Here is a 72,089-nt window from a genome sequence, read left to right as displayed (position 1 = left end):
TTCGGGTGTGAGACACAACATTACAGACTGGCAATGAGCGGAACGCAAACCCCGCTGCACCTGCCTCCTGCCATGCTGCGCTCACTACAGAGAGCGCATCGCTTCTACAATCCGGAGAGAGAGTGCAGCGCCAATGCATTTCCCGTCCACGTGTCACCCGGCCACCCCTCCAGAGGCATCCAGTAACTGATCTGCCCGGCTAGCGAGTGCAAAGTACACCATCAGCGCAACTGCCCGAGCGAACTTCCACTCCTTGCACCCACCTCATCACCGCTCCTCTGAGGCCTCATGTCAGGCAGCTGCCGGTGACCACATCTAGTCCCACAAGTGGATGTGCACACTAGGAGGCCCCACACGTACCCGGTGGCCCCTATATGTGGTGCAAAGCTCCTACACGGTGGCGCCTTCCACTGCGGCCTGCACTCCGGCCCCTGCGCAGCCAACTCAAGCAACGTGACCTGCGCAAGGCATCCCGTGCACACGTTTCCTGGCCTCCTTGCACGCAGTCATCCTCCCTGCAACGCCTACTGGGGAGGACAATATGCCCAGTGATCCTGGGGAACCATCAGCAACCTGCCCGTGCAGTCAAGCACTGAATCCAGGCATCGCCCTGCTACCTCTGCCACCTCTGCCTCACCCAAGTACCAACGCAAGCCCGCAGTGACGTCGTGGTTCGGCGGGTACATTCCAACCCTCAAGATGTGCGCCCGAACCTTCTCTCTCACCAACCCAGTGCCTTTGCTCCCAAAACCAGGCGAGCCATCCATGAAGTGGGCTGATTGGAAGGGATACTTCCTATCCTACCTCTCGGCCCTGGAAGATGAAGGGGAAGAGGCGTTCTCCAGCAAACGCACAACCTAGGTCTGGAAGGGTTAAGGGTCTACAAGAACATGGTAAAGAAACCAAGGGTCGCAACGGATGAATACGTGTTCCAGCATGTGTTAGAAGACCTAGACAACCACTACCAGCCAGTGATTTGCACGGCCATAGACAGATACAATTTCTTCCAACGGAAACAAAGTGACTCAGAAACAGTAGAAGATGACATTGCGGCACTCATAAAACTGGCTGTCAACTGCAAATTCGGTCACCTATATGATGATTTAGTGCGTGACCAGATAATAATGCATACCACTAACACCAATGTCCAAGAAAAGCTGTGGGCGAGTGGAGAAGCGCCACTTCACGAGATCATAGCGATCGTCAAAAAAGCAGAACTGTCCAAACGCTGTGCAGAAGCTGCAAAGAAAGACACAGAAAGTAAACCAGCAGTACGCCAAGTGAGCAAAACAAAAGGGTCTGGAGACAGACCTGCACCCATGGTTGGACACAGAAATAGCAGACGGCCCACCAAGAATGCATCCGGGCCTTCAAGAGCTCTCCCAGAAAAGAAGGGTTCCTGCTACAGGTGTGGCAGCCACACACACATGGCCAATGATAAACATTGCCCTGCCTTCTGAATCAAATGTTCCTTTTGCGGGGTGGTGGGACATTTTGGCAAAGTTTGCAGACGGAGACCCACCAGCTCCACAGTGATATGTGTCATATACAAGTCGGAACCAGGAACGGGGGATGGTGAGGGTGACAACGATTGCATTCTATGCATTGATGACCAAGTGTGGGGCATAAATTGCAATGCCAGAAAAAAAAACTCCTGTCTATTGACCATTGGTGGTGTCCAAATATCCACGGTAGCTGAGTCAGGGTCCCCGTTCACGATCATACAAAGGGACATTTGGGATAGTGACTTCGCAGACACCATAGGGAACCACCTACACCCCACAGACGTACACCCTGTCACTTGCACAGGGGAGAGAATCCCCATGGTAGGCTCCAGACCACTAAGATTCGAATTCAAGGAGAGGGAAACCACAGGCAAACTGTATGTGGCAGAAAAAGGCCCCTCGGTCCTCAGATGGGCTGACCAAGGAGCATTTGGCATACAACTGAACCCCAACGGAGAAACCCAAGTCCTCATGACAGACGACCCTCCCAAGTCGGACAGCATCAACCTGCAGAAAGAATTCCATAACGTCTTTGGCGGGACAATCGGTCAACTGTCCAAGTTCACATACAAGATAGTACTAAAGGAGGGCACAACACCGGTCAGCCATAAAGTAAGAAACATCCCGTTCAACTGTAGGGAAGCCATACAGCTGGAGTTGCAATGCTTAGAAGATAACGGCATTATAGAACCCATTGAAAGCGCCGAATGGTTGGCGCCCTTAGTCGTAGCACGCAAACCGAACGGCAAGGTGCGCCTGTGCATTGACTTGCGAGAACTGAACAAAAACATACTGGTGGACAAGTTCCCATTGCCACGCATCAACGAACTGTTGGCCCAGACCAAGGGAATCAAGTGGTTCTCCACAATAGACCTCACAGCAGCATACCACCAAATCCTGCTCCACCCTTCATGCAGGAAGTTGACCTCCTTCATTACCCCGTTTGGCTGCTACATGTTTCGGCAACTCCCATTTGGACTGGCTTCCGCCATGCCGGTTTTCCAAAAACTGATGCACAAGCTATTCAAAGACAGCAACAACGTCTTGTACTTTTAGGACGATATTCCTCGTCATGGGAAACACCGAACTGGAGCACGATACCACACTTCGAGAGGTATTAAGGACGCTGTCAGAGAACGGTCTCACAGCGGAACTGGAGAAGTGCAAGTTCGGTCTACACAACGTCACATACCTGGGGCACGAGATCGGTGAAAATGGAATTTTCCCGAAGAGGGAAATGTGGAGGCCATCAGGTCTGTGCCCAGGCCACGGACTAAGGAGAAAGTCCATTCCTTTCTGGGGTTAGCGGAATTTAATAGCCAGCTCCTGAAAGAAAAGAACACCTTCAGTTGGACGCCGGAATCGAACCTGGAATTTAAGACCATCAAAAAAGACATATGTGAAGCCGTACCCTTAGAAGGCTTCGACTGCTCTGTCCCCATCATATTGATGAATGATGCTACCGAGAAGGGGTTGGAAGCTGTCTTATCGCAACGCGCAGCAGACGGCACGGAAACCACGATTGGCTCCGTATCACGTTTGCTCGCCCCCAACGAAGAGAAATTCAGCGTCATCGAGAAAGAAATGTTGGCATCCACCTGGGCCATGAAGAAGTTTCGGCAGTATCTTTGGGATTCTCGATTTACCCTCAGAACTGACCATAAACCGCTAATAAAGGTCTTAACATCCAGCGGCCACGCGACAGCCACCCCACGCATCGCCATAATGTCGCTCAGACTCCTAGACTTCGTTTATGACGTGGAATACCTGCCAGGCCACAAGAACAAGGTGGCGGATTTTCTCAGCCGCTCTGCCACCATGGAGGGGTTGCCAAACCCCAGCGATTGGGATGAGTACCAGGTGGCGCTCACCGCAGACCATGAGAACATCTTCAGCGCACAAGACTGGACCTCAGCCTACGATACCGATCTGGCCCTGTCCCAGGTGAATACCTTTGTCACGCAAGGGTGGCCTTCAAAAAAGCACATGACCGATGATACCCGGAAATACGGGATAAATTGTCCCTAAGCGACGACACTGTATTTTTACTCAGAGGAGACAAAGTGGTCCCCCCAAAAGCTCTGGTGGACCGCATCCTCGACATCATGCATGAAGGTCAAATCATTGACACTGCTGAGGCCCCCAATGGGTGAGTTCACCACTCCCACCAGCCCCTGGGAAGAGTTATCAGTTGACATATAGGGTCCCATCCTGGACTCTTGGGGTGTACCCAAATATGTTATAGTCCTGGTCGACAGGTACTCCAAATGGCCGGAGGTGAAAGTCTGCGAAAAGGTGGACACTGAGGCAGTCATCGCTTTCCTCACCAGCGCCTTCTTGAGAGAAGGAATCCCGAGAGTCATCACATGCGACAACGGTCCCCAGTTTACTTCGAAGAAATGGACAGCGTTCACTCGGAGAAATGGTATCAAGACCAACCACACGCCAGTGTATCACCCCGCGGGCAACGGTCTAGACAAAAGTTTCAACCGAGTCATCATGGGCTCAGTCCAAGCAGCCATCAGTGCGGGCAAGAACTGGGAAACAGAGCTCCGGAACACGCTATGGGCATACCGCATCACACCCACACTGACAGGATACAGCCCGTTCCTGATACTGCGAGGAAGAGAACCATTTACGAGGGACAATCTCGCATGAATGAATATGAAACTTCAGAGCAAATGGTCTCCGGCGGTGGTTTGAAGCAATATAGAGAAAGCTAACAAAATGTACAAGGACAACTACGATAAGAGGCATGGATTGCGAGAATTCTCTTTGGCATTTGGAGACTGGGTTAGGGTGAAGCTCGGCCACCTACACAAGAAAGGAGACATTAAGTTCAGCAAGCCTCTACAAGTCAGAGAACTCTACTCCCGCTCTGCTCTACTGAGCGATGGCAAAGTGTGGTCCCACTGCAGAATGGCAAAATGCAACAAGGTCCTACAGTGGCATAAAGACAAGGGCAGGCTATGACGGAGAGGACCCAGATGCAAATGCTGCCCCACCTCCAGAGCTGTTGGCACTATGAGGGGGACAGGGGGCGATAAGGGGACAACAGGAGAGAGGAACATGGGGGTTTCCACACACCACACACCACCTCAGGAAACCAACGACAACCCAGACATAAGGCAAAGTGTCCCCACAGCACACAACAAGAATCAGGTACAGAGCAACATGCAGACCCCATCACAGGCAAGAGAAACATGCGAGGAACAAGCCTCCTCCACACGAACCCGCACAGGCAGGATAGTGGTGCGCCCTAAAAGATATCACGAGTTTGCTATGTAAATCCTCACCATGCACCTCCTGCTTCCCACCACAGGATACCCTCTGCATCTCTCTCTCTCCCCTCAGAAGTACCTCTACATAGGGCCCACCCAGACCCACTGTTCATGCAATCTGCGTAATAGCAGCCAATGCAGAGTTACGATTTTCCATTTTGTTGTTATTGTTAAGGGGGGAGTTTGTGGTGTCGCAGTCTAGTCGTCAGGCAACCACGTGACCCCACGCGATGCCTGACGGGATAGCGCGTGCACTGTGCGCAGTGGTAAGGAGGACACAGACCATGAAGCACCTTGTCTCTCCCTCTCCAGAATAAACAAGTTATCACACACCAACTGAGTCTGTGCCTTATTTCGGGTGTGAGACACAACATTACAAATGTAACAGCTATTCCGACCTCACCGAGTTCGTGCACGTTGAAATTCAGTTTACATTTTATCATGTCTATACATGGTAAAAGCCTACGCTAACCATTACGGAATTTTACATTTGTGTCACACGGCAGGCAGACAGCATGTGCCCTGGCTGCCTCAGTCTGTAACATTGGCTCAGATTATACATACTTGTGTAAACTGGGTCTACCGTTTTATAAGCGCGCCCAACTTTGACACAACATTTGTTTTGGGCTCTCCTTTTGCCTCTGTTTGAATTAATTTATTCTGACACACACTCTCTTATATTGCAGTCTGTAGAGAACATATTGGTAAGCTACTGATGTCTCTTTCTATACTCTACCGCTACACATATATGCTAATAGACATTGAGAAGGTTGTCAGTCTGCCATTGTGGAAGCACCTGCTATACATAAAAGTGATGAATATATTGATATTTGTAAATACATTCTGTGGACTTACACGGCTTTGATATGTATGCTGCTATGTATCTTTCTCTGTGGAAGTCTAGTTACTCTTAAAACGATATTATTTTGTAATTATGTACAATTTCAAGGTTGAAGACCAATATTTATTATACAATTCTGAGTTGTACTTTCAACTTAAATCCTAACATTTGTTCTCTTCTCATTATTCTTTGTCTTTCTTTTAAATTTTGTCCTCCTCTTTTCACCCCGTCTCCATTCTCCTACCTTTACCTTTCTTGCTCTCGTGGTTTTATCCACATTCACTTGTAATTCTTGCACATTTACTTGTTTGGTTTCACTACACTTATGGATACAATGCACTTATCATGTATGTACCACAAATGCATGGTGGTTCTCTTGCGTATCAACTTTGAAAATGCCCTCGGCCAACCGGCCACCGGGCGAAACAAGTGTCGGCTATTCTGTTGTTTGCAGCTTTACTATGTCCATCTAGGATAATAAAGAAGTAGCAAACATAGTTTGACAAAACAAATCTCTTGGATATTATTTCGGATAATCATATCATACTTAAGGGGTACAAACCTCCACCCACAACATTAATATTATTGTGTGCATCATGCAGAGGATGAAAAGTAGCAGGAACGGCTTTGATGCCATAGATGCTAACAGGAAGAACTGTTTTGGGGTGGTCAGTTGAAGAGATTGTTTAACATGTTTTAAACTACTACAGTGGCATTAGGGAGGGCAGCAACTGAAAGGCTCTGTCTTTACTAGTAGGCAGTGGTTAGATGGGGACCGGCCATCAGTCTTCCTGTCGGTGGTGGACAGGGGAGCAGTGGGCAGCGGTTACGGGGTCACAGTGACATCCGAGGGGTGGTTTTAAAGGTGGGCGGAAAAGCATAACCACGGGTTTCGTAGGGGTTAGAGTAGAGTATAATGGATGCGTTAGTAGCAGGCACGAAGGCAGTGTACTGTTTTTGGAGGTGGTCAACAGAGCGGGCTTTGCTTGAAGCTGGGTCATCGATTTGGAGGATGTGTTTGGTGGGCCGTCTGGAGTCAGTGTTATGTAACTTTGCTGGAAGGCGCAGCAACAGTATTTACTGATGTATGTAAATCGCCCGATGAAAGGGCGGATGTGACCAGAGGAGGAACCAGAATCTTTTTTTTATGGCTGGGGTGAGCCCCTGCAGTATAGCGGGTCGCTGGCCTGAGAGCTCCTGACAGAATTGGGGGCATCATCCATGTACTTTGAAGGGGGGCCCCCTCAAGTTTCGTTACGCCACTGGCAGGACATTTGTGGTTTCTTTCTGAATCTGGAAAAATTTGGCAGGTTTGCAGGGCATTGCGGGTAAGAAACCTTGTTGGGATCCATGAGACCCACACCACCCTCTACTCCCCTTTGTTTAGTTTACGAAAATATCGAGAGCTGGTTGATTTTCCCTAAAGGAAATGTTCACCCTGGCATAGAAAGACAAAAAAGAAACTACTGCACAGCCATCTATTCCTCAAGTACACACACATACTGGTTGGATTTGGCATGAGGGTGAGCTAAATGTTTATAATGTATATTTATTTAAGAAGAGATTTCACAAAAATGAAGTACACTGTTAATAATTGAAAGGTCAAAAAATGGAACCAATGACTCACAGCTCATGAGCTGTAAAGCCGCAAAATGGCACTGAAGGCTTTTCATCCGTGACACACACAAGACCATTTACACTGCCAGGCATGGGCCCAGCATATTACAACACTCACATTAACAGATAATGCCATTCAAGGGCACATCACATTCATATGCCTACTTAACTGACACAGCAATCACACAGGCTGGCAGCTGATGGAGAGTGTGCACTAGCGTTAGGCTAGAAATTTGTGTAGTGACCAGCAGCCAGTCACTACTCACACAAAGCCAGACAAATAGCAGCTCACACACACCGCCAGCCAAGTACCAGTCCACAAACACCGCCAGCCAAGCGCCAGTCCACGCACACCACATGCCAAGATCCAGTCCACAAACACCGCCAGCCAAGCACCAGTCCACACCCACCGCCATCACATTGCAGATGGGCCTAAAAGCAAAATAATCACCCCCTAAAGGGGAGTGACCCTTGCCCAAGGGGCCGGGCTCCACAACAACATACTGAACAAAACAACTCTGGTGTCTAAAGGCTTATGCCCCCCTTGGGGGCAGATGGGCCTAAAAGTATAAGGCCGATTTGGCCCTAAGGCGGCAGAAACAGCCCAAAAACTTGCTACCCAAAGGGGAGCGACCCTTTCCCAAGAGGCCACTCCCCAATATTTAAAAAATCACTAGTGTCTAGTGGGCATTCCTGCAGCACGATTGCGACCCCATGCACAATTGTGCAGCAAGAATTCTCCAAAGAGACATCAAAGGAAAGGAAAACACTTTCCTTTCCTCCGATGCCTCTTTGTTCCAAAGCAAACCCCCTCAGGAGGAGAAACTCACCTTTTACCTTTGACACACTGAAAGAAATTGGTTTCCAGTGTGTCGCTAGCAACTCCTAATGATGGCGGGGAGCGGTGTGCACTGATGTCATTAGATGCCGCTGGGGCTTGGGCGTAGCAGCGGAAGCACTTTTGCTGCCATCCCTGGTGGGGGGTACACAAGGGTGGCCAACGGGGGAGCCATCTGGCGCCAACGCCCACTGCAGAGTCGGCCGGCTCCTGGCCATCAGACATACTGAAGGGGTTAATGCCATCAGGTTCGATGAAAGAGATGTAATAAAGGAAGCTAGATATTCCTATAGGAAAGCCACACTGGCAGTAAAAATGACTTGGGAGGATGCAACCATGAAAATGCAATTAGAAGCAGCCAAAAATAAGGATTCAAAGCAATTTTGGCATTTAGTTACACATGGTATCCTCATGCATGACTAAATGCCAAAATGGGGATACAATAAACCAGAGGCACATACTCTAGCCAGTAGTGGGTAGCACACTTTGGAATCCTCTACTCAACAGAGGTTGTTGACATATTTCTTGCTTTCAATATCCACCAGCTTGTATGTCAAAATACCCCCAGCACTGAACAAACCCTTATCCTCTCCATGTCTGACACTGCAGCAGCCCTTAAGGTGCGTAAAACAGGGACGGCCTCTGGCCTGGATAAGATTGCAGCTGATCTTTATCGATTGAGACACAACATTACAAATGTAACAGCTATTCCGACCTCACCGAGTTCGTGCACGTTGAAATTCAGTTTACATTTTATCATGTCTATACATGGTAAAAGCCTACGCTAACCATTACGGAATTTTACATTTGTGTCACACGGCAGGCAGACAGCATGTGCCCTGGCTGCCTCAGTCTGTAACATTGGCTCAGATTATACATACTTGTGTAAACTGGGTCTACCGTTTTATAAGCGCGCCCAACTTTGACACAACATTTGTTTTGGGCTCTCCTTTTGCCTCTGTTTGAATTAATTTATTCTGACACACACTCTCTTATATTGCAGTCTGTAGAGAACATATTGGTAAGCTACTGATGTCTCTTTCTATACTCTACCGCTACACATATATGCTAATAGACATTGAGAAGGTTGTCAGTCTGCCATTGTGGAAGCACCTGCTATACATAAAAGTGATGAATATATTGATATTTGTAAATACATTCTGTGGACTTACACGGCTTTGATATGTATGCTGCTATGTGTCTTTCTCTGTGGAAGTCTAGTTACTCTTAAAAGGTTTGCAGGGCATTGCGGGTAAGAAACCTTGTTGGGATCCATGAGACCCACACCACCCTCTACTCCCCTTTGTTTAGTTTACGAAAATATCGAGAGCTGGTTGATTTTCCCTAAAGGAAATGTTCACCCTGGCATAGAAAGACAAAAAAGAAACTACTGCACAGCCATCTATTCCTCAAGTACACACACATACTGGTTGGATTTGGCATGAGGGTGAGCTAAATGTTTATAATGTATATTTATTTAAGAAGAGATTTCACAAAAATGAAGTACACTGTTAATAATTGAAAGGTCAAAAAATGGAACCAATGACTCACAGCTCATGAGCTGTAAAGCCGCAAAATGGCACTGAAGGCTTTTCATCCGTGACACACACAAGACCATTTACACTGCCAGGCATGGGCCCAGCATATTACAACACTCACATTAACAGATAATGCCATTCAAGGGCACATCACATTCATATGCCTACTTAACTGACACAGCAATCACACAGGCTGGCAGCTGATGGAGAGTGTGCACTAGCGTTAGGCTAGAAATTTGTGTAGTGACCAGCAGCCAGTCACTACTCACACAAAGCCAGACAAATAGCAGCTCACACACACCGCCAGCCAAGTACCAGTCCACAAACACCGCCAGCCAAGCGCCAGTCCACACCCACCGCCATCACATTGCAGATGGGCCTAAAAGCAAAATAATCACCCCCTAAAGGGGAGTGACCCTTGCCCAAGGGGCCGGGCTCCACAACAACATACTGAACAAAACAACTCTGGTGTCTAAAGGCTTATGCCCCCCTTGGGGGCAGATGGGCCTAAAAGTATAAGGCCGATTTGGCCCTAAGGCGGCAGAAACAGCCCAAATACTTGCTACCCAAAGGGGAGCGACCCTTTCCCAAGAGGCCACTCCCCAATATTTAAAAAATCACTAGTGTCTAGTGGGCATTCCTGCAGCACGATTGCGACCCCATGCACAATTGTGCAGCAAGAATTCTCCAAAGAGACATCAAAGGAAAGGAAAACACTTTCCTTTCCTCCGATGCCTCTTTGTTCCAAAGCAAACCCCCTCAGGAGGAGAAACTCACCTTTTACCTTTGACACACTGAAAGAAATTGGTTTCCAGTGTGTCGCTAGCAACTCCTAATGATGGCGGGGAGCGGTGTGCACTGATGTCATTAGATGCCGCTGGGGCTTGGGCGTAGCAGCGGAAGCACTTTTGCTGCCATCCCTGGTGGGGGGTACACAAGGGTGGCCAACGGGGGAGCCATCTGGCGCCAACGCCCACTGCAGAGTCGGCCGGCTCCTGGCCATCAGACATACTGAAGGGGTTAATGCCATCAGGTTCGATGAAAGAGATGTAATAAAGGAAGCTAGATATTCCTATAGGAAAGCCACACTGGCAGTAAAAATGACTTGGGAGGATGCAACCATGAAAATGCAATTAGAAGCAGCCAAAAATAAGGATTCATAGCAATTTTGGCATTTAGTTACACATGGTATCCTCATGCATGACTAAATGCCAAAATGGGGATACAATAAACCAGAGGCACATACTCTAGCCAGTAGTGGGTAGCACACTTTGGAATCCTCTACTCAACAGAGGTTGTTGACATATTTCTTGCTTTCAATGTCCACCAGCTTGTATGTCAAAATACCCCCAGCACTGAACAAACCCTTATCCTCTCCATGTCTGACACTGCAGCAGCCCTTAAGGTGCGTAAAACAGGGACGGCCTCTGGCCTGGATAAGATTGCAGCTGATCTTTATCGATTGAACCCTGACATGTGGGTACCAATCATAAATGCCATATGCAATGCAATCTGGCCCAATTCCAGAAACATGGAAGGGTGCTGAGATTGCCTCCTTGTTCAAAAAGGGATCCCACAACAATCCAGGAAATGACCGGATGATCTGCCTAATCAATAATTTACAAAATATATTTCATAAACAGATATGAGATAAACCTACTTCATGGATGACAGAAAATTGTATATTTAGTTATCTCAAGCTGGTTTTAATTCCAAGATAGGCACAATAGCTCAGGCTTTTTTAGTTCAATTGATTAGGTGGAAGATCGTGAACATGGTCGGGCAGAGTTGTATGTTGATTTTGTGGACCTGTGGACAGAGTTCAACATGGTTCCATGGGACAAGTTATGGCAAGTCCTCTTGAGTTGGGAATCCAATTTCACATGGTTGTTATTATTAGGCGTTTATATTCAGATCATTTTGCTTGGGTCCGCAGTGAGCCCAATAGCGAACTCACTGGGAACATGGAGGGGTTTGCCAGGGATTTATTCAAGCACCAACATTATTTCTTCTTTTTCTAAGTGGCTGTAGCAAATTTTTGTCTAATTGTGAGAATGATTCATTCACATTGGCAGGTCAAAAAATCCCAGCGTTGCTCATCGCTGATGACACTCTATTGAAGTCAAAAATGCAGAAAGACCTACAGATTTCGATAAAAAAATGTGGTTTATTGTATAGTAAAAACAGACAAAATCCCGAAAAACCAAACTAATGGTATTGAACTCTAAGAAGATTGTATAGGTGTAGAATAACTCTGGGTACCAATGTCTTGGAAAGAGTTAAGAATTTTGATTACGTAGGCATTAGGTTGTCTGACTCTGATAGTTGGAGTGCACAAATTGTAAAGAGAAAGCTTCTGCTAAAACACAGGGCGTGTGCCTTAGTAAAATTCTTCAGGAGTTTATTTTATTTATTTATTTAGATCGTTTTTTTATAGCGTGAACATAATTTCTTACAGATATCAGAGCGCTTTACAAATTTACAGAGAGCAGAGCAATGATAACAATAATATCATATTCAAGTAAAATACAGGCTAAGGGAGAGCCCTGGAGAGGGAGGGTATGCTTTACAATGTTCAGAGAGCAGAGGAAATAAACCAATAAAAACAAAAGTATCAAAGTCTAGAAAACTGCAGTGGGTATCTTAGGATCTAGGGAAGAAATTTGTACACAGGGAGTACTTTGACTTCTTTCTTGAAGGATACAGTTGAGGGATTCATTCTGACTTCAGGGGGCACGGTGTTCTAAATTCTATGGGCCAATCCCAGAGAAAATCGGTTGTAAGTTTTCTTTTTGTGGAATCTCTGAAGTTTCAAAAGTAGGGTGTTGGAGCTTCTGGATGATCTGGAGCCACCAGAAACTTTGAGCTTCTGAACAAGATATCTAGGAGTTTTGAAGGGGAGAGCTTTATGTGTCATGCAGGCAATTGTTTAGCTGGTTTCTTGCTTTGTAAGGGAACCGGTTCAGGGATTTCAGATTTCAGATCGGGGGGGGGGATGTGGTTGTTTCTTTTTGAGCCAGTGATGAGCCTTGGAGCAGAGTTGAATGAGGCCCTTAGAGGAGCCAGCTTGGAGCTGAACAGTCCAGAGAGGTTTGCTCTTCCATAGTACAACCTGGGAATCACTTGGGCTTGCACTGCATGCTTGAAGTTGTGAGGGGGGAGGGTTTTAATTTTCTTAGAATGTTAATTTGGTGATTCACTCCTTTGGTGGCAGCACTGATGTCTTTTAGCATGTTGATGTTCTTGTCGAGAGTTAATCCCAGTCATCTCGCAGAGTCAATGATTTGTGGAATGCAGTTGAGGGCTGTTAGCTGTTTCAACCATTCTTCACTGACAGGTGACTGGTTGGGTGGGGAAATTAGGAGGAATTCAGTATTTAGTTTGAGGTGACTGAATGCTAGCCAATTTTTTGTTTTCTGTAGCGTTGTGTTAAGGGAACTGATGTCTTCTGTGGTGGAGACTTTTAAGTATAGTTGGGTATCATCAGCGTACATGTGGTAGTGGATGTTGGATGAACTCAGAATTTGCGTAAGAGGCTCCATGAACAGGTTGAAGAGAGTGGGAGAAAGTGAGGAGCCCTCTGTCCCTGTGCCCTAATGTGACTGGAGTGGTCTGTGAAAGTGAGTGATTAACCGCAACTCTTTGAGTCCTGTTTTGGAGATAAGATGTGAACCAGTTAAGGACTGATCCTTATAGCCCCATATGGCGTTCCAAAAGGTCTAGTAGGTCGTCATGCTTAACCATATTGAATGGCGACGATAGGTCAAGGAGGATTAAAAGGCATCCAGCATTTTGAGTGCGTCGTCCATTATGTGTGTCATAGCCAATTGGGTGCTGTGCCCTGTACATAAGCCGTATTGAAATTGGTCGGAATTGATTGATGTGGTTACAGAGTTTTACAGCTTATCCAATTTTCCCTGCATTGGAGGTCAATAGAGCACAGGCTGTTAATGCTCCAATTTATGGAGCTGACTTGTGGAGTCACTGTGGAGTTGAAGATCTTGTACCTTCCGAGAATATTTTTACAAGATCATTGTTGAGGCTACCACAGATCACCTCTCTCTTATTGCTGTGTTTAAACCTAGGCCTGCAACCGATAAGCAAGTGTGCCAGATTGAAACCAATTTTATACTGGGTTAGAGTTTGGTCTACTAACGAACTAGAATATTTTAGAGCAGGGCTGCACGATGTTATTAGTAGACCACAAGCATTAAAGATCTCATGGCTGAGGCATATCAAAGAATCATTAGCTGACCTGGAGTTGGGAGAATTCTGGTCAGACATAGCCTCTGTTTCCTCTAATACATCTCTAAGAGGAGTTTTTAGCGCTACATTCATGCAAAAATAATGAATTTATCTTCCGTGGGGAGCTTAACTCACTCCTTTTAATATATAAAGTCTGATTATGAATTTGAGGAATCTTTAGACTATCTTTAAACTGTGCTCTTCAGGAAATTGTACATACAATTAAGGATGGACACTCTTCCTCTGGCATCTTCATGAGCAATTGGTACGATTCAAGACAGGTTATGGTATGTGCCTAGCATGTAACACTAATTGAGCATGAACTTTTTTTTGTCCTGTGTATATACAACTATTTTCAAAATGGATTAAACCACTTAGTTTAATCCTTGGGATTAGGCATGTCTGAGAAGCATCAAGATTCAGTAAAACAGATACTAACTGTTGGACTTGGCCCTTCTTGCAGGGTCATCACTGAACATTTTGCCTTCCTCCTATATTTTTTCTGACCTGTTGTTTGCTGTTTTATGACTCTGGGCACTTTACCACTGCTGATCAGTGCTAAAGTGCATATGCTCTCCCTATTGTAAATTAATGTATGAATTTGTGATTCCATGATTGGTTGGTTTGGTTTACCTGTCAGACCCTAGTCCAGTGCACCAGGAGTGCCCAGGGCTGGTAATCCAAATACTGCTGGTGGGCTTGCAGCACTGGTTGTGCCACCCACAGAAGCAGCCTGTAAAAGCGTGTCTAAGGTCTGCCATTGCAGAACCTGCGTGCAGTCTGGTACTGTCATGCTGACTGGGCAAGTGCACCCACTTGCCAGTCCCTAAACCTTCCCTTTTCTTCATATCAGACACCCCTATGGTAGGCCCAAGGGGAGGGTGCATTGTAAGGATAAGGTAGGACATGCCCTGGTGTGTGTGGCATGTTCTAATAGTGAATTACAGCCATTTTCGTTTTTCACTATTGCAAGGCTACTTGTTCTCCATAGGCCAGAATGGGCAGGTTGGTTATTACATCTTATAATCCTAACTGACTCAGAGAACATGGTAGAAATTCGAATTTAGTATGCCTGAACTCAGGATGATAAAATACATCTTTTAGTGAAGTTGGTTTTAACATTTTGTGTTTGAAAATGCCACTTTTAGAAAGTAGGCATTTTCTTGTCTAACCATTCAAACCTGCCTCTGCTAGGCTGCGTGTATTCCTTTGTCTGGAGTTTGAGTGACAGGGCTGGGGAATTCCAGAAGACAGGGTGAGGTGTCCCAGTGGTGAATAGAGAGATCTGCATCTAGATGGGTGGGAGGAGTTGCACCTGGGACCTGAATAGGGCTGTGCCTGCCTTCCACAATGCTGGCTCCACCCCCTGGGGAGCGGCTGATGTCTCTGCCCTGCACAGTGAATGAAGAGAAGGAATCCTGTCAACAAAGTGCTCCAGGGCTGTACTTGCCTTCTACAATGCTGGATCCACCTCCTGTGGGGCATCTAATGTTTCTACCCTGCACTGTGAAAGGAAAGGAGAGGTCTGGTAAACAGAGTGCTCAGGAACTGATTTGGACTGGGCAAAGGCCCCTCTGCCTTCAGAGGACAAAGGATTTCTGGGTATAAATATTGGGACCCTGATCCCAAGAATTTAGATCACTTTGGGAAAACAAGAAGAACCTCTGCTGAGGGAGGAACCAGAAGAAGATGAGGAGGAAACTATCCCTGAACCTGGGGCATTGGCCTGCAGTGGTTGCCTTACTGCCAAAGAGAGGAGAAAGGAACTTTGTGTGTACCTTTGCTCAACTTGTGAAGGATCTCCAAGGGCTTGGAAAAGAGCTTGCCTCCTGCAGAAGTCTCAGGAACAACAGACTTCACCCCCCAGCTCCCCAGAATTCTTTGGAAGTGCCTGCTGCTGTTGTTGGGCCTTCTGAGGGACTGCGTGTCGCAAGGAGCTGGAAGAGCGACTCAAGAAGGAGAAGCGTGCCGCCGTCGGAGCTGTTGTGATCGCATTTCGTAAAGTGTGTCGCTGCTGCAGCATCGCATCGAGCGGAAGCGTCTCGCATCATCAAGGAAGGGTCTCGCAACGCCGAAGAAGCATGTTGCCATCGCAGCCATCGTAGCTGACGCATTGCACCGCATCAAGAGAAGAGTCTCGCATCGAGGAAGAAGCGTGTCGCCATCGCAGCCATCGTAGTTGTCGCATTGTACCACATCAAGAAAAGCGCCTCGTATCCACGGAGAAGCGTGCCGCCATCGGAGCTGCTGTCGTCGCATCGCGTAAAGGGGTGTCGCCGCTGCAACATCGCATCAAGCGGAAGCATCTCGCAAGCGTCGGAGAAGAGTGTCGCTGCCGAGGCCGCTGTCGTCGCATCGAGTAAAGTGTGTCGCCGCTGCAGCTGAAGCATCGAGTCGAGTCTTCTCGCAACATCGGAGAAGCGTAACGCATCTGGAAGATCTTCACGTCTTTATTTCTTTGCACCAAAAACTTCATTGCATCAACATTGCTGGGGCCCAATTTTCTTGTTTCCATTTATCTCAAGAGCCCACTCTGGTCGACTGGACCTTTTTACTTGCCCAATAGCGTGAAGGGAGCAAACACAATTATCAAAGAATACCTTCCGCAATTTGACATAATTAAGGACTCGAAACTCAATCTCTATTTCTCTCGGGATTTTATTATCAAGAAAAACATCTGCAGATATAAGTACCTTAGCACAAGGCTCAACAGGTAAATGGGTACTAATACATATGCCACTCTACGAAGAATCCGCATTCGACTGAAAATAAACAAAAGTACAGCTTCTAAAAGCATGAGGTAGATAACTACCAAGCTAATGTCGATATTAGGAATCATTAAACCAAAGCATTTCTGTCCCTACTCTATGCTAGATGACATCCCTGCTTACCATTCCCTTAAGACCCAAGAAATCGTGAAAAGGTGTCAGAAGTGAACTTCCTAAGAAGTCTTCACTTAGAGAGCTTGATCTAAACGCTCCTTCTAGCTCCTCACCTACCTCTTCTCTGCTCAACCCTCGGGCGCTGTCCCTAATACGAAACCCCAAATCACAGAACACGCCCTCCGGCACACCTCCTCGACCAGGTCTTCTTCCAGTAATTTTCCATCCAGCTCTGTCCATCTTCCATCGTCCATCAGCTTGGCCTTGAGTCCCAGACACCGTTGGCACTAGGAGTTACGATTGGCACATTCCAATGCACTCCCATGTCTGGCTTCCTCCATAATTCAACTATTAGACAAAGACCTTTTTACTAACGAACCAACTGTCCTTGCACCTGCGGTGAGATCATAGGTTGGAGAAATACTTCGCATCTTTTAACTCTACAATTTACTGCAGCCCAAAACCTCTACTAGAATAAATCACTTGCGGCCTACCGCATTCAGCTAACATAAGAAATACCAGGCCTTTCTTCTCAATGATATATGTGAATTTGGACCTCTACTAGGTTAAACACACTATTAAATTACATTCTAACATTAGTGCTTTTACTTTCATATACGTGGATAAACGACATACATGAGTTAATTCAATCAGGTTACACGTTTAGCCTAATACATTGCATTAAACAGGAACTAATCATTATGCATTTTGCTAAATACATTCACAATATATTTCCACGTCTCCTAACGCTTCTACATTGCGACATAGCTGATACATTTCTTAATACATTTCGCACAGCATAACTAAAGATACATTAATTATATGCGGGCGCCAACTAACAGTGAATATGATGCACCCCTACAATTTTCAAACCTTTAGGCGCTATATCAGTTCCCCCCTTTGATGACAACTGTCATCACACCATCATTCTCATTCCTCCTGGAATAAAAGCTGATCTAAACTGCAGTTGCTACCATCCTACCATGTCGGATCCCTTCCATCCTTTTAAGATTCTGATATTGACGGTCCTGCAATCTCGCCATTCTCTGCTCATTTGCTCTGAGGGCTCTTTCGGCCCGATTCCCTCTATACCACGTCCAGGCTCTTAAGAGTCCCCACAAACAGATCACACATACCACTGCAATTATAATTGGCTTCAACACAGATCACAGGAATCCCATTCCCAAGTTCGCAAACCAAGTCCCCACTCGACCAAATCCTTGACCAATCTTTTCCCACACATTCTCCTCCGTCAAATCTACTATTTCCTTATGGATCGTGGTAATGTTAACAATGTATTTCTCCAGATCCTTACTATTGTCTGGAAAATACGTGCAACATTCTTGAACCTTCAGCAATTTACAGACTCCGCCCTCTTTTGCTAATAATACGTCTAACGCAAGTCGATTCTGCAAAACCATATTCCGTATCGACAACATTTCTCCATTCACCAACAGCAATGACCTCGCCGAATTCATTGACAATTCATCCACCACAGTCGCCAACCTTCTTATTTTCACATCATTCAGGACCACACCCAAACTAGGTATTGTTACTCCGAATATATCACCAATCACCATTCCTGCATTTGCAGCTCTACGCACTTTGGAATGACGTCCCGTCTCTAGTAGCTTCAAATCTTCAGTATGATAAATCTTAGGGAAGATGATTGCCAAATAACACGTACCATACCAATTCGCAGGCAATATCACGTATGCATTTCTCCCACACACATAATACACAGTCGGAATCACCTGTACCGAACCTTGCAAGAAATTCTTAGCAGAGTCCTCCATGGTAAAGGTATGTTCACACGTACTATACCCCACTAGAACCTTCTCCTTGGGAGTTTGACGACGGGCAACACACAATTTCCCCTTCTGTACTTCCTCCAATGCAATCGGTCCATAACTTCCCTTAGATTTATGCAATCTCTCCTCATCCGTTCAGTCCACTGGACTATCTCCTGTATTCCGTGTCTGGGTCAGTTTTCTATACCTATCCTCTATCTGACCTATGAACTTCTTTTCCGTTTCGGACAACCAACATGTCAAATTATGTCTATGAGCATAAGCTGTATCTAGCTTCACAGTTGGTCTAAAATACTTCCGAAGCCTACCCTCTGACTTGTAATAATCTTACTTATTCAAATGCTTGTATTCCGGAACTTCAGGAAGTACTGTATCATAATTTGAGAAGAAATACTCAAACTGTTTCCTTTCATAAAACAAACTAAGCAATAGGCTGCATAAAATCCCATATGTCAGTGGAAGATGATGGTACCTAATGCCCTCGTCTACTGAAGCAGGCAATTGCATGCACACATAACGATATTTCGCATCCATCGCATCCACATACTCATACAACAGCTTTGCATAAGCATTAAGTTTAAAATCAGCTCTAGACAAATCTATATGAAACATACGACTCTCCTCGAGCGTCTGAGCTCTCTGATCTCTACCAGTGACCCCTCCCTGTCCTAGAGTGGTAGGTGTGGGTGTTCCCTGAACCTCCCCCTCCTGTCTATGGGCCACCATGTATGAAGTCACTACTACTGCAAATATAACTGCTATCACTACTCTTAACAGTGTGCCTATCACTATTTTGGCTCTACGATGTGTATTCCCAGGTCCCGCCATCTCTGAAATGTTCTCAATGTTCAGTACAGTCTCTGCTGACACAAGTCTCTTTCTCATCCAGCAAGTTCAATTCAGCTGCTCTCTTGAACCAGGGAAACCTTTAGCAAAGTTCAATTTCTCATTTCTTCTGATCCGGAAGGCTTCCCTAACTCTTCTTCGTTTATCAACGGAAAATCCCTAAATGTATTCTTCTTCCTCTCGGGCCTAGGTTATCTTCTTTTCAAACTTTATATACAACAACTTTACAATAAGTCCAGAATAACTGCCGGTCCCAACAGTTCTAGGACCGCCTGCAGTATTTCAAGTTTAAGGGTTGTCAGTTCTTGGGGAGCGGGTATGACTGCAAAGGTTGGGAAGTCCAGCGTTTCCAGAATCAGACCACGGATGATACTCAAGAATGGTGGATTAGGAATATTGATGGTCAGTACTCCTTCGATCTCCAAACCTGGGATCTTCAACAACACTTCCACTCTCGGAAACGGGAGACTGTTGACCAGTGTGATCGATCTTAACCTTCCCGTATTCAGTAAACTTGGCATCAGTCACTGTGTATGCCCACTCTGGTGAGGCGTACTTTTGGCACGGCACTCTTGTTCTCTTCGACCTTCTCAGAGCACCTTGGGGTCGATCTTCGTCACCTTGCTCTGCTTCTGATTCTTTGGAAACTGAGGCGAGATCTGTTCTTGGTGCCGATCTCGAGTTTACCCGTCTCTGACTCACGGGCCAAACCCTTTCTGCTTCTGTGGCACCTCCACGCTCCCTACTAGTACCCTGTGCACTGCTTTCTTCTTCAGCAGAATTCGACTCGGTGCCACCCACTGCAGCTCCGTCTTCTTCTTCCGAGTCCGTTTCAATGTTACTTTCACGTTCTCTTTCGGCTTGGTTTAGTGCACACCCAGCTGCGTCAGCAACCCCTACAGCTTGACTTGCCCTCTCAGATGGCTCTGCCACCTCAACCTCCATCTTGCAACTGCTTCAGTTCCTCCAATGAGTCTGCCATAGCTAACATCACAGTGTAATCTGTTTTCTCTTCACTTTCCACAACATGATTCTCAGTATAATTGCATCCCTGCTCTGCACAAAATCGAGCAACTTCATCTGCGTAATTATTACCCAATGACACGAAATCGGTTCCTTTAGTGTGTGCAGAACATTTAACAACAGCAATTTCATCTGGGCTTTGCAATGCTTCCAGCAATTGTCGTACATAATCCCCATTTCTGATGGGTGAACCAGAAGATGTCATAAACCCTCTCTGGGACCATAGCTGTCCGAAATCATGAACTACACCAAACCCATATTGGCTATCTGTGTAAATCGTTACACGGATCTTATCAGCGGCCAAACCGGCACGGGTCAAGGCAATAAGCTCAGCCACCTGTGCGGAATGTACTCCTTCTAGGCAAGCGGCTTCCACCACCCCTGCGATGGTACACACAGCAAACGCTGCTCTCACGTCTACCTTTGGAATAGGCAACAGTGTAGCAGGATTTAAAACAGAACACCTCTTCAGCGTTACATTATCTGCAGCAAGGATGACTTGCTCATAACGAGTCAACCTATTATTTGTGAGGTGCTGTGTTTTAGTCCTAGTCATCAACAACTCAACAGAATGTGGCACATGAACAGTAAGCGGATGACCCATCACAATGCCCTCATACCTTTCGATACTGACACCTGTTGCAGCAACGGATCTGAGACATCCGGGCAACGCAGAAGCTACTGGATCCAAAGTAGCTGAAAAATAGGCAACTGGTCAACAGACTCCTCCGTGACTCTGAGTCAACACTGCTAATGCACAACCTTCCTTTTCGCAACAGAATAAGGTGAATGCCTTGTTATAATCTGGCATTTCCAAAGCTGGAGCGCTGCATAAAGCTTCTCTCAGCCTCAAAAATGACCTTAAACAGTCGTCATCCCATGGTACCGGATCGCTCACGTCCTTTCGCGTCAGCCGCTGTAAAGGCTTCGCTTCAAAGGAAAAGTTTGGGATCCACTGGCGGCAGTAGCCCACCATTCCCAAAAACATTCTGACTTCCCTCTGTGTCGAGGGAATCGGCATTCTCAAAATCGCATCAATACGATCTGGAGACACCTTTCTCTTGCCCTTCTCAATTCGGTGTCCCAAATACTGTACCTTGCTCAAACAGTATTGCAACTTGTTTGGAGACACCTTGTGAAGGTTCTCTCCCAAGTAATTCAACAGAGCAACGGTGTCAATTCTGCAGGCGTCTTCCGTCTCTGACGCAACAAGCAGATCATCAATGTATTGCACTAAAACAGAGTTTTGTGGCAACACAAGACCTTCGAGATTCTTCTTCAAGATCTGATTAAAGATAGATGGACTCTCTGTATACCCCTGTGGGATACGACACCACGTTAACACACGATTTTCCAGCCGAAACGCAAAAAGAAATCGGCTGTCCAGAGGAATCGAGAAAAACGCTTTACACAAATCAATCACTGTGAACCATTCAGCTTCACATGGGATCTGAAATAGGATCACAGATGGATTCGGTACCACTGGACAACATGGAACAACTATTTTGTTTATCTTTCGCAAATCTTGCACAATCCTAAATTTCCCGCTTGGCTTCTGCAGTCCCATGATAGGCGAATTACATGGGCTACCCATAATCTCCATCAGTATTCCCTGCTTGATCATAGACTCAATCACAGGTCTAATCCCTGCAATAGTTTCAGGAGATAACTTATACTGGGGTGTCCTCAGAAACTCTACATTTGGTTTAATCTGGATTTTCACTGGGTCTACTCCCTTGACTAAACCAATCTCCTCACCACTAAGATCCCATACGTCAATAGACACTGAGTCCCTCAGATCAAGTGCAAGCTCCTCCACCGTTAAGACTGGGTACATTTCCACACACACACGCTGATTTGCAACCTTAAAGGTCGCGTCATCGTCTCTCGTCTGTACCTCCACTCCTTTCGGGGTACAGTAAATCGTACAGTTGAGCTTGCACAATAGATCTCTTCCTAACAGGCAAACCGGACTAGAGTCGCATACCACAAACTGGTGTCAATCACTGAAATGTCCTATCCTGATTGGAATAGGCTCCGTCAGTGGACTAATCAGTTTCTTATTTGCCACTCCAACAACCTGGATACTTTGTCCAGAAAGAGCTAACCCTGGAACCTCTGCTGATCTTATAGTCGATCTGGTAGCCCCCGTATCAACCAATAAGGTTTTAGGGTGACCGTCAAGGTCTGCTTCTACAAAGGGTCCTGTCTGATCTATCTCTAGAATGGCTCTAAGTATGCAATCCTTGTCTCTTTTTTACCCTAATCGTGCCAACAGGCTTGTATCGTTTCCCTCACTCACTTCAAACATCGGCATCTGCAAATAAGTGCGAGCTCCCTGCTGTACATTCTGTATTCTGGGGGGCTGGGGAACCTGCACCTGCGGAACACCAGTCCCCCCTTTTATCGTTCTGGGTCTAGTTACTGTCGGTACCGCCTCCGCCCCAGGGACCTAAACTACTTCTTCTTCTGGCTGTATCTGATTCCATGGGTTCAGGGGACACTTGCGTCTCCAGTGTCCAACCTGGTGACACTGATGACATGCTGTAGTCTTTTTCAATATCGCCACATCCATCCATGTTCTAGGATCTATTGGTCTTGGTCTTCCCTGCCCCTGAACATTCTGATTTCCCGTCTGATAATTTCCCTGCCTCCTTACCAGCGCTCCCCCATTTGGCTGTCCCTGAGCGGTTTGCATCTGGACAAGCATTAAGTTATCTTTCAACTTCCTGTGTTTGGATTCAATCTCATCCGTGCAATATCTGGTGTACCGTAAAATCTCATCAACAGGCTTGTTTTGCCAACAAATCAAATGCTGCTGTATCATGAGGCTAACCTCTGGCCTCAATCCCAGCACAAACTTTGAAACAAACTGTCCCATATCTTTCGTCTCCAACGCATCTAGGCCACTATACTGCTTAAAAGCCTGCAAGAGTCTCTCATAGAATTCATGTACCGTCTCCTTAGGTTCCTGCACTGTCCTGTCTATCTTCACCCAATCGATGTCCTGTGGTGAGACCTTCGACTTCAACCAGGCAATCGCATGCTCATACTTCCTCATCACTATCATTGCCGGACCATTCGTGATCGCGTTCCTCTCAGGCTCGTAGGTTGGCCAATCAACGGCAATCTTGCATGCTGCCCACAAATCTCCCCGAACCACATATCGAATAAGGTATTCAGATCGATCCATAGTACCTTCGAAATCTTTACAAAGCGGTCAACCTGCTTATACCACTCTGCGGGCTTCTCCCTGTGCCGGGGAAAATCATTGGTAAACGCCGCCAAATCACCCCTGCTCCAGGGCACATGCACATATCCTCCATTCTGCACTTCCCTCAAAGGGAAGTTCCCTATCCCCATCGCCCTTCCACCCGGAGGTGGGGTCTCTCCTGTCGTTCCCCTAGAGCTTTTCTTCTTGGCCCACCTTTCTTCCCACTTATCAAGCATCATCCATGCATGCATGGGTGTGATCAGATCTCTAATGTGGGATCTCAATCCCGCAACCCTTTTCTCCTCCAGTTCCTGGTCACTGTACTGCAACCTATGACCTCCTTGCAATGTTTTAGTTTTGGATAAGTCCACCTCATATCGCCTAGCCAATTCTGACAGTCTCTCATGCGCAACTCGTGCCTTCCGAGTCACATCCTTCGCTACGAAGAGTAATTCGTCTGGCCCATATATTAATATTCTCTCAATGGGTAAGCTTCTGCCGACTAACTCATCTACTTCCGCTTTTAACCTTACCACTTCTATCATCATCCCCCCTTTTCAGGGCTCCTCTCAGTATTCCTCGGCAGGTTGCCCCTTCCCTACCGCTGTCCTCGCATTCTTGGTCCTGCGACCTATTCTCCTCTGGTATACCCATTGGAGCGGATCGATCCCTGAAGACGACCCATTCTCTCTCTGCTGTCATCACTCTTGGGTTTTGGTTTCTCACTGGTGGTACCCATGATCGTAAATCTGATCTCGACTCCTTCAGGGACCTCGACCTCTCTGGTCTCTGCTCTGACTCCATTCTATAGGGTCCGGAGTCCGAGCCCACGCACCCACTAGGTCACTTCCTGCAACCTCTCTCCTTACTCCCTCGGCTGTCCGCTCTGGGTTCGCAGCCTCCTCTGAATCTGGGTGGTAAATCGAAACAATAGGTCCGATAGTGACCGGTACCTTGAAAGCATCCGGTAACCTCACATCTCTCTCGACATTTACGCTAGCCTCGGACGGGCTCCTTGTACCCTCTGTTCCTATCGAGAGCCTTCCTTCTACTCTCATCTCTGGGTGGATTGTTACTCCTCTAGTCTCTTCTATCTGAATCAATGTCCCTTCTGGGACCTCTGGGTTATACGGAGGTGGTCTCTCTGACAACAGTCTTTCCAATAGGTCATCATCTATATCACTATCATCCTCTTCTTCTGGCTTTACGTTCTTTACCCCCTCTGATGTGATCAATAAGGGATACAGTCTATCTCGCTCTATCGCCTGTACTCTCCACCTTTTCTCCGCTGCATCCCATCTGGCATCCTTTCCTGATTCCTTCCTCTGTCCCTATCATGTGCTGCTCTAATCCACGCATCTAGTGCTTCGAACTGTGTTGGCCTTGGCAAAGGTCGTAAACGCGCCATCACAGATTTCAACTGGTACAACACTGCTAGCCTGAACGAGCCATACCTCGGGAATGCTAATTCCCCTTCACTTTGAGTAATTTTATGCCAATTCTCAAGCCAAATTATCGTATGCAATCCCACATTCTTTGCCATGTAATGTGCTGGAGTATCCTCGGGAGGGGCTTCTTCTCCCTCTCGAGTAACCACATGTTTATCACCTCTACACAGTTCTCGAAAAACCTTAACACACTTCATGATTGACAAAATTCGATCTCCCACACTGTTTACCTCTTGATGTCGAACCCTCCGATAACAGCGCGACTAACACCAACAAGCCTATCACAGCGCGACACTCTCTGACGTCACCTTTCTTCATTCGCAGCAGTTCCCTTTCCTTACTGTTTACGTCTCACTCCTGCACTCGTCCCATTCATACACTGAAATAACCGTTTGTCCCAAACAAGTTACTTCTCTGGCTGTCCGTCCACAGCCTCTGACTGTTCGTCCACAGTCTCTCGAAATTGTTGACCTCGGTTGGCAACTGTCTGTCCCCGTCTGGGCAGAAAGTTCGCCTCTGATAGGTTACAAATACTCAAATCCGCATAAAACAACCCACGACCAGCGTCGAATTGTCATGCACTCACACATTCGCTCCCCCTATCTCGGTCCAGGTGATCGATGGTACCTCACGATCTCCTTTGGGTGGTCAATAAAATCTACCACGGGTGTCTTCTACACCACAATTCCCGGGCTGCGCGCACTCACAGCCTGATCTCACAGTCACTCAACATTCACTCCAACTCCGCAAGACATCACACACCAAATCAACACCGCAATCTACAACATCTCATCCTGTTCATACTCACTCCACGAACTGCTGCCTCCTGCCACACTGCTACTCGCCGTCTATGTTCATCATCCGCCGTCGTCTGCTGCTCGCCATCTGATGATTCACCATCACTTATCATTTATGGGTCTCAAGGATCACTTATCCTAATCTAATCGTCCCTCGCTATCGGAAGTAACCATCCGACCCTGCTACCAACTGCTGGGGCCCAATTTTCTTGTTTCCATTTATCTCAAGAACCCACTCTGGTCGACTGGACCTTTTTACTTGCCCAATAGCGTAGAGGGAGCAAACACAATTATCAAAGAATACCTTCCGCAATTTGACATAATTAAGGACTCGAAACTCAATCTCTATTTCTCTCGGGATTTTATTATCAAGAAAATCATCTGCAGATATAAGCACCTTAGCACAAGGCTCAACAGGTAAATGGGTACTAATACAAATGCCACTCTACGAAGAATCCGCATTCGACTGAAAATAAACAAAAGTACAGCTTCTAAAAGCATGAGGTAGATAACTACCAAGCTAATGTCGATATTAGGAATCATTAAACCAAAGCATTTCTGTCCCTACTCTATGCTAGATTACATCCCTGCTTACCATTCCCTTAAGACCCAAGAAATCGTGAAAAGGTGTCAGAAGTGAACTTCCTAAGAAGTCTTCACTTAGAGAGCTTGATCTAAACGCTCCTTCTAGCTCCTCGCCTACCTCTTCTCTGCTCAACCCTCGGGGCGCTGTCCCTAATACGAAACCCCAAATCACAGAACACGCCCTCCGGCACACCTCCTCGACCAGGTCTTCTTCCAGTAATTTTCCATCCAGATCTGTCCATCTTCCATCGTCCATCAGCTTGGCCTTGAGTCCCAGACACCGTCGGCACTAGCAGTTGCGATTGGCACATTCCAATGCACTCCCATGTCTGGCTTCCTCCATAATTCAACTCTTAGACAAAGACCTTTTTACTAACGAACCAACTGTCCTTGCACCTGCGGTGAGATCATGGGTTGGAGAAATACTTCGCATTTTTTAACTCTACAATTTACTGCAGCCCAAAACCTCTACTAGAATAAATCACTTGCGGCCTACCGCATTCAGCTAACATAAGAAATACCAGGCCTTTCTTCTCAACGATATATGTGAATTCGGGCCTCTACTAGGTTAAACACACTATTAAATTACATTCTAACATTAGTGCTTTTACTTTCATATACGTGGATAAACGACATACATGAGTTAATTCAATCAGGTTACACGTTTAGCCTAATACATTGCATTGAACAGGAACTAATCGTTATGCATTTTGCTAAATACATTCACAATATATTTCCACGTCTCCTAACGCTTCTACATTGCGACATAGCTGATACATTTCTTAATACATTTCGCACAGCACACTAAAGATACATGAATTCTATGCGGGTGCCAACTAACAGTGAATATGATGCACCCCTACAATTTTCAAACCTTTAGGCGCTACATCAACATCGTTGCGACACTTTTGTTGCCCTGCGTGTCGCATCTCAAAGGTACATTGACTTAAAGTGTCGCATTTAAGAATTTAAGAGAACTAAGCAAAATCTTACCATCTAAAGTAACAGTATTGTGTGTTTTTGTCGTTTAATGGTCTTGTGGTAAATCTATATAAAGAATACTTATTTTTAATATAAAACCTGTGTGGTATCCATTTGTAGTGTTGTCACTGGATTACTGTATGTGTTCACAAATGCTTTACACACTGCCTCTGAGATAAGCCTGTCTGCTCGTGCCAAGCTACCAAGGGGGTGAGCAGGGGTTATTTTAGGAGTTTATCCCCTTACCCTGACTAGAGGAGAGGGTCCCTATTTGTCACAAGTGCATACCTGTGCCAACTACAGACCCCCAAGTCTAACACTAACTATATGGTTGCATTTGCTGTGTCTAGATTTCTCCAAGAAGTTTGGTGTATGGGATCAAAACAGCTCAGGATCAAGATTGATTCACAATGTTCATACTAACATCTGCATTAGTCACCCTGTTTATTTGCTTATTTGTCACTTTTGTATTTAAACCTTTGATGAATTACCGCCGGAAAACGAAATGTAAATGTTTTTATCGCCAGTTTTCAGTCAAAAAAAATATTTTTAATGTGTTTTATTTTGTTATGTCTTTTAATGTAGTGCATGTATTGTCGATGAATTTATTGGATTCGAACTGACAAATAATTATTAAAGTTGTCCTAGGTCTATTGTTTCTGTCCCTTGCTACCGATCTGGTTGACATTCCCGCGTTTCTTTCTTTTTCTGCTTGTCCTTTTACTGGCTCTTTGAGTTGGTGTAAATTTGTATTGAGTTTTTGGTTGCTGCCCTTGTTCCCTATTCTGGATTTGTGAAGTTCTGTTAAAAAGTTTTACTGCTCTATTTAACGGATTATTGTGCTTTTGTTGCCTTTGCCAAATGTTGTGGGGTGTTTGATTTTTGTTTACTCCCACGACATCTGTTGTTAGCTAGGTGTTCCAATCTGACCCTCCAGGATTTCACGATTTTGGGATTTGCAAATACAGTGCGAAATCTGCAGTTTTGTAAAAATGCCACGATTTTTACAAAACTGCCCTCGAAATTTGGATATTTTCACCACTCAATTCCCAACTTTTGGGAAACGTGGACCTCTTGTGGTCCTCTTATGAAGTCCACAAGATAATTACATGATAAACAAGTATTTGCAATGCATAGGTCTCATATTTGCGAGACTTTGAGCTATTGGCAGTGTTATATGACAATGCTTTTTCTTTGTGTTGTTTTTTAAAACATAAATAAAAGGCATTTTCATTTACAATGCAAATAGCTTAAATTCTTGCAAATGTGAGACCTATTGCGATGAAAATGCTTGTTTTTAAATACCTCTTTAGACTGCTTCTTTATAGCTTTCTACTTTTAGCAGATGAGGGAGTTGTAAGTAAAGTGATGCAGTCATGGGTCACACAACGTAGTTTGGGGAAAGGGCAATCTGGGATTTGAACTCGAGCCTTCGGCGTACAGAGTATTTACACTAGCCTCAGCAGTGTTGAAAATGGATGTGTTATTGCTCCTAGAGCTGCAGTCTCATCGTCGCCATACATTATACTTACATTAAGACATGTGCAGTATTCCGTCCTGAGGAGCAGTGAGCTCTGCGCGTGAGTGGTACACCTCATAATGGCGGCACACTTTTAATGCTTCGTTCCCAACGCTTCTTAGCAGGCAGTTCCAGTGCTGCTGCTCTGTTAATGAGGCAGTACTGGTACCTCGAACACAGGCTGCCAATCAGTCAGTGGGACAGTGACAGCATCTCCCTGCAGGGCGGTCTTATCTATGATTGGACAGTACCTGCACCACAAGGCACTGCCTTAGGTCTGCTGCTGAGATGGAAATCAGCTCTTTTCAGCAGTGCTTATATATTGCAGTACTGACACTTCTCAGGAGAGCTGATGTAGTACAGTATTGGTACTTCTCAGCAGGGCTGATGTAGTACAGTACTGGTACTTCTCAGCGAGGCTTGAATGCAAATTCGAAAATGTTTTACTGTACTTGTAAAGTGGGTGCCATGGTGAAACCTAAAGCGCGGCGCCCGGGGGTAGGGGGGCGGGAGGGGTCTTCGGGCAGCAGGCGCCATTGTTGGCATGCAATGTGTTAATTTAAATAAAGAACAAAACAATGGTTAGGTGCACAACAAGTGAAAGGCGCAAGTGTACCATATTAAAGTTTAAGCTAGTGAAAGTAACATGCTAAAATGTTTTACTGTACTTGTAAAGTGGGTGCTGTGCTGAAACCTAAAGCGCGGCGCCCGGGGGGAGGCCGGAGGGGCCGTATGGTGCGCTGAATGTAGGCAAAGCACGTCGTGCCTGCAGTAAGAGAAACTCAATAAAGAAAATAGTGCTTCCAACACTAAATAACACTTACCCTGTAACAACCAAAGTAGAAGGGCCAGCCGCATGGGAGGTTACAAATGAAGACAAGGCGGTATTAAGGAGGGACTAACAAGTCTATTTATGAAGCAGAGGCCATCATTTACGTAGGACAATGACACAAGCCAATGGCAAATATGGGCGGAGAGTGTGCGGGGTTTCTATTCCATACTCCAGTACAGCAAGTCTCGCAGAGCAGCGCATGCGTGCTGACTCTAGGCTCGACCTAAAACAGCAGTTGACTCTGCAATGGCAGAACTCAGAGCAATGAGCTCTAAAGATCAAGATGATGATTTTGAAAGGCTCAAAAGGGAAAATCCATGTAAGAGTCTTAATTGCGAGAATTATTGATTCACATCCGAGAAACCCTGGGTTTTAAAGGCAAAGGCCAACAGGAAGAGTGGTTTTGTTAACAATATATGAGTCATGATGTGGGTGACCTGATTCTCCACGATGTCAAAGGAAATTTTGTATAAACTGTGAAAAGATCTAGATAAATCTACCATTCTGCTATTCTTGAACAGGAGATATTAAGTCAGAGATTTTGAAAAAGATTTTCCTTAAACTCCTAAGTTTAAAACTATTTTGGCTTCAATGGCATCAGCATCTAAGCTTTTATCAGAGAATTCTAGCCTGCCCTATATCATGGAGGCTTCGCTTAATAGGTGTGATGTTGACTTTAATTTTTCAGAGAGAGCAAATACATATAAAACATATGCCATACCCAATTGTGAACATCCCAGGGAGAAATACAGCTCCCTCCTATGAGGTTAGGACTGGAGCTGTGCTTCCGTACAGCTGCGGACACTTTAAACATGCCTATTTCAAAGTGGAATACTCTGCTAAAAAAGTTTCCATTGTTATCCGGCTGAAAATAAATGATTATGAGTAAAATGAAGTGCCGCAAAAATGCAGCTAAATTTCCATATTTGTGCCGCTAAATTTCCATATTTGTTCTGCTAAATTTGCAAAACCATGCTGCAATATCCTGGGGGGTCTGTCCAATAGTTACAGCACAACCTTGGCCCTTCAAAAGTGCACCTAATATATGCATGCAGGACCCAATGAGTTATCTAACATTTAAAGAAAACTAACCACTTTTATACCATTACTACAAGTGTAAAGATGGTATATTTGGACCATACACTTGAATGTGACATGCCTGCGCCAAGATTCCCGCGAACTACAGGAATCTACTCTGATCATCCTTAATTGTGGCCAAGTGCAGGAAGGGGACATTCAGGATACAGATAGGTAACATTGACTTACACTCCAGTCTTTAGGCATTAAAATTAGTATTGGGCAAGGTTCAGTTCAGCAAACAGTACACCAACAGTGGCACAGGGGCGGCTGGGTGTAGGTTTCAAATACGGTGTCAGTAATCCAATACAACTCAATGAAGAATGGGGCAATTGGGAAGTGGCTGCTTACAGATAAGTAGCAGCGACTTGGGGGACCAGTGTACAGTGGGTTGAAGCAAGCACTGGGCAGGATCCAAAGCAGCACCAACACTACACCACCAGCAGCACAGGGGCGAATGGGTGCAGGGTCCCAACACAGCAGTGGGTGTCCAATGTAAAGCAAAGGAGAAAGGAGAAAAGGGCTGCAGGCTCAGGCTGGGAGGCTGGTCGAAAGGAAACCAACAGCTGGAGATGTAAGTTGTGATGCTCGGGGACGCAGGGATATCTTTGGTCCACTTCACCAAGGCCCAGGGCCGACGGGTGCAGGTGTGTCTTTTGATGTCAGAAACGGCTTTACAGAGCAGATCGCGGGTGAAGAGGGTCTCAATGCAGAGGCTGCAGGCGACGTTGAGGAGTAAGCGCCCTACCACAGATGACTCTTTCTAACCAGGGAGAGATGTGAACACCTCCACCCAGGGAAGGCATTGTTCTTGACCTCTGAGTGCGTAGGCACTCACTCCATGAGGTCAGAACACTGTCTGGTGGTAGCAGACTGACTTAGGCCAGTCGGTGACCACACTAAGGGTTGGTAGGTTTCAGGAGACCCATTTGAGGGGGTCAGCTGCATGCAATTTTTAATAAATCTGACACTGGAATCAGCGCAGGTTTATTATGACGAGATGGAACCAAACATCTCATACTTTAGTGACACCATCATGGAGCTGGGCAACTCATAATGACAAGGGTCCAGCCCATGTACTTACTATGGCTTCCCTGTTCACTTACAATACACAGGAATCAACATGAATATTGCAGGGGCATATCTGCTCTTGCAGATATGCCCTCCCAGGAGAGATAGTGCACCCTGCCTTAGAGCTATAGTCTGCTAGAGGGGTGTCATACCTATATCCCATGCATGGTCTGTGGACATGGCACACAGAGATGTGTGCCATGTCGACTCTTCAGTTTTCTCTGCACCAAGGCATGCAGGCCGCAGTGGCAATATGGATGTGCTTGGTGAGGAATCCCTTAGGATGGCACAATTGATGCTGCAGTCCTTAGGGACCCTCTTTAACCTCATTGCACTTGGTACCAGGGGTACCTTTTACAAAGGGCTTATATGTGAGATAAAGTGGTGCCAACTGTGGAAGCAATTGGTACAATTTACAGAAGAAGCTCTGGCACAGGCAACGTGGTTGGCAGGTACCGTGTGCACTTCCAGTCGAAATGACATATTTTTCCTACACCCTGTAGTTTAGAAGATGTTTGAAAAATCAGTTAAGCACTAGATTCTGGTGTTGGTCTATGCATTGGCACTAGAAGAGACCCCCCCATTCACCAGAAAATCAAAGAAAGACTCTCTGCCAAAAGATCTTTCAGCTGTTTATCCACATAAATCTCAAGTTTAGTTAATGCAGTTGTTTCTGACATCCATTATGTGTATGTTATTAGCACATTGGTCAATAATACAAAAAGGAGTCTGTCAGTCTAAATGTTGGGCACGATCAACAAAGAGATAGAAATAGATGTAGAGTATGAGAAAGAACCTTAGAGTGCTGAATGGTTGTAAAGGATTTCCATCAATAACCAGTGATTGGTAGGTGTCATCATCTGGATATCCAACCTTCCCACCACTATAAACCACTCCGTCCTGGAGTATTATTTGTGGTACGGTGTTAACCAGAGCACTTGGATAAAGCCCGGGAAGGGGGAAGGAAAGAAGACAGCCAAGTCACTAGCTTAGGCAAGATGTGCAGGTATATACCGAAATGATATATAAACAGTGCAGTGCAGTAAAGTGAAAATGTTAAAAAAGGAGTTGAAGGAAGAAGATAGTTTAATGCAAGATATTCCTACCAATCCTTATTTAAAAATGGTGCAGAAACAGCTTTTAACAAATAGGCTGTTTAACAATGTGGTCGACATGTTTCAGCCTGCTTGACCCCATGGTCAAATGGCTTTCGTCAGGTCCTTTAAATTATTAATTGCTACTGCAACAGTGAAATGTGAAAAAAGGAACAGTGAATATGTTAAAATACAACCTTTTGCGGTGTATAACTCCTTCGTGCACTCAGTCTATATAAGTCAATCTGGTTAGCACGAGAAGTAAACCTCACCTCACCCGGAATAGACTCAGGTTTGAAGGAGGCCCCGCCCTCTCCGTCGGTGCCTCGGAGTAGGTCTGAGCTCAGACCTACTATTCCGGGTGAGGTGAGGTTTACTTCTCGTGCTAACCAGATTAACTTATATAGACTGAGTGCACGAAGGAGTTATACACCGCAAAAGGTTGTATTTTAACATATTCACTGTTCCTTTTTTCACATTTCACTGTTGCAGTAGCAATTAATAATTTAAAGGTCCTGACGAAAGCCATTTGACCATGGGGTCAAGCAGGCTGAAACATGTCGACCACATTGTTAAACAGCCTATTTGTTAAAAGCTGTTTCTGCACCATTTTTAAATAAGGATTGGTAGGAATATCTTGCATTAAACTATCTTCTTCCTCCAACTCCTTTTTTAACATTTTCACTTTACTGCACTGCACTGTTTATATATCATTTCGGTATATACCTGCACATCTTGCCTAAGCTAGTGACTTGGCTGTCTTCTTTCCTTCCCCCTTCCCGGGCTTTATCCAAGTGCTCTAGTTAACACCGTACCACAAATAATACTCCAGGACGGAGTGGTTTATAGTGGTGGTGTTCTGCTCGATTTTCCCGGCCTTCTTGTGAGGAAAGGTGATTGAATGTGACTTCAGTCTCTTACCATTCAAGTCTAAGGGTTAGAGTAGTGAATGGAGCCTATTTACTAGGCACTTCGACATGATCCTGTGCTCTTCCCCATAGATCAGGGCTTGCACACATAGCCTAGGGGATAGATTCGTTAGTATTAGGGATAACCTGTCCTGTAGTGAGGGTATTTCATGGAGCCGTGCTGAATTCAGGCCTGGTAGGCCTCAAACGGGAGAGACTCCATCTTTCTTTCTGCTCCGGCAGCTTGGGATGCTTCTAGGTCAAATGTAATGTTTTAGTTATGAGGTGTTATTCGCTTGGAGAGAACCGGTTCAGGCCGGCCCTTATCGAAGGATTGTATTTTTCTTCATGCCGAAGACACTACATCAGGCCGGCCGGCAGGGAACGTGTCCTTGGTACGGGGAGGTACAAGAATTTGGTGGGCGGCAGGTTACGGGCCGGAATTTTCCATGAGGAAACGCACCTCTATATTAGTGAAAGTCTGAGGCAGTTACATGTTCAGTCCGTAGGCGGCATCTAGCCGTTAGCAGTAAAGCTACTACTTATTTCAGGGAAGACAGACGCCATCTTGGAGGCGGAGAAAAACCGAGAGACAGATACTCTCCTAGCAGAATAGCCAGAGAGGAGAGAGTAGCCGATAAGGAAGAGGTCCCAGTGACTCGGAGATGGGTGAAGGGAACAGCGCATAGCGGTGCAGACGTGTATCCGTGACTGCGGAGGTGTGACTTCCAGGCGAGCCGAGGCACAGACGAGAAGGGAACCTAGATGACCACTGAGTGCAGGCTACACACTACTAAGGTGATGTCGACCCTTTCTTATTAGAGTGCACAACTTAATCTTTCACTTTTCTTTGCAGGTTATGTGTTATATTGTAATGTTATGTGATTGCGTATGTAATGAGTAATAAAGTACCCAGTTTGTAGTGAACCAACATGTGCTGCGTGTTCTTGTATGAGAGGGTAGCCTATTCTTCTAGTCAGGTGCGGCTACATGAACAGATGTTAACCCTGATCAGGTAAGTGGTAACTGAATAAGGGAAAGAGGAGCCCCTCGAACCGGAGAACAGGCTATGCTCGAACTGGCAGTCCTTGTGTGATCTGATGAATAGTGAGTTGTATGTTATGGTGATCATAGGATGAACTGTCGTATGAGACTGCCGTCTGGGTAGAGAGGTCTGGATCCGTATGGGATCGCGAGGCCGCCGATTGTGCTGAGACTGCCGTCTGGGTAGAGAGGTCTGGATTCGTATGGGATCGCGAGGCCGCCACTTGTGCTGAGACTGCCGTCTGGGTAGAGAGGTCTGGATTCGTATGGGATCGCGAGGCCGCCACTTGTGATACTGTCGTATGGGCAGAGAGGTCTGGATTCGTATGGGATCGCGAGGCCGCCACTTGTGATACTGTCGTATGGGCAGAGAGGTCTGGATTCGTATGGGATCGCGAGGCCGCCACTTGTGCTGAGACTGCCGTCTGGGTAGAGAGGTCTGGATTCGTATGGGATCGCGAGGCCGCCACTTGTGATACTGTCGTATGGGCAGAGAGGTCTGGATCTGTATGGGATCGCGAGGCCGCCGATTATAAGAGGTCTTGGTATGTATGAGTAGGAATTCCCTGTCCTTAGGTGGTAGATATATGTGGTTACCTATTGTAAATAGGCCCTAGGGAGAGGGAGGGGGTAACGTTCTGGCTGGGTTAGTGAGGCTCTGATGAGCGGGTTCTATCTGATCCGAAAACCCAAGCAGAACATTTGGCGTCACGAACCGTTTACGAAACCTGTGTGCGTTGTGGTTGTATCGTGTTTGCTTTCGGCGCGTGCGTGGTTTCGTTTGTATATTATTTGTATATAATTGTGTGTATAGTTTTTTTTTTTTTTCTCTTCTTCTTCTTCTTCTCTTTCTTTTCCGAGATGTTTTCTAGAAAGTCGAAATCTACTTTTAAGTTGCCCGTTGATATTCCCGACTGGGATTCAACGCCTTATGAAGCCTTAGCCCGTGAGTGGGCTGATTCTACTGGTTTGAGTGAGAATTGGAATTCTTTTTTGGAGCTGGCGGAACCGGCTAATGTGATTACTTGTTTACAGAAGGCGCCGGTATCTAAGGGTGATGAGCTTCCCGTTTTGGGGCGCAGAGGTTGGATTGTTCTGTCTGCGTACAGGATTCTGCATGAGAGGTTGTTGAAGTTACAGAAATTACATAAGGATGTGGAAGCGAACTTTGTTGAGATTCAGAATGCTCATACTTTGTTGCGGTGTCAAAATAAGTTGCTTGCTGACAAACTTGATACGTACCAAACTATTGCCGAGAGGGCGGCTGTGCGAATTGCTCGTTATAAATACAAGAATCGGCGTGGTCGGGTTTCGACGCGAAAGGTGCGTCTGGTCGTGGCAAAGGCCGGACTGGATTGGAATCCTGATGAATGGGATGGTAATATCTGGAACTCGAGTGATTCTCCTTCCTCGGGTGAGGAGTCTGCCAAGCGCGAGTCCTCTCGCTCCGGCCGTGATTGTAAGTCTACTTCTTGCGCCTCTGATGGTGCACCCCGTGATTGCGCTCGTCCTTCGAGTGGGGTCGATGCTTCTTACACTGATTGTTCCTCTACGTGTACTGATCGAGCTCCTTGTGATGCTCGTCCCGCGGTCTCGGTGCATCCAGTTTTTCGGCGGAAGTTGCAGCAGGCTCCCGGTGCTCCGAATGGTATTGCTTTAGATTCTTTGGAAGATTTTACTCAACAAGAAATTAGTGATATTTTGCAGCGATTTCGGCAGCGAGCTGGTGAGACCTTACTCACATGGATGGTGCGCCTTTAGGAACTGGGCGCTGCTGGCATTATGTTGGATGCTGCCGATTGTTTGAAGTTTTGTTCCTTGAGTTCGGATTCTACTGTACAGGATCATTTTCGTAACTTTAATGGTGGTGGTCAAATTACTTTGCTTCAATTGGCGACTGAGGGTTGTAGTCAAAAATATCCTACTGAGTCTGACTGGCCTATGAATGACAAACCGTGGTATACTTTGCGCGATGCTGCACAACGTCTCAAAGAGGAGGTGATGAAAACGGCAATTTTTCTGAATACTGCTGACAGGTTACTTGATGGTTTGTTGACTTCTTCTGTGCGGAATCGTATTATTCGTTCTTCCCCTGTTGCTTATAAGCAGGTCATGATGACTTTATTGATTAATCAGACTGGTAACATGTTATCTATGGTGCTGGAATCGGTACGCCAACTCGGTGAGTTGGGTGAGTGGTGTAAACCTGAACGGCAGTCCCGGCCTGACACTCGTACTCCTGGTGACAATAAACTTACTAGACGTGATATGTTTTTTGGTCTTATGACCGATGGTGTGCGGAAGGAGGACATTGACGGTGAGACTACTTCTCGTTTGTGGGAAATGTTTCGCAAACGTGGCTTGGATCGAAAGGAGGGTGCCCGGCGTGTTCGGACGACTGAGTGTGATCGTGGTTTTTCTGACGGTAGCGGTGATGACGACCGCCGTGGGCGCTCTGATCGTCGTGATGATCGACGTTATGTACGTGATTTGTCCCCCCGTCGTGAGAGAGACAGAGAGAGAGAGGGGGAAAGAGAAGGGGGGAGAGATGATTATGTTAACAGCAGACGTAGAGATGATAGGGATCAATCCCCTGAGTTGAGAAGGAGAGAGGATCGACACAGATTGGCCGATCGAAACCCGCAGTACAATGCAGAGGACAGGAATCCATTTCGTCATAGAGATGGATATGAACAGGAGGTATCGATACCTGAGAAACGTGAGAGTCTTTATCCTAATTTATCCTGGTACACAGAACGCAGTAAAAATGACTAGGAAATAGGTCAAGCTCCAGTACACAGATGGGCTCACAGAGATAATAGACCCTATGTAGATATTGATATTTATTGGAGACATCGTAATGTCCAAAGGGCCCGAGCATTGGTAGATACAGGAGCGGAGGCCACTCTTATTCATGGAAAATCAAAGAAGTTTAAAGGTCAGCCTTTTACAATTACCGGATTAGGTGGAAAGGAAACTCCCGCAGTTCAAACTTTACTTGAAATGAGAATAGGTAGAATTCCTAGAAAAGAATACTCTGTATTAGTGGTGCCACTCTTAGAATTCATAATTGGAATTGATATTTTGAAAGGAATGACTTTGCACTTAGATGATGGATGTTACCAATTTGGAACTAAACATTATATATCGTCCAGGCCTGTACGGGTTGGTCGTTTAAGAATGCCCCCCATAAAAGTTCCCCAGGCGACAAAAGTGGTTTGTCAGAAGCAGTATCGTATTCCAGGTGGTCATGAAGAGATTAGTACCACTATTCAGGAGTTGGTGGATGCAGGAGTTATAACTCCAGTTACTTCTGCTTGGAATAATCCTGTTTGGCCTGTACGTAAGAGTGATAATTCTTGGCGCATGACTGTTGATTATCGAGAATTGAATAGACACACACCCTCTTTGACTGTTGCAGTACCGGATGTTATTACTCTAATTGAAAGAATCCAAAAACATCCAGGTACATGGTATGCGTCCATTGATATTGCTAATGCTTTCTTTTCGATTCCGATTGCCCCTGAGTGTCAGGAACAATTCAGTTTTACGTGGAACGGGCGTCAGATGACGTTTAGAAGTCTTCCCCAGGGCTATGTGCATAGTCCTACGATATGTCACCGGCTGGTGGCAGAGCATTTGGCTGAGGTACCGGTTCATCCGCAAATTCAGATATGTCACTATATTGATGATATTTTGATCCAAGGCGAAACACAAGAGGAAGTTCAGACCCAATTGGACAGAGTCATTGAGTGCCTGCGAGAGAAAGGTTGGGAAATCAACCCGGATAAATTACAAGGTCCGTCCCAGGCTGTGAAATTTTTGGGTATTAATTGGCATGAGGGGCACCGAGAAGTGATCCCTCAGGTTAAACAGAAAATTCTTGATTTTGCAGTTCCGAGGAATAGGAAAGAAGCCCAAAGCTTCATTGGTTTGTTTGGTTTTTGGCGCCAGCATATTCCTCATTTGAGTCAAATATTGGCCCCTTTGTACCATGTCACTCGTAAAAAGAATGCATTTGAATGGGATAAACCACAGCAAGATGCGTTCAGTCTGGCAAAAGAAGCAATTCAGCATGCTCTGGATTTATGGCCTGTATGTGATGGTGATGTGGATTTGAATGTGTCTGTACAAGGCCTTTATGCGAATTGGAGTTTGTGGCAGAAACAAGGCAAGAGTAGAGTACCGTTAGGTTTCTGGAACAAAAAGTTACCTGATGCTGGTGAGCGTTATACACCTTTTGAGAAACAGTTACTTGCATGTTATTGGGCTCTGGTGGATACCGAGCAATTGACTTTGGGACATGATATAGTTTTGCGACCTGAAATTCCTATCATGCAGTGGGTTATGAGTTCGCCGAAAACTCACCGAATTGGACACGCTCAAGAGGCGAGTGTGATTAAATGGAAATGGTATATACAAGACAGGGCACGTGTGGGACAAAAAGGAGTTGCATCTTTGCATGAGCAGGTGGCGCGGGCGCCATCGACTGAGACTGAGAGTGAATGTTCCGTACCTTTAGTACAGGAGTCTCCTGTTAAGTGGGGTAGACCTTTTGATGATTTGTCCGCGGAGGACAGAAACCATGTCTGGTTTCCGGATGGTTCAGCAAGGTTCATAGGGACGAAACGGCATTGGAAGGCGGTGTCCTATAATCCGATCACACAAAAATTGCTGAGTACAACTGGTGAGGGTAAGAGCAGTCAATTTGCTGAACTCTATGCTGTTTATCAAGTTCTGAAACAAGAGTTACCTGGCACATGTCATATTTTCACCGATTCTTGGTCTACTGCCAATGGACTGGCAGTTTGGTTACCGACTTGGCATTCCCATAGTTGGAAATTGCATTCAAAAGAACTGTGGGGAAAAGAATTATGGCAGGAGATTTGGGAAATGCTCCCACAGAGTACTGTTACTATCTTCCATGTGGATGCTCATACCCCGATAGACTCTCTTGACAAATTCTTTCATAACATTGCAGATGAGAAATCTAAAATTGCTGAGGCAGTGGTGGACAGGCAAGATTCTGATATTGCGGGATTGGCGAAATGGGCCCACCAGAAAGCAGGACACTTTGGAGAGAAAGCCACTAGCAGGTGGGCTGCTGATCGAGGAATTTATATTCCCCTAGATTTAATCAAAAATGTTATTCTACATTGTCCCATTTGTCAGCATATCAGGCAGCGCAAAGTGCCCCAAATTGTTAAAGGTCATTTACATCGCGGGAAATTACCCGCTCAAATTTGGCAGATTGATTACATCGGTCCACTTCCTATGAGTAGGAATTGTCAATATGTTTGCACTATTGTTGATACATACAGTGGCCTGTTGGTGGCCCTTCCCTGTAAGAAAGCTACCCAATTGAATACTATTAAAACATTGGAATTGATTATGATGTATTATGGTGTGCCATTCCAAATTCAATCTGATAATGCATCCCATTTTCGTGGAAGATTGGTACAGGAATTCTGTGTGGAAAACAATATTGAATGGGTGTTTCATATACCATATTATCCACAGGCCTCGGGTCTTGTGGAGAGGTTGAATGGCCTGCTGAAAGATCAGTTACGTAAATTAACAGATGACAAGTATAAGAATTGGCGAGACTTTTTGCCTCAAGCGCTATTGATTTTGAATAACCGTCCTTTTCTAAATGCTGAATCCCCACTTATGCGTTTGTTTCCTCCAAATGTTGATGCTAAGCCCAATGAAATCAGAGAGACTGTGATGTACTGGGAAAGTACTCCCGGAGCTTTGGCTCCATGTAGAGCGACCCCAGGGTCGGCAGGTTTAGACTTGCATGCCATGGATGACACCGTTATAGAAAGTAAGAATCGAGTCATCATTGAAACTGGTGTTGGTGTTCATATATGTTATGTTATGTTATGTTAGAACTATATTTCTTGAGCGCACGGCTACCCAGAACGGGTGTCCCGGCGCTTTGGCAGAGAGTCCTGAACACAACCAAGAAAAACCCAGCGGCAGAAACACTGTAGGCCCACTGGTTAGGCGGGGAAGAGGAGCGTCTTGAGCTCCTTTCTAAAGGCCAGAAGATTGTTAGCCTTGCGGAGTGACAGAGGGAGCTCATTCCACAAACTGGCCGCCATAAACTGGAAAGACCGGCCTCCCATCCGCACGCGTTTGATCACTGGTACCTCCACTTTAGCCAGGTCAGCAGATCTCAAACTCCTCCGGGGAACGTAGAGAGCAATCCGCTTCCTGAGGTAAACTGGGCCAATGCAGTGGAGGGCTTTAAACGCCAACGTGAGGACCTTGAAACTAATTCTGCTAGGGATAGACAGCCAATGCAGCCTACCGCGCAGTAGAGAGGCACTGGCTCTCCGTGAAAGGCCAAAGATGGCTCTGGCCGCCGAGTTTTGGACAACTTGCAATCTGGATACCAGATATTTAGGCAGACCAGAGAAAAGTGCGTTAGCGTAGTCTAAACGCGAGCCCACAAGTGCTTGCACGATGTTCTTGCGATATTGAAGGGAAAGCAGTGGGAGAAATTTCCTCACCATCTTCAAGATACCGAAACATTTCCCCACCAGGCCCGTGATGTGGGGACGAAAAGAAAGACTGTCGTCAAATACCACACCCAGATTTTTTACTTGGGCAGATGGTTTCTCAGGGGGGAACATGTCGGAAGGCCACCACGATTTCCAGCCAGGGTCCTCAGCACAGCCAAAAAAGAGCAACTCGGACTTATCCGAGTTACATTTCAGGTTCTGGTGCTGAAACCATGCAAAAACAGCACTCAGGCAGTCTCTGATTCTGTCGCCATTAAAAACCTCTCCCTTCCTGCAGGTAAACAGGAGCTGGGTGTCATCAGCGTATGAGATGACCCGGGCTCCAAATGCCTCAGCGACCTTCGCCAAAGGGGCCACATAAATGTTAAATATGGTGGGGCTCAGGATGGATCCTTGAGGCACCCCCACCTCTAGCGAAGGCATTTCCGCGGAGAACGGAGGAGCCCAGATCACCTGCCGACGGTCGGTTAAGAAGGATTGAAACCAGTCCAACACCAACTGGGAATTTCGGATTAATCGCCCCTAGATCGGGGCTGGCTGTAAAAGGCGTTCAGGTGCTTGGAAGAATCATTGACAGTGATTATCAGGGAGAGATTAAGGTGCTCCTGCTGAATAGCAGTGAGGTTGACTTACTGATACATAAAACTGACCGAGTGGCTCAATTGCTAATAATGCCTGTTTTCAGTGGTGAGATCACAAAAGGCACTGCCCCAACGTTGCTAACTGTACGAGGCCAGAAAGGTTTTGGCTCCACAGATAATCCTGGGGCCAGAGTTTGGGTGCAGTCGCCTAAGAATCCCCCTGAACAAGCAGAGGTCATTGCAACCGGTCAAGACAACACCATTTTAGTTATGAGACCAGGGAAAGATAGCTGGGAAGCAGTCCCGGCTGACAAATGTTACTTACGAGAATGAATAATGCCTGTATCTGATTCCCTTTCAGATCATTCTTTGGACTGTTGCTGCAGGATGTGTCGGCGTTGGACTCCTTTTGGGCTGGTACGACGAGAGAGGAGGGATCCCATCAACCCGGGCTGAGTTGAGAACCCGAGTGTCGCGTTCCTTCGCTGCGTGGGATTCGTCGTCGAACTTTTGGACTACGCTAGCCAAACGAGTGACTAAAGCCCCTCATTTCTGCTTGACACCGATGAGATCGGTGACTGACATTCTAGCGACTTGTTTAGTTGCTGTCCCTGCTTCATTGGAGACTTTGACTCATATTTTCAATATATCGAATGCTCGCCCCAATGTTCTTCTGGGCGATTTTGCTACCCATGAGTATTGCCCCTTGTGTACCGTACTGTCAGACCCGATACCCCCATCCAGTCCCAAATAGTTACCTATAATATCACACAGGGTGATTTGTGTTTTTTCCTTACTTGTGATCCTAGTGCGATTTCTGAATGTATGCGTTTAAGATTGAAAGGTGCCACTTCATTCACCGCTCATGAACGAACTTTGTGCCTTCAAAGGACACCGAAAACATGTACTTCTGTTCAGAATAACATGACTTGCAAGAGTTTGGTAGTTACCCCCAGTCATTATCGCACGATGTTACTACCTGCCGGATGGCTTTTCTCATGTGGTAATACTTCCTGGCCATATATCCCCGCAAATATTTCTGGAGGCCCTTGTGCCATTACTAGACTGAGCTTGTTAATGTTTTCATCACATCCGAATGCCAACTCTCGTGTGATTCGAGATACAGTGAGGTTACAGGAGGATTGTGACTCATCTTTGCATTTATATTCCAAGTCTGAATACCTTAGCCTGGCTATTTCAATTGTTGGTGTTCCTGCTTTGGCAGTTTATAATGCCAAATCTATTGGGAAAATGGCCTGCTGGATGGTAAAATCCATTAATCATACTTCTACAGTCCTGTCTGACATGCTATTAGACGCCCAGGGTGAACGTAGAGCTATCTTGCAAAATCGAGCGGCCATTGATTATCTTTTGCTTAAACATGGACACGATTGTTCTGATTTTGAGGGTCTTTGTTGTTTTAACTTGTCTGATCATACAAAATCCATTCAAGCTCACATTGATAAACTACATGACTTGACAGAAGAAGTTAGAAAACACATTGACCAGGGCTGGTTTGACTGGCTCTTTAATTGGTTTCCTGATTTGCATATGTTACGTCAGATATTAGGCGGTATTCTGGTTACTATCGGCATTTTGATTTCTATCTGTTGCTTTATTCAGTGTATTCCTTCACTACTTCAATTCTGCACACCTGGTACTAGACATAGATCAGTTAGTTTTGTTTCATATTATTCTTCCACAGATATTAGTTCTGTTTAATGAATGTATAATAGACTGAAGTCAAGGGTGAAATGTTCTGCTCGATTTTCCCGGCCTTCTTGTGTGAGGAAAGGTGATTGAATGTGACTTCAGTCTCTTACCATTCAAGTCTAAGGGTTAGAGTAGTGAATGGAGCCTATTTACTAGGCACTTCGACATGATCCTGTGCTCTTCCCCATAGATCAGGGCTTGCACACATAGCCTAGGGGATAGATTCGTTAGTATTAGGGATAACCTGTCCTCTAGTGAGGGTATTTCATGGAGCCGTGCTGAATTCAGGCCTGGTAGGCCTCAAACGGGACAGACTCCATCTTTCTTTCTGCTCCGGCAGCTTGGGATGCTTCTAGGTCAAATGTAATGTTTTAGTTATGAGGTGTTATTCGCTTGGAGAGAACCGGTTCAGGCCGGCCCTTATCGAAGGATTGTATTTTTCTTCATGCCGAAGACACTACATCAGGCCGGCCGGCTGGGAACGTGTCCTTGGTACGGGGAGGTACAAGAATTTGGTGGGCGGCAGGTTACGGGCCGGAATTTTCCATGAGGAAACGCACCTCTATATTAGTGAAAGTCTGAGGCAGTTACATGTTCAGTCCGTAGGCGGCATCTAGCCGTTAGCAGTAAAGCTACTACTTATTTCAGGGAAGACAGACGCCATCTTGGAGGTGGAGAAAAACCGAGAGACAGATACTCTCCTAGCAGAATAGCCAGAGAGGAGAGAGTAGCCGATAAGGAAGAGGTCCCAGTGACTCGGAGATGGGTGAAGGGAACAGCGCATAGCGGTGCAGACGTGTATCCGTGACTGCGGAGGTGTGACTTCCAGGCGAGCCGAGGCACAGACGAGAAGGGAACCTAGATGACCACTGAGTGCAGGCTACACACTACTAAGGTGATGTCGACCCTTTCTTATTAGAGTGCACAACTTAATCTTTCACTTTTCTTTGCAGGTTATGTGTTATATTGTAATGTTATGTGATTGCGTATGTAATGAGTAATAAAGTACCCAGTTTGTAGTGAACCAACATGTGCTGCGTGTTCTTGTATGAGAGGGTAGCCTATTCTTCTAGTCAGCTGCGGCTACATGAACAGATGTTAACCCTGATCAGGTAAGTGGTAACTGAATAAGGGAAAGAGGAGCCCCTCGAACCGGAGAACAGGCTATGCTCGAACTGGCAGTCCTTGTGTGATCTGATGAATAGTGAGTTGTATGTTATGGTGATCATAGGATGAACTGTCGTATGAGACTGCCGTCTGGGTAGAGAGGTCTGGATCCGTATGGGATCGCGAGGCCGCCGATTGTGCTGAGATTGCCGTCTGGGTAGAGAGGTCTGGATTCGTATGGGATCGCGAGGCCGCCACTTGTGCTGAGACTGCCGTCTGGGTAGAGAGGTCTGGATTCGTATGGGATCGCGAGGCCGCCACTTGTGATACTGTCGTATGGGCAGAGAGGTCTGGATTCGTATGGGATCGCGAGGCCGCCACTTGTGATACTGTCGTATGGGCAGAGAGGTCTGGATTCGAATGGGATCGCGAGGCCGCCACTTGTGCTGAGACTGCCGTCTGGATAGAGAGGTCTGGATTCGTATGGGATCGCGAGGCCGCCACTTGTGATACTGTCGTATGGGCAGAGAGGTCTGGATCCGTATGGGATCGCGAGGCCGCCGATTATAAGAGGTCTTGGTATGTATGAGTAGGAATTCCCTGTCCTTAGGTGGTAGATATATGTGGTTACCTATTGTAAATAGGCCCTAGGGAGAGGGAGGGGGTAACGTTCTGGCTGGGTTAGTGAGGCTCTGATGAGCGGGTTCTATCTGATCCGAAAACCCAAGCAGAACAGGTGGGAAGGTTGGATATCCAGATGATGACACCTACCAATCACTGGTTATTGATGGAAATCCTTTACAACCATTCAGCACTCTAAGGTTCTTTCTCATACTCTACATCTATTTCTATCTCTTTGTTGATCGTGCCCAACATTTAGACTGACAGACTCCTTTTTGTATTATTGATTACTGAACAGGGGATTGAGTCTGTCCAGGTCTTTAAACTTTTCCTTGGACCCTTCCTTTTTTTGTTCTGATTAGCACATTGGTCTCTACTGAAGACAATGAAGCAGCAATGACCTATGTAAATTGGTATAGGCCCTCTGCTCTTAACATTCCAACATCCTAAAATACAGTCTCTGCCTCTCTCTTTCCCTTGTTTCTCTAAACATATGAAATAGGTAGAGGAAAGTAATAAGCAAAGCATGTTCAGTGGGGCACATAGAAGCCTTCCCCCCTCCGACCTCCCATAACTCACAGTGTCAATGGAGTATCGGAAAAAGGGAGAGAGGAATGCTGCAAAGCTCCCAGGTCTCCCTGGCTCAGCTGAATGAGTAAAAGCAGTTTAGCTGAGCCCAAGGAGAACCAGGGGCTGACTTCCACCTCCTTTAACAGCTGTTACTGTGAATAATAAACAGCTAACAGCTGTGGCCTGCATTTTCCAGTTATCTGTTGAGCATTCACAGTAACAGCTGTGAAAACAAAGGCTTGGCGGGGGGGTTTAACCCCTTCATGCTATGTGAGGCATTTTTTTTTATTATTAGGACGTTCTGCCCTCGTTGGCCACAATGTTCTAATATACTTATAAAAGGTGCGGACCTTTAATGGCTGGTATAGCCATCTACAGTGGGCTTTAAGGCTATATTCAGTCAAGGTCAGACTTCTAAAGGTTCATTTTAGTTACCACAGTTTCAGTAAGTTTTTCTATATGGGATACGCAAGGTCCGACACTGACCACCTTGAAAATCAGAGATGAAAGAATCAGCAGTCCATGCGCAAGGTGCACCATCACAGTAACCTGATGGTCCCCAAGGCATTTTGTCTTGTTCACAAGGAACTGCCTAGGCATCGCAGAGGACTGCGGTTGAGGGTATCCTGTGTAATTGTCCCTTCATCGCTTCAACCTCAAGTCGTTGATTTAGTCTACAAAGGGCACAAGGGCATAGCAATAACCAACCGGCTGCTCTGTCAGGTCTGGTGCCTATTCCTCAACTAAATGGTGAGGAATATGCATTGTGTGTCAAGCTTTATGATGGGCAAAACTCCTTGCTTAACAAATGCCTTAGTGGCGAAGTGAGCTAAAGAACGATGATGGATTCAACCCAGATCTGTGACTGGGGGTGAGTGTCTGAAAAGTTTCAGTGCTCCTTCCATCATCTCCTTGTGTTTGCTTTGTTTGCCCTACGTTGGCAGGGTATGCCCAGACGTGGATGCCTTGCTCACTTTGCTACTGGATTCAAGCTACCCGGCTGATATGGGGTGTTACCCCGAAACCGGTCCCAGGATGCTTGTTTCCGGTCCAGGGAAGACCTGGCTTGGCAGTCGGGCTGTACTGATCCCTTGAGGCACAGGGTTAAGACTGTTTGCATATGGCTGGGTCTGAACTGGGGTGGCGAAGTGATCTAAAGAACGATGATGGATTCAACCCAGATCTGTGACTGGGGGTGAGTGTCTGAAAAGTTTCAGCGCACCGTCCATCATTTCCTTGTGTTTGCTTTGATTACCAATACGTCAAAAAGGAAGTACACTTGATTACTGTGGACACATTGCTATTGGGCAACATCTCCTTGTAGTAATTTACGAGTACTCATGTTTCTTAAGAGTTATGGCTATCTCAAGTACAATTACTGATGTAATCATACCAACCAGCAATAAAGTCTTCCCTACATTTGGAAGTCCATTTGTAGTGAAATTAGAGAATGGCCCTCTTTTTTGCGAAACGAAATTCAGAAATTTTGATGTGAAACTGGCTTTCGCAAACCAGGAACACTCCCCTAGTCTTAACCTAACTTCATTCTAGAGCACTTTGTGGTCACCTTAAAGGAAGCACTTCCAGTTACCAAAGCACCCCTTTCTATCTCAGATATCTCCTCCCAGACATTGTGTGATTATCGACCCATGCCTCAAAGCACACATGGCGGTTTACCTGCAGAGCTCATGTTTGGACTAGTGATCAGCACAAAATCTCCACATCTTATTGAAGAGCCAGGTTAGAGCTGCCACCATTGGCGTGGGTCTCCCTTCCATTTTTTCACGGTTGCCTCCTATGTTTTTGCAATGTTTTTGCTGGTCTAGATACTTTGGGCACTTTGCCACTGCTATTCAGTGCCAAAGTGCAAGTGCTCCCTGTTGTAAAGAGTTGTATTGGATTTGTGACTCCATAATTGGCTTATTTGATTTACTTGTCAGACCCTAGTATAATGCACCATGTGTGCCAAAGGGCCTGTAAATCACATGCTGCCGGTGCAGGGAGGACCTGGCTTGGCAGTTCGGGCTGGACTGTTCCCTTGAGGCACAGGGTCAAGACTGATTTGCATATGGCCAGGTCTAAACTGGGGTGGCATGGTGAGCAAAAGAATGATGGATTTAACCCAGATCTCTTGACTGGGGGTGAATGTTTTGATTTGTTCTGCATTCCTTCCATCAATTGTGTGTCTTTTGCTTTCTCACCCTAAGTGCGCCAAGTATGCCCACATGTGGGTCCTGGGCTCACTGTGCCACTGGAATCAAGCTATCCTGGCTGAAGAGGGGTGAAACCCCGAAACCGGTCCTAGGATGCTTGTTTCCAGTGCAGGAAGGACCTGGCTTGGCAGTTCAGGCTGGACTGTTCCCATGAGGCACAGGGTCAAGACTGATTTGCATATGGCCATCTCTAAACTGGGTTGGCATGGTGAGCAAAAGAATGATGGATTTAACCCAGATCTCTTGACTGGGCGTGAATGTTTTGATTTGTTCTGCATTCCGTCCATCAATTGTGTGTCTTTTGCCGGTGGGCTTGCAGCATGGATTGTGCCACCCACAGAAGCAGCCTGTAAAATGTGACTCAGGCCTGCCATTGCAGAGCCTATGTGCAGTCTGGGACGGCCACATCGACTTGGCAAGTGCACATACTTGCCAGTCCCTAAACCTTCTCTTTTCTACATATTAGTCACCCCTAAGGTAGGCCGAAGGGCAGGGTGCATTGTATGTAAAAGGTAGGACATGCCCTGATGTGTGTGGCATGTCATAATAGTGAATTACAGCCAATTTTGTTTTACACTATTGCAAGGCTATCTGTTCCCATAGGCCACAATGGGCACTTTGATTATAACATCTTATAATCATAACTGACCCTAGGAACGAGCTAGGAAAATAAAGTTTAGTATGCCTGAACTCAGACTTTTAAAATACATCTTTTAGTGTGGGTGATTTTTACATTCTGTGTTTGAAAATACCACTTTTAGAAAGTAGGTATTTTCTTGACTAACCATCCAGCATGCCTCTGCTAGATTTGTGTATTCCATGTCTGGTTTGTGAGTGACAGGGGGCTGGAGAGGGCCTTGCCTCCAGCAGTCTGATGGGTCAGGGCTGGGCTGAATAGGACCTGCATTGAATAGAGAGTAGGGGGAGGAGATTTCCTTTCACTGACCTGAGCCTTCCTAGAATAAAGAGTAGGGGGAGGAGTTTTCCTTTCAGCTACCTGGGGGAGGTCTGCTTTCAACAATGCTGTCTCCACCTCCTGCCAGGAAGCTGCACCATGGAGGACAGAACTGGGTTTGGCTGGGCACAGACACCATCTGCCTTCAGAGGACACAGGATTTTGCAGTATAAATATTGGGGCCCAGACCCCAGAACTTTAGATCACTTCTGGGAATCAAGACAAACCCTTTGCAAAGGAGAAGAACCGGAGAAGCTGAAGGAAGATTACTGCCCCTGTGCTGTTGCTGTTTGGGGTTGGCCTGCAGTGGTTACTTTATTGCCAAGGAAAGGAGAAAAGGAACTTTTTGCGAAATTTTACTATCTTGAGGAAGATCTCCAAGGGCTTGAAGCTGAGCTTGCCTCCTATTCTGAAGTCTCCGGTACACAAAGGCTTCACCAACAGCTCCCCCTGAATTTCCTTGCTGGGACTTCTACCTGCAGTGAGGTGCCTGCTGTTATTTTGGGCGCTCTGAAGACTGCGTGTCGCTGGGAGCTGTAAGTGCGACGCAATGAGGAAGAAGGGTGTTGCCGCCGCAGCAGTTGCCGTCACAACACCAAGGAAGCGTGTCACCGCCACAGCTGTTCGCCGTCGCATCGCCGAAGAAGCGTGTCGCATCACCGGAGAGCGTGTCGCCGCCGCAGAGGTTGCCGTCGCCTCACCGGAGAAGCGTGTCACCGGGCCTGTCCTGGCCCCAAAGTTAATCGATTTCACTACACGGCCGTCGAGAGTGCACGCATCGCCTCCATGTTATCGCAGCGCAACAAAGACGCCATTTTGTCGCACCGGATCATCGCATCGCATCAAGGTGCCATCTTGTCGCATCCTAACCGGAACACAGTTAAAAACTGACGCATCACCTCCTCTCTGGTAAGGAACCGATGCGTCACCACCCCTGCGCTGTAGTAAGGAACCAACAAATCACCTTCCCTGCGACCCTTTTGTTTGTATTGCGTGACGCATACAAGGTATTTTTTTTGAGTGTCGCTGCTACCATCTACATTGAACTAAGCTATTTCTACCATTTTCAATTCTTATTTTTGATTACAGTATTGTGGATTTTTGTCATTTGGTTTTGTGTTAAGTCTAGTAAAGATTACTTATTTTTCTAAACTGGTGTGGTGTCCATTTGTAGTGTTTTCACTGTATTACTGTATGTGTTCACAAGTGCTTTACACACTGCCTCTGAGATAAGCCTGTCTGCTCGTGCCAAGCTACCAAGGGGGTGAACAGGGGTTATTCAAGAGTGTAGCCACCTTTCCCTGACTAGAAGCAAGGGCCCCTACTTGGTCAAAGGTACCTACCTCTGCCAACTAGAGACCCCCATTCCTAAAAGCCACATCCATGGGTACAGCTAGAGACACAGCCTTGTGATACAGCCCTGATCTGCTACCTAATTCTTACAGGATCAAGTGATGCAAAGCTCGCCCCTCTCACTTATGTCAGAGGACTTGAGTACTTGCAAAATATCAAAGTCCTCGCAAGGATGAACCAAACTATGACCCTCAGGCTCAAGTGGTTACTGAAATTGAAGGAAACATGATCAGGATCTGATGCAAATCATCTGCTTTCTGCATGCTCCATGTGAGCTAACATCAACTGAACAGTCTGACCTAGGTAAAACTCCAGAAGAACAATACAGAGCTGACCGGGCCACTCCCGAAGCTATAGAGACTGAAGCTGTCAGCTAAGTGCCAAGTTGTGACTCACACTCTTTTATTCCTTCTGCTTCTAAAAACTCCTTTAGTGGTGGCCATTCTTCTTTCTCTCTCTCTCGCTGATTTTATCTTTTTCTGCTATTTCTTTTCCACTGTCTGCATCAGCAGCTTTCCTGTCAATCCTTGAAGAAATATTCGGCCTCCTGACTGCATCATTACCATGATTAGTTAGGGGTGGTGGGGGCCAGCAATGCCGGACTGGCCCTACCAGGCATCAGGCGATTACCGGGGAAGCTGGAAGGGTGGGGGATGCTTTTGTTACCAGGGGCCGCTTTTGAAGCAGTGCAGCAGTATTAAACGCACTGCAGAGTTCCTTGTATATCCACAGTTTTCAAGCAATAATAAAAGTTCCAAATCAACTCTGATGATTAATGTATCTGCTAGAGAGAGATCGGAGTTTTGTATAGTGGCAGTTTTGACTCATCTAAGTTAACGGAGAGAGTTATTATGGCTACTGCATAGAGCGTGTACTATGCAGAGCACAGAACAGAATTTTATGTGCATAGCTCAGGGGATTACTGCTTTTATCACAGAGAGCCTTTTGTCATTGTGCAGTTCATAAATTACAATTGTAATCTAGGTTAGAAAGTTATGTTTTTTCCCAGTCATTCATTAGCCTAATTTTGCTAAAAAGAGTTTGTTTGGGTAGAAATAAATCCTTATTAGTAAAGTCAACCCTTACCACTGTGTTACGTTCTGAATCCTGAGTTTGTGCTTCGCCAGACCAAGGACTCCTAAAAAAGGCCTATCAGTACAGATGAAATGTGAATCCTATACCTTGCAGTTCCTATTGTCTCATGTAACATTTTCTATACACTGATTTGCACAAATATGATTCATTGTCTCGGTATGTGTGTGTAATGTAAAATGCTCCGACATCCTACACTGGTATGAGAAGCTCTATGAAACAAATGAAATACATGTGGGAGAGCGTCTAAGGAGAGATGAGAGGCACTGTTGGAGGGTGATAGTGAGGGGATCATTGAAGAGCCCAAATAAAGATTGCCATATCCTAGTGCACTGTGAAGTCATAATTTACTTAGCTTAAAAACGAATACAATTGGATATATAATTAACGATGTGTTGTAGAATGCACCATTTACCCCAGATTTTCTTGGGGGAGCACACCCCAAAACCACCTTGTAGTGGTCAGGCTCGCTCTCTGTGCTCTCTGGCTAGGCACTGTAGGAGGGCTGGTCTGACTAAATTTGCCAAGGATGCTTTGGGTTCCAAGGCTGGCCCTGGGGGCCAGTATTTTAGTTCTCTTCATCACTGTTGAGTCACCTCTGGTGCACAGTGAGCCATTTCCGCTGTGCCCGGGAAAGGATCTGCCAGAGAAAACGAGGCAGGGAGAATAATGCGAACCCTGCCAATGAAAGGACACGCTGCTCTCTGATCCATGTTTTGATATACTGTTTTCTTCTGTATATTAGTGCTTCAGTAAAGAGTTGCTTGTTACCCTCAAACACTATTCTGCCAACTTGTAACAAGCAAATAAGAGTCCTTAAGTCAGTGCTTAAATTGAGCCGGTGGTTTCAGGTGCTAGCACTTAATTGTCAACACCGGTGCTTATGACAGTCCGCCAGAAGGTGGAGCTGTCTGGCTAATTTAGAGATGACCACAACAATAGCCAATTATCAATTCAATATACATGAAAAATGACTATTACTTGCCGTCCAAGCCATTCGTATAGCTTTGGTGACCTGGAATAGTCCGAATTGTCACACTTGTAGGAGTGTGATAGTTAGTAACTGTGTTACTATCATTGGCATCATGGCAAGGGTAATCTGTGGTGCAAGCTACAGTGGCTCCTGTCGAGAGCCCTGGCACATGTTTCTTTTCTCATTGTGTCTTTCAAAATCATTATAATGCAGTTCCGGCTCTTTGCCAACTTCTCGTTACATGCTGCGAACTGTGGTTCTGTTTTGGCATATTGGATACAGGCAGGTTTTTTCCAGCCTGAAAATGCCTTTAGCTCAATTGCTGGCACTGGCTCCAGGGGTCATGCATGGCAATTAAGCTGTCCAAAAGTCAAAATCTGCTTCTCTGTGGTGGTAGTGGCAAGCTGTTCTTTCTATCTACAGGTCAGAAATAGTCTGCCAATTCTGTCTGAGGACCAGAGACATGCTGCTTAGCTTACTTTCAGTTTAGTATAGCAAGAGTGCCCTTAATGTCTGTGTGAAAGAGAAGGTTATCAATGTCTATATTTTTAGGGCAGATAGTGTGGTATCTGTGTATGCTTCGGGCAGGGAGACTGTCTATTTTAGGACACAAGAAAGGAATTCTCCAGGTCTACTTTCAGCTCTGAGGTTGTCTGGCCTTTCTTTTGATTTTCTGTCTGTCTGTGGTGGAAACCTGAATGTCAGGTGCACATTTTAAGTAGTTTATATGCAGCTACTTAGACTGTGTCTTATTGTAACAAAAACACAAATTTATTTTCATGCAAAGAATGTAGGAACAGGGAACAATTTGAAGTGGGTTGGATCCACCAGCAGTTTACATGCGAAGTATCAAATACAAGGAGGTGCAAAGGTTTTTGTTAAATTACTCATTGTGTAAAGGTACTTTATTGCCAGTCTCCAGCTTACATATGTCAACCTAATGTGGCCTGGGAGTTATAATTAAGGCTCCCTGTTTTCCGTCTTTACTGATTTTTACAGATAAATACAGACAGAAAACATTCATTTTCTGGTCTGTATTTATTTTTAAATGTGGATAAAAACGGAAATTGGGTTGCTTTTTGAGTAATTCTAAATACTGCCTGCCATGACTGCCAGGCCTAAAGATGTGTGGATTGATAGATAAGGGGGTTAGAAAAGAAAGACATTTTAGTAAAGAGGCTTTAAGAGCAGTAGATATGCACAAGGTTGATACTGAAATTTGCATATTTCCATATAAGTGCACTGATTTATCTTCTGCAGGTGTTCACAGCACTGAAACCTGGCAGACATTCAAGCATGAGTGCATATTTATCTGTTAAATAAATGTGGAAATATACTAATTTAAGCTTAATTTTTCCACAAAATAAATATGGATAAAATTAGCAAAAAACTAAATATGGATAAATCCATAAATGCCAAAAATATAAATACCATAAAACCGGGAGCGCTAGTTATAATCCTTTGCATCTTCCGTTTAATAAATGTAGCAGAAAATCCCAAGACTGGAAACATGGTATCCAGATGACAAGGAGCAAGTTGGATTCAATGCACATTAAACCGTTTATTCTGAGGCTGCTATCTCCAAAGATCATCAAGATAGCTTTAAAAGGCTTCAGGTAAAGGAAGGTAATTGGGATAAAATGGCTGATGCTGCCACACTGACCTAGCTTCAGTTCTTTCTACACTAGTCTCGGCTCGGGCTTTTCCCAGTAAATTGAAGGATTGTGATGTTCTGCTTCTCTGTGACACGAGTAATCTAGTTTGGGTGTTATGATGTTGTGTTATGCATTTTATAAAGCACAGGTAAGAGCCTGACGGGGTTTTTGTTGCTAAGAAGGAAAAAGAGTTACAAAGCACAAACCAGCACACTCCCGGCAATTTAGTCTATCTTAACGGGTTTGCCATAGCTTGGTAAAACTCCCACAAAAAGTCCCCAAAAACCTGTGATCCACTCTCCTGCTCCCCCCGCCCCCCACTACATGAAGTTGTAGTTTTGTTGACATGAAAGTACCTTCATTTTCAGGATGCATTGATGCACTACGTAAGCAAGCTCAATTTTGTACTGTCACAATGAGCCAGGAGAATTTAATCCTGTCTAGTACACTTGTTCCTATGAAATGTGATCCTGCGGTCACGCAGAATTTAATGCACAGCTGTGAAGCATTAGTTGTGTTCTCACATCACTGAAGTGAGAAATGAGAATGATGTTACTGAATTTCAGGGCACCAGGAAGTTCAGTCCAGATCTCACATTAGATATTTTGGAATTCCTCAGCATCTGATAATTCTCAAGAGTGAGGTAGTGGTACCGGATGTGAGTTGAGATTGTGATAACATTCCTGTGTACTTGTGCAGCCCTAGTCAATAATGCCCTGGGTTGAAATACAGCTTCGAAAACCAGTAGGAGGATTGTTGACATCTGCCAAAATGTCACTCAATGTGCCATTCTCTCATGACGGTCTAACTGGGCATTTACATGTAAAATGTGTGAATGGGTGGAGCCCACTGCTCACGCCTAGACTCTAAAAGTAAATCTCTCCCACCTAGACTCGGCCAGCCTGCTCGGTCCCTAGCTCTTGCAAGTTTGTTTAGCTCTTGTGACCCTGCCTGGCCCACAGCAGTGAACCCCCTGAGGCAGACAATATTAAAATGCCTAAAAGGAGGTAGTGAACCAGACATAACGTAACCACCATAGCGTAGGCCTCAAGGGCAGCGGAGACTGTTGCGTGGTACATGCGTAGTTACCTCCACACACAAAAAAACAATTTCAAGTCTATTTTAAAATAGAGTAGCAAGTCGTTCTACTGCTGAGCTGCTCGTATATTCCCACTTCGCTTCTCTCTCTCCTCCTATGAATGGTTGGGCTCTGCCACTCACGCCCATCTATACCAGCCACCCCTGGGTGTTTACAACCCTAGTGGTAAACTAGTGTATTTGTCCTGTTCAGTTCAAAAATGCTTTTTTCGGCTTGTATATACAGCCATATAGCAAACACAAAATATAAACATACAACAATCATACGATAAAACTATAAAAGGGCAGAATGTAGACCGATTGCATGGGTATGTACAGGACAAAATAATTATGATACTATTCCCATAAAAAACCAGTGCATAATGAGATAATCAATATAAAAACAGATTAAGATGATTCTAATAAACTTAATAATTTGTATATCCTAAAGGCTAACGTGCCAGTTAATGTGCAAAATATGCAATGTAAAGTGCAATTCTCATTTCAGGACATATACAGGGCATCGCGGGAAAAACCACTACGATGCTTGACAAAGTGACAGTGCAACTTGCTGAAATTCTAGAAGATTACATACAAATGGATCTTCTGGCGCTCATACATTTTAGGATATAGGTAGCTATATAAAAACATATATCTGCACTTTCCAGATTAAACATTAACTGCATTGCACTCCTGGTAGACCGTACATTGTATTTTAAAAAGATGGGTTTTAAAAAGTATCGTCTTAAAAACGTATACAATTTACAAAACAGCATAAAATGACAGCAACTCTGTTTGGATAAGTCATCACAGGGGCATAAAGTATTACTGTACTGCCTAGTGATGGGGAAGGACACAAGGTGGTGTACTATACCAAGCCTTAGGCGAGTAAGAACAAAACGGTGAGATCTTCTTGTAACTTCTGTTAAGTATAGCTGGAAACCTTCACTCAAGTTATTTTCGCAATAAAAAACAGAGGTACATTGTTTGGCACAGACAAGATCTCTAGATTGTCTTGAATAACATAAGAAAGACACCTTAAGATCTAATTTGGATATACTGGCAGCTTCCTCCGGTGTTAAAAAAGGATCCAAATTAAAAAGGAGCTTGTACCAGTAATAAATATGTCTGAGCCAGGGGATATGCAAACAATGGTCCAGCCTTAGACAGTCTCTAATTACTTTTTGGGTAAATATGTTTCGGTTTTAGACCAGATGGATCGCCATAAAGCCAATGGACGAAGAGCTATGAGATCTTTAATGTAATCTAATCCCACCTCTCTATGGATTAGCTCTGTGGAGGCTGATGCAGGGGCGCTCAATAGACGCCTCAAAAATGAGTTTTCGTCGAGTTGGATACGGTTACCACAAAGGGAATAGTGCCCCCATACACCAGCCCCATATAAAGTGGATGATAAACATCTGGCTTTATAAATCGAAATCATATCCTTGATTCTACTATTCCCAAGCTTAGAGGCAAATCTAAATACACCGTTAGTATTCTTTACCATTTTAAGGCGCACATTTTCACATTCATTGTCCCATCTCCCATCACCAGAGAATGTGACACCAAGATAACAGAAACTAGTCACGGATTGAATTTTAGTCTCATCCAGGAAGAAAGTCCTTTTAACCCCTTTCTTCTTCCCGCAGGTCATTACATATGTTTTTTCTTTATTAATTAGCAGTTTCCTACTGTCAATAAACCTACAGAAGCTGCTAATTAGGCGTTGGAGGCCGATTTGGGTACGTGACAGGAGGACGGCGTCATCCGCATATAGCAGTATTGGGATGGAATCGCCATCTACTCGGGGGGCATCAGCAGGAACTTGTCTAAGGGTTGTATCAGTTTGATTAACAAATAAAGAAAAAAGCAAAGGGGCTAAAACACAACCCTGCCTGATGCCTCTAGTCACTCTAAAAAAAGGAGTGGATTCCCCATCGGGCCCAAAACGCACTTTACAAGAAAGCCTTTCGTATAGTCTGGCCAAGAAATGTACAATATCTTTTGGTGCACCCATTTCCAAAAGTATGGGCCATAAAATAGAAAGTTCGACCAGATCAAAAGCGCTGCTGAGATCGGCGAAACATAAAAACAAGTTCCCTTTTTTGACCGTAACATATTTATTTATGATGAGGTCGAGGTTCAGGCACTGTTCCATCGTACCCATTCCCCTCCTGAACCCATACTGAACTGGTGATAAAATAGTATTTTCTTCTGCCCATATCTCCAGTCTGTTAAGGAGTATTCTACTCAGAATTTTAATTGATGAGTCCAGGAGGGAGATAGGGCGGTAGTTCCGTGCCTCGGACCTGGACCCCTTCTTGAATAAGGGGACAATAATAGATTGTCCCCAGGTCAAAGGAAGATTGCCTTCTATGGCAGCGTTAAAAATACGGGTTAAAATTGGTGTCCATAAATTCATCTCCTGTTTGTACAGATCCACGGGAACACCATCCGGGCCCGGAGCTTTACCCCCTCTGCTTTTTGACAGCCCCAAATAAACCTCATCCAAGCTAATGGATGAAGGTGACGATAACCATACGGAGTTGTGATTTGCTAAAAAATCTAAAACCAGCCTATCAGGATTAAAAATATTAGAAAAATGATCAATCCAGTCGTTGCAGTTTACATATGACGTTAATTCGGGAATGATATCATTCTTAAGAAAAGGGCAGTTAATTGTCTCCCAAAATAAACCATTGTTGTTTGTGTTAGCAGCTAAATTGAGTTTATGAGTTTATGAGTTTATGCCATAACTCCTCCTGTATTTCTTTTTTCCGAACTTCCAAAGAAATCTTATAATTATGGCGTTCAGCTTTAATAAGAGTATTATCCCTGGGTTTAGTGACCAGGGCAGTTTTCAATTTCGACAAGGCCTGTATACAATTTTTGTCAAACCAACCAGCTGTCCTGGTTTTCGATGGCCTGCTCCTACCTGTCAATAAACCTTTAATAACAGTATTAATTTTATAAAATTTGCTTAGGCAGTAGTCAATTTCTGTTATACATTTAGTTATAACTTCTCCCAGGAGTTTAACAGAATTGACGCTGGCCCACTTAATTCTCACCCCATTTGGTCTCTCTGCAACTATATCTCTAACAGAACTGATGGGGTCTGAATGTACATTTCCCCACGTCAGTAATGTTACAGAGATGCTGTTATGATCGCTTACTGCTTGCTCTGTTATCCATAGATCGGTATACGCAGTATTGCAGGAGACAAGAATGTGGTCAATGTTAGAGTGGGCACTTTTTCAGGGAGCAGTCGAGTAACTCTAGGTCCAATTTAGCTATCAAATTATTAAGAGAGGTTCCATAATTGTCGTGGGGGAAATGGGTATGTGGAGGACTAACATTGTCATCTGTTTCCCCCAAGAAGCCGCATGTCCTTTGGTTTGCATATGGACAAGCCTGTATATTAAAATCTCCTGCCCAAAGTAAAATCGGTTGGTTCCTAGAACCGGCCAGCAACTTGTCTATCTCTCTACCTATTTCATGCACAATGGGAGCCCTGCGTGCATCAAAGGTATTGTTGTAATAATTAATAATGATTAAGTCCTTGCCTGTGGCATGCTCCCAACGTATTAACTGAGCGTAAGGGGCCACCTCATAATAGGTATTAGGCTTAAACTTAATTAATTTAGTTGAGACTAAAATTAGGAGGCCACCTTTCGCCCTTCCTACTGCCGAGTTCACAGCCAATACCCAGTGTGATGTATAACCTTCCACATAAATGGCTTCTTTATACCAAGTCTCTTGGAGACATATAATGTCGAACCCTTGTGCAATAAAATCATTCCAGAAAGGGGTATTTAACTTTGCACTAAGACCAGCTATATTCCAGGTCATGATGTTAAGTCCTGCCTCTGGTAATATAGCGTTTTTAGATGTTGTTTGACTAGTTGTTGGTTTAACGGCACCTTCCTCAGAGATATTTTTTACTTCCACTAAAGTCCTCGGGGGTACTACAGTTGACTTCTCCACATATGGCTTACCAAATATGGCACTTGATCTGACCCCCGGTAATACTTCCCTATTAGTGATACGACTGTTATGGACATCTATTACCCTCAAAAGGATGGATGTATCATCGGATAAACGGCAACCTGGAGAGAGCAGGGAATTACTTAATGTCATTCCTCCGCCCCTCAGTCAGTCAACAGTCTCCAGGCTGCTGAACCGATTTTGCAGAGGAATAGGATCTAGGGAAAAGGGGGGTCTAAGCCAATGCCCTTGTGGCAGGCCCCTCCCATTTCTGTGCACAGTTTTCCATCCATCCGGTTTTGTGGCAAAGTGGCCAGGGGGGTAGAAATACGTTAAAGGAAAGGCCTTAATAGATACACCTATTTTAGAATCATTCCAATTACAGATATGATCAACTATAGTGGGGTCATCAAAGTTGATTAAGATACAATCCCCCCCTATGTTTTTTGCCAAATGGCCAACCCATGGCACCCTCCTAACCATGATTATCTTGCAGGCTTTGTGCAATGGGAGTGGTCTGTTTTTATTAAGCCAGTGCACAACCCTGTTTCTCAAGGTTGTGGGGGATTCAACCTCGTGTTTACTCAATACGGGAACCCCTGTTAAGATGACAACAAATGGGGCAGCTTCAGGAGGTAAATTTGGAATGTTTTCTCCCCTAGGTGTCTCGGGTATAGGCGGCCTAGCATCATATTTGTGTTGGAGTGCTTTGCATTGGGCGGATTGATCATTATCGGGCACAACTATAGACTTGTTAATTACGGTTAGGTCCTGGTGAGTTGGGGGCAATCCTGGCAGGTTTTGGGAAGCAGCCAATGCAGTTTCTACTCTAGTGCTATCCAACGATTTACGAATCCCAGGTTGCTCAGTGTTGCTTCTAGAATCGATATAACCCCGGAGCCCTTGTTCGATCCTGGATAAATGATGTTCAATCTTATATATTCTGTCCTCCATGGGACGGAGGAGAGATCTAATTGTGTCATAAATGTTAGACAAATCAAGGCACGTTCCCTCGTCTCTAACTATGGCATTTGTCCCCCCGCTTGCACCCTGCATAACAGATGATGGAAGAACTGGTGGTGTATTTTTGTTTACAGGTGCAGCCAATATATGCTGCTCCGGATGGGCATTAGGCATTCTGGAACTTCTCGGATGGTTCACAGGCTTTATTTTTTTGCTTCCATTTTTGGCCTTTCCACCAATTGTAGGGATATGCCCTTGTTTGGTTTTGGGGACAGCCCCAAGGTGCCTATCACGCAATTGTCTAGTGCATGGCTCTGGGATTACACTGTGTGTGGATGGTAATGGGCGAGGTGAGCTCAACAATGATTCGAAGACCGTGGACTGTTCACCCATCGATACTGCAACTGTTCCGCTGGGTAACAAGTCCAGAATCGAGATGTCAGTATCGGAGCATGGGGTTATAAGGCTTGTAATAGTTTGTTGGACAGGGGTACCAACATTGGCAATGTGGCCCATCGAGGACCTCCTGGCCGCCGCGAGATCCTGCGATACGCGGCGTTCCAGCAGCGTAATTTCCTGATCAATGACGCAATTGACCTTAGTGATGAATTGATCCATAGTTCCAGAAAATTGGGCTTTGGACGCTTTCCCTTTCGTCTCTTTAGCTGGCATGGTAGTAGCAAAAAGACACGATTACAAATTGTGGCGCTATGGGCTTCACTGGTCAAGCGAGATTATACAGGAAGTATGAGGTCAATAAATTATTCAATTGCCACACTATATCCCTATCACAACACTCTCCAACAAGCAGGAAGAAATAGGCAATATCAATAGTACCTGAAGGCATCTACTAGGGATACGTCCTTAGGGGGGTTGCCCAGTCCAATCTGTTCCTGTCAGTGACAGGCAAGGACGGGCCCGCCCTTGGCCCGGGCTTTGCCCGGGCGCTGCGGTGACACCTGGCGGCCTAAGTAGTAATCCAGCGCTGCCAGGTGTCGTCACCGCAAGCGCCGCTCACCAAGGATGCTGGGAAATTGAGTTCCGGTATGCCGTTCCCCTCACGGCGGTGGTGGAGGCGTCCGCAAGCAGAGTGAAGGAAAAAGGCAAAGAAGTACCCCACTGGAATAGCCGTTCCCCTCACGGCAGGTAGGTGATTAGGGCAGCAGGCAGGTCTCGAAAAAAGCGTCCCGCGCTGCGGTGACACCTGGCGGCCTAAGTAGTAATCCGGCGCTGCCAGGTGTCGTCACCGCAAGCGCCGCTCACCAAGGATGCTGGGAAATTGAGTTCCGGTATGCCGTTCCCCTCACGGCGGTGGTGGAGGCGTCCGCAAGCAGAGTGAAGGAAAAAGGCAAAGAAGTACCCCACTGGAATAGCCGTTCCCCTCACAGCAGGTAGGTGATTAGGGCAGCAGGCAGGTCTCGAAAAAAGCGTCCCGCGCTGCGGTGACACCTGGCGGCCTAAGTAGTAATCCGGCGCTGCCAGGTGTCGTCACCGCAAGCGCCGCTCACCAAGGATGCTGGGAAATTGAGTTCCGGTATGCCGTTCCCCTCACGGCGGTGGTGGAGGCGTCCGCAAGCAGAGTGAAGGAAAAAGGCAAAGAAGTACCCCACTGGAATAGCCGTTCCCCTCACGGCAGGTAGGTGATTAGGGCAGCAGGCAGGTCTCGAAAAAAGCGTCCTGTTATTGTTTGCAATCCCTGTTTATACACATTAGTGTTGCATTGCCTTCTCTGTCCTGACCATGGTGCAAGAGTGCCTGCGTTACAGGGATTATGATTTATGTGCAGGAAGGCACACCTTATTGCACAAAAACAATCACAAGAGACTTTTTCCTCTTTCTATGAGTGCAGAATGCAGCACACAAAGAAAGAGGAAAAACGAGGAGAAATAAAGATATTTCTCCTTGTTGTGCCTCCCTTACGCCTCCTTTGGGGAGGCATACGTTTTTGGCGCTTCCTCAGACTTACAATTCCTTGTAAATCTGGGGCAGTGTCAAAAAGCCATTGGTGTTGCTGGGAACGCCCCCAGCAACACCCATGGAACGCCCCTTTCACTCAGTTTTCTACGAAAAAGGGGGACATATTTATAAGGCCCTGAAAAGCCAAGTAACGTGGCTTTAGATGGACTTATAAATATGCCAGTGGCACATTGCACCACTGGAACGTCAAAAAAGTGACGTTCAGGTGGCGCAAAAGTGCTGGTAGGCCTGTGTGCCTTAGCGTGTGTGAGCCTGCTCTTTCCTGTGTGCCATTCGCTTCTTCTCTGAATAAGTACATGAGCTGTCTGCTCTGTTGTCTGATATTTCTTGATCTTAAGGGGTGCTGCTCCATGAATCCTATAATACCTAAAGAAAAATATGATTGTGTCCTAGAAATAACTTTGTCCCTCTTGAAAGTAGTTTATGGCTCCTCATCCAAAGGAGTCAACAGCTTGTGTAACCAACGAGCCAAAGTAAGAGAGATATTTCCATGAGGGCCAGCAGGCCTGCCACATAGGGGTACAGGGAAAAAGCCCGTACCAATTGCCACCTACCTTCTCCCCACAGCTTGGTGAGGGGCTTTAACAATCGTCAAGGAGGGGTGAAGTGCATTTTAGATGTACCCTGAGTCTAGAATAGCCTATCTAGCTGTCTGGGGTTGTGGGTAAGGCCAGTTGCTTGCTCTATTTGGTCCTGCTGAGCTCCAGTGTATTAACCATCCCAGGGCCCAGGGTGAGTGGTTACCTTTCCCACTTGGATAGTGGACAAACCCCAACCACAGGGCCAATTCCAAACCAATCATAAAGACCAAGAACTCCTCAGGCAGTGGTGGCTGGCACGGATCAGGGGTGGTGATGCGGGGAGGGGGGGTTATATAAAAAAATAAAATGTGAGTTACCTCCTCACCGCGACTTCCTCAAAGGGTCCTCCTCGAAGCGCCAGCCTGAACAACAGGAAGCAACCAGGCTGAGGCCTCTCTGAGCCATTCACAACGCAGCATTGGTGATTGAAAAGCGCCCATGCTCCCCTGACCAATCACAACGTTGCAATGCACCGTTGTGATTGGTCTGAGCACCGAGGTTTGGCTCTCAGTCTGGGAATGGGGGCCTGGGCATGTTCTCCACGCAGGCTGTAATTCAGTCTGCATGGAGAACACGGAAATTGTGCATGAATGTTTGGCCGGCCGGAGTGGGCCGGTCAAAGATTCATGCACACTTAGGGAGTGAAAATTTGTCAGCAGAGCTTTTTATTTTTTCTTACTCTGATGAAAAGCAGTGGGGCAACACTCCTCCGCCTTAGCGGAGGATCTCCCCTGTCCTCGCGAAGGCATAAGCATTGTTAGTGAGAGTGCGTTTTCCGCCATCATTTCATTGCCCTTCTCCTCCCTCCTGCCATAGGAATGCCTTGAAAGTGAATGTGGACACTGCACTACCTAGACACTGTTGGCAATGACGTGTGCTAAATTAAACACTTGTGTATCTCATCCAGTACAGAGGGTTACTTTAGTTGAAAGCAGTGCGTGTGAAAGTTAGATCTGACTACGTTTCTTACAGAGTAATCCTTGCAGCCTGGGGGTCGTGACCTTGGCACTGGACTAAGCCTTTTCTGAGAAAACTGACGCATCAGTAACAGTGGGAGGAATATTATTCCATGTCTAAGGGGGCATCTCAAGAAGAATGCCAAAGAAAACAGGCAGCAATTTAATGGCAGTTATTTTCAGTAATTAACTACTTTCGTGAGACCGGGCTGGAGTCAAAACAGCAACCCATTGAACAGAGTATTAAAGCAAGGTTGTTATGCAAAAATGAGAGAAAGAACAGATTGTTTTAACAGCTCTTACAATATGGTAGGTAGGTCTTAAATAATGCTGTGAGAAGTTCTTCATTGGGGGCGTGGCCAACTGCAGATGGAGTAAGACGTGGCCGGCGGGAGCTCCTAGCACGGCCCCTGCATCCGACCCCATCCTGTCGATAATTCTTGCCCCGGTGACCAGTGAACCCAGATTCTGCTGCTTGGGATTCTGGGGGACCTGCCAGACTGCGGCTGCTAATAGGGTGGCCCTTTAGTGCCATTTGGGCACAAACACCACCCCTCCTAGTCTAGTGGTTGGAGTCCTACACCTTGGCACGCTAGGCGTGTCACTTCCGGCGCACAGAGATCGGGGGAGGGTACTTATACCTCCCGCCGCCTCTCTGGTGTCCTCTTTGCACCAGACACGCCATCTAGAGTGGAGGTCGCCTCCACACGCCATCTATGGGTTGATCTTGGTTCCTCGTCACCTGTGTCGGTCGTTCAGGGGTGAGTCTGAGCTATTGGGACAGCTTGTGCAGTCTTTTGAGATGCTCTCTTGGGGCTGGAGGCCCTGCCCTTAGGCATGTTTAATGGAGCTCGCCGCTGCCCCCCCCTCCTCCTCCATCTCATTAGGGTTACTGGTGGCGTGGGGGCAGTGTGCCGACGTAGATCAGCATGGAGAGTGCAGCCACCTGTCGCGGGCAGAGGCACGCTGCCCATGGGTGCAGGGGTAACTGGCCCCACCACCAGTAAACCGTCTATGGGGTAGGGCCTGCCCAGAACAGTTAATACAGGCTTGGCCCTCAGACTGGTTTTGGCCGTCCCCGTGTTGAGGTCCTGGGTCTGGAGCTCTGCAGGCATCGGGTTGCCTTGGTGCAGTGCGGGCTTCTGGTCTTGTGAATCGGAGGGGGGTACAAGCAGCACAGGGGCTGGACACGCTTCAGGCATGCAGCGAGTCGAGCAGAGGCAGCCAGTTTCATTTTTGTGGCTTGAGGTGAGCAGTCTTGGCATTTTCGATGCTCAGGTCAAGTTCCTGCTGTAGCGCTTTAGAGCGCAAGTGGGGACAGGTTGAGGGTCATATACGCTGTGTTGGTTGATTGGAGCATCACATCAGCATTGAGCCCTCTGAGGGGGCCTGTCCACCCAGCCGTGAGGCATGTGGTACAGATGCAGGCAGCCACTTCAGGGCTGAGGATGTAGCATAACAGCCTGAACCACCAACTTTGGGCTGGGAAGCTTCTTCATCTTGTATTGTTGGGGAGGGAGATCGTACCCGCCACATAAATGCCTTGGGGCACGGAACCGTGCGAGGATGCACTGGTTTACATCATTATTGCAGCGTTAACGAGGGCCAACGCTGTGAGCGGAGCATTGGGGACTGTAGGAGAGTAGGATCTGCACTTATGTTGCCCCCACTTTTTTTCTGATGTATACACTGGTTTCTGGCTATAGTCTGGCTGGGTCCCTGCTAATCAGGGCCCCAGTCTCTCTGTTCTCTCTAAACGACTTGGTGTGCATATTAGATGCACTAGTGATTGGATTCTGTGGTACCTTATGAGCCCCTAGTATATGGTACGTTAGGTGCCTAGGGCATGGGCACTTCACAGGCCTACCAGGGGCTGCGGCATGTATTATGCCACCCCTGGGAAGCATTCTCAATCTGACACCACAGGCCTGCTACTGCAGCCTGGGTGAGGTAGTGTTAGCACTCCTCACTGAGATATAGGTTTCTATATCTCACCATACACACACATATAAACCTATCAGCCACCCCTATGGCTGGCCCTATCAATCCTGAGGGCAGGGTGCTTGGTTTACAATGTGAGGGGGTGTCTCTGCATGAGCAGGGCCCCTCTGCAGCTACCAGAGTCGATTCTCTATGGCTGTTTGTGGATGCGGTTAAACCATATACTCTTAAGTGCATTATAATGCTAACTTTGGAATGACTGCATCAAAACATGTAGTGTTTGGTGTCAAACAACTTGGAATCATACCCACACATCAATCCATGATGTGGGAGCATGATCCCACCATCCTAGAGGGGACGACATGTACCCACTGTAGTAAAACGACAGAAATCTGAAAGAGCCCTAGCATCACAAAATGGATGCCACCAGCACAGACACTGGGCTGCCCTCTTGCTGCTGACTGAAACTCGCAGTGGAGGAGGCCCAACAATAGGTATTCTGTCACAGGGAGGTGTCACCACCTTTCAGACAGGATTTAGTGTATTGGAGCTGGGTGGGTGCACTTCTAGTGTGCTTTGAAGTCCTGCACTGGGGGAGAAGTAGGCTCCTCTGTGCATATGCCAGCTCAAACCGGTTCAGGGGCTACTTGTCCCTGCTCTGGCGTGAAACTGGACAAAGGGAAGTGGGTGTAACCACCCCCTACCCTGACCCTCCCAGAGGAGTGGTCATAGAGCTAGTCCCTCCCCTATCTTCAGTATAAGATAGCAAACTTTGCCATTGCAAAACAGATAACCCTGGACGACGCTCTACAAAGAAGAATCCTGGCAGTTCGACGTTCTACTACCTTTGGAAGACAGAAGAATCTCCCTTGGAGTCAAGGAGTGAATCCCCTGCTTGGCAGGCACCATAAACCTTAATCAACAGTCACAAACGTTCCAGCTCCCGCCAGAGTTCGAAGTCCCTGCAGCCCCAGAAGTAGATTTCCTGACTTTTCTACGGCCATTGTGAGACCCCAGCAGAGCTGAGGTGAGTGGACCCCACGAGTGACGAGGAACAGCAATACCTGGGTACCGTGCACTATTGTCAAGTGCAACCCCTTCACGATGTTCTACGAACTTGTGCATTGGACCATTTGTGGCCCAAGCCTCCAGCAGGTTTTGCAGTGAAAATCAGAGGCCTACCCCATCCTGAGTGACCTTGGGCTCCTGTGAAGCATTTTCTCAAGAGGCGTCATGGCGATCCTTTGCCTGTTGGCTTGTGGATCCCCCGAAGACTTTCTCATCAACTAAAAGGGCTCCTCTGGTTGCTTCAGGCCTGCCCTCGCTTACTCTTGCTGGGTGAGTCCCTCAGGCCTTGCTGGTCTGCAACGCTGACCTTCTTTGATTTCCACAAGACTTGCAGTTGCCAAGGCTTGTTGGCACCAATCCGGTTGCTGACACCAAAGTCTGCTTCAGACATTGTGGGCACTCCGAATCCAGCTGCTGCTGCTTCGATCTCTCCTGGACCTCGTGAGCGAAGAGTCAAAACACCATCGACGACCTGAAATCACCCGACATCTGTGGTCAGCCTTCTTCCTGGCCACTGGTCACTGGCAAGTGACTTTGAACACTGTCCCTTCAACTTTCAGGTCATCTGCATCTCAAATCCACCCTTGGATTCTACCGGACACTTCTTCAGTTGACGCAAGCAGCAAGTCTTCTTTGGTCTCCATAGAAAACAGCGACGCGACCCGACACCAAAAGACACCTATGCACCCGGCTTCCCTGGGTGAGGTAACTCGTGCACTCCGGTGCCCTAGTGTGTGTTGGCCCTCGAATTACTTACCTTGTAAGTGGCTTGCTGGTAGACTTTCTCGAAGTACCCTAAAACTTTAAAAATCAAACCGCGACTTGCTCCATTATAATCAATAGGGATCCCGCGACTGTGTTCACACACTGCATGCGTCTCCCATGGGTCGATTACTTACCTGCTTTCACTGCAGTGGTGAAGCCCCAGCGATTCTACAGGCCCTAGGTCTTGTCATTTCTTAACCCATTTTTTTAGTATATGGTCTGGTACGCCCCTAGGGCTCCAGACATATTTGTGCTTAACTTATTGTGAAACGTTGGTATTTGAATGTGTTCCTGGCTTCTAAACTCATAAAGAGATTAGTAGGTTGTGTGATATATATTTGATATATATACCTGTGTGGTGTCCTTTCATTTGGTAATTCAAGAGATTATAAGGTAAAACAAGCTGCTTTACATTCCTCTGAGACTTAGCCTGAAGGTTGCTCTCCACAGCTACCACTAGGATATCTTTCTTTAAAAGATTGTCTTAAACCTATCTACCATAAGAGTTGAATTGGATTGGTGCAAGGTGGCCACTATAACTAGTGACCAGCATATGCCAGGCCAACTTCTCACAGGGACACTTTGTGAAGAGGGTGCCACACTCACTAAACACCAGTCTTTTCGGCATCCTAAAATAAGGATGCGAGGTCAATTTGGGGAACTTTTGCAGGGTTTCTTGCCGTTGATTGTGCCTTGGTATTTGTTTTGGATGTGTTTTACATAATTGGAGGCTGTTCATAGCTAAGGGCAGGAAATGTGACCAAAAACAGCGGATACCCAGGGGAGTATCAGTACAACACCGTTGGGAGCGCTCACGTACTAACACCCTAGTTTTCGTCTATGTATATTCCAGAGTGCTATGAGGTGTTTACGCCACTGGGTGGCAGTGTCCCACTGTTTGGTTGTTTCTCCTTTCTCACCAGGCTTATACTGGTATAAGGCCACGCAGGTCTTGGCATGAGTGGGTCTGTGTGCTTGCTGTCGTGCTTGTGTGAAGCCGGTGGGAAGGGAACTTTATCATTTAACAAACTAGGCTTGAAGAATTTGAAAGTTGCACACCTTTCCTTTCAAGATAGGTTTGCTGTGCTTGTATTTTATCGGATATAGGGACCGGCTGGTTGCATTACTTTTGTATTCTTTGTAGTCTGGCAGAGAATATTTTAGGGAGGCTGACGTAATTAATGCTACGTCCTCAACTTATCACTGGCGGAGAAGAAAGCCTGCATCCAGGTAGGAATTCTTTTATGTGGAGTGCTTATGTAAAACATATTGTTATTTAATCTTCATTTAATTATAGCTGTGCCTGGTGCCCGGTGACCCAGAGTGGCCTAAGCCTGCTGCTTATATGGTAAGTTATTGGTTTGCGTTCTCATATAGCACGTGCCAGGTCAGAGATAGGTTGCCCAGTCTTTTACCTAGACAGTAAGTACAGTGACATCAAGTGTAAACGTGTACATACAAGGTACAGCCCACAGTGACAGTGCTTGGGAAACACAACAGAACACTGCACGCATGCACAGCAGCAGTAACAAATATATGCAGAGTAACAGTGCCCTCACACCTCCCCGCAGGGCTGAACATCTGAGTTATCTGGGTGTGTTGTTGTTTTGGGGCCCCGGTGGGTCCCTCGGTCAGACCAGACGCAGGCAGGGTACAGGGTCCCCCACCCCCTCCTTGGCTTGGATTCGGACTTGTCTGCAGTCCACCAGAGGGTGTTGGTGGGGCAAGTGCGCCTTTGTGAGGCCTGGCGCCAGAGTACCGCCTGCTTGCGAGGCCCCGCCATACTGGGGAAAGTAGCAACAGAAGGCTGTTACTGTTAGCTATGTGTGTCGACGGTGGCTCGTGTGGGGTTGCACATTGGGCTATCGCAGAGATAAAGTTGTAGACATTTGTGACGGGAATGTAACCATAGCATGTAAAACATCCTTATAACGGAGCCATAGTTGTCGCTTATTTTCCGATGCAACTATCACCCAATAGCCTGGATTGGGGGTGTAGCGTCACCTTTGTAGTATGATACTCGAGGCTGGGTGGGCAGTGTGAACCCCCCAGCCCCCCATTTGGTAATATTCTAGGATGGGGGTAAAATAGGACTTAGTCAATCCTTAATGTTAGTCACCATATGACAGACAGTGCGCCCTGTATTATAGCAGATGATTCTCTAAGCTGGTGTGCCTAGGGGTTTCACCACAGGGAGCTGAGCGGGTGAAATTCCCATAAGGCATAAGGGATGCACGGCAAGGGCAGGAGGGCGCCCTTGCTCATTGTCACATACTTCCAGTTATGAACATTCCTGTGAGTCATGATTTAGAAAGCAAAGGGACGGTGCAAATGTTAAGTATAATCCATCTCGCCCTAATAGCCAAAGTAGACAGGCAGTGGTGGGAGCGGTTACCTAACAAGGGGGCTGCTGTCCGATAGATGGGGGACACAGGTGTTCAGGCACACACGGTGCTAGAAGGACGGCAGCTAGGTGAGATCAGCAAATAGATGGGGCAATGTGAGCCATGGAGTCTGAAATCGTCCCGCCCAGAGTTGGCATGGGGCTGAGTCATATGTGGCAGTGGAACTGTCCCGCAGGAGGGTGAATAGTTCTTGGCACAGGCTCACAGGTCAGAAGGGCCTTTGGTTTCATCAGACACAAGCTGATCCAGGCTAACGTCAAGGGCTATTGTGATATAGATGGGTTTAATCTATCACCAGTAGGGGGGATCTCTTCCCTTAGATTTGCAGGAGGCCTGAAAATGAGAGGTTGCAGGTGAGAAATGAGCTGTTTTGGTGGGGGGGCTCTGGCGGTGACGGGGGCCGTCTCCAGAGCCGTGGCAGAGTTACAGGGCGATCTGGAAGCAGACGGGTACAGGAAGGGTACCTCTGCAGCAGACGGGTACAGTAAGGGTACCTCTGCACGGCACAATAGAGGTGCCAGAGCCAAAGATCAGGAGCCTCAGGGCAGGTTCCTGGAAAACCGCGACAGCGCCCCGTTAGTCCTTTGGGTGGTTGGGGGCCTGACCAACCAGGGGTTTGCCCTGCTACGCTCCACCCTGAAAGGGGCGTGAGTAATAAGGAACCAATGTGTCACGTGATCCGGAGGAGGATCACCCAAAAGGTGTAGCACTGATTGGTTTTCCCACAGTGCTGGCTCATCAGGCGGGCAGGGCAGCATAGGTTGGTACAGCTGTCTGCCCTTGGATCGCCCGTAAGATAACCCACCATATTGCATACTTTTGTATGGAATAAACCTGCAGCAATATTTTCCCATAACAAAAGTTGTCTTGTGTATTTATTTATTCATGCATTCTCAGACTGTGGGTGGGGATGTTGCCAATAATGGTACTATGCGGCTGCCCGCGGCCCCCGCATGGGGCCACCTACAAGGGCGGCCCTTTAGTGCCATTTGGGCACAAACGCCACCCCTCCTGGTCTAGTGGTTGGACTCGGGGAAGGAGTCCTTCACCTTGGTGCGCTAGGCGCGTCACTTCCGGCGCACAGAGGTCAGGGGAGGGTACTTATACCTCCCTCCGCCTCTCTGGCATCCTCTTTGCGCAAGACAAGCCATCTCCCACCCTACCACTTACCCGGCGTGGGGTTGGCAGGCAAAGTACGTAGAACGTTGTAATGTTTTCTTTTTTCATTGCAGGCGGAGTTACAGGGCGATCTGGAAGCAGACGGGTACAGTAAGGGTACCTCTGCAGCAGACGAGTACAGTAAGGGTACCTCTGCGCGGCACAATAGGGGTGCCAGAGCCAAAGACCAGGAGCCTCAGGGCAGGTTCTTGGAAAACCGCGATGGTGCCCCGTTAGTCCTTCGGGTGGTTGGGGGCCTGACCAACAGGGGGTTTGCCCTGCTAAGCTCCGCCCAGAAAGGGGCGGGAGTAATAAGGGACCAATGTGTCACGTGATCCCGAGGAGGATCACCCAAAAGGTGTAGCACTGATTGGGTTTCCCACAGTGCTGGCTCATCAGGTGGGCGGGGCAGCATAGGTTGGTACAGCTGCCTGCCCTTGGATTGCCCGTAAGATAACCCACCATATTGCATACTTTAGTATGGAATAAACCTGCAGCAATATTTTCCCATAACAAAAGTTGTCTTGTGTATTTATTTATTCATGCATGCTCAGACTGTGGGTGGGGATGTTTCCAATAATGGCACTATGTGCGGAGCCAGAATGGAGGCCACCCAAGCCAGCTAGACGCTCCTTTGTTGGCCGGGCTACACCGTAATCAAGTTGGCTCTCCTAGTGTCTGACCCTTATTACAGACTGGCTTCACCCTTCGAGCACAGCAGACTCGCAGAGCACTGAAGAGGGCTGGGGGCATCTGAGAGCTCCATCGAAAACTGGAGCTGGCGTGTTTTGCTGGGGAGCCCACTGGACGCTCGCTCAGAGCCCCCGCATCACCGAAAGGAAGCTGAGACG

Source organism: Triturus cristatus, chromosome 3_1 (genome assembly GCF_964204655.1).
Source record: "Triturus cristatus chromosome 3_1, aTriCri1.1, whole genome shotgun sequence".
NCBI classification, from domain to species: domain Eukaryota; kingdom Metazoa; phylum Chordata; class Amphibia; order Caudata; family Salamandridae; genus Triturus; species Triturus cristatus.
This window is presented reverse-complemented; position numbering follows the sequence as displayed.